The following is a 72,089-nucleotide window of genomic DNA, read 5'->3' as shown; positions in this document are numbered from 1 at the left end:
TCAGCTGGGGAACGGAGGAAACTCGTCTCAGAAGTCGGAGCATCGTGGGGGAGGGGAGTCACGAGGCACGGCTTCCCGGGCTAAGGCGCCCTACAGATATCTCGTCTGGGAGATTAACAGCGGTCAGGAGGCCAGATTCCAGGAGAGCAGTGAGGATTCTGTGAACGGAGGTGAGGAGGGGAGTCACAGCAGCCCACGGAGGGTCAGTAGCACTGCAGGAGAAAGAGGGGAAGGAGGGGAACGGCCTAGAAGGGAAGAAACGCCATTGTGATAAACTTTATTTCTGGAGGGTCACAACAGGTCAGTGCACACAGTGGAAAGGAGGTTGAGCAGAGTCACAGACTTTCACAAGCTATCCTCCACTTGATATTGATTTCCACCACAGCAAAGAGAATATAGGAGGAACTAAAAGAGAGTCTGCTTGAGCAGGAGCAGCCGCCATTTCCCATCTTTTCCATAGCAAGATATAACATAAAACGCAATACGGTACAAGGATATATCTACAGTTACTGGCAGAGATAAATAAAGTACACAGTTACTTGCATTGAACGTTTATTATAATTTTCTCGCTTACCGTGTGTATCATACTTTACAATGGGCGGCACTACAAAAAAGAAAGACCAAAAAGCGAAACCGACTAAACTCACAGAGTTTTTTGCCACTTCTCCCTCTAGACAGGCTGGAGCAAAGAGACGGTTATCACTCCCCCCGCCCTCTCCTGCATCCTCTTCCAGAGCAGAGTCCTTAAACAATGACATGGGGGAAGACTCTGACTTACACCCAGTTTCGGAAACCACAATTAAAAAATTACTAAATTCTTTGAGAGACTCTCTACAGTCCGATTTTAAAAGTATTGTTGGGGAGCTGAAAACTGACATTTTGGCTATAGCGTCGCGCACGGATCATATCGAGCACAAATTTGAATCCTTTGCCAAATCGCATAATTTGTTAATTGATGCGAATTCAACGCTAGAGGAGGAGGTTCAAAGGTTATCAAACAAAGTGTTAGATCTTGAGGACAGATCGCGCAGGAATAATGTCAGAATCAGGGGCATTCCGGAATCAGTGACACCGGACCAGCTTGCTCCATATCTTACTGACCTACTGAACGTGGTTCTACCTCAAAAATCCAACTTGGATATGACAATAGACAGGATCCATAGAATTCCTAAACCGCGGCATATTGCACCTCACCTCCCGAGAGATTCTATAGCCAGGATCCACTTTTATCATATTAAAGAGGAATTCCTTAGGGCTTTAAAAAGCTCTCCAGAATTACCGGAACGTTTTAAAGATATTGCGATCTACCCTGATCTGTCAGCAGCTACTATGTTAAAACGAAGAGAATATATGCCTCTCACAAGAATCTTGAGAGATAAAGGAATACTTTACAAATGGGGATTTCCGGTGAAGCTGATTGTATCCAGGAACGGCAGTATTCACGTGTGTAATTCACCTGAAGCAGCGAAGGAATTACTTCAGGAATGGGGATTTATTACCTCGCCGTCTCAAAGTCCCCGACGCAGGGAAGAGATTCGTCCAGAAGTGATCACCCCATTGTGGTCAGAAAAAATAAGCAGATCCAGGAAGAAAACGGGAGACTGATATAACTGTATAATTGTTTAAGAATATGGTGTTCATATATAATGGCTTCAAATGTCGTAGTCATTTAAGGAGGTTGCTTGGGGAGGTAGTCATGGTTACTTTGGGAAAGGCAGGTCCTACTGACGTTGCCCCCTTTTCTTCCCTGAAAGAGGGAAATAACAGGTTGTTGGGTTCTTCAAACAATCCGCTAAGTTGGAAAGCGGTGTGTTGTTATGTTAAAGTTTGTTTTACTTTAAGGTTGCTTTTTGGCCTCTCCCCTGGTAAGATTAAAGCTAAACGTAAGTCAAGCCTTTTCAGTCAAGATGGGTCTTAAATTTGTATCGCTCAATGTAAATGGTTTGAACTCACCTTATAAAAGGTCTATGTTGTGGAAGGAAGCTAATAAATCTGGGTGTGATGTATTATGCATTCAAGAATCACATATGCGCACAAAAGATGTCCATCTTCTTAAACATCCAAAATTTTTAAACATTATTTCAGCTACTACCAATGTGAAAAAAGCAGGAGTTACTATTGCAATCAACAACTCAGTAGTGTTTGAAAAAATTGCGTCATTAATAGATCCTCATGGTAGATATATAATCCTGGTATGCAAATTGGATTTAGTTCTATACACCATAGTGTCTTTATATGCACCTAATAAACGGCAAATTCCGTTTATCACTAAAATTCTTACTAAAACTAAAAAGATACAGCAAGGGGGCTTGCTGATTTGTGGAGATTTTAATACGGTTATGTATAACAGATTGGATAGATCTAACCCAGAAAGGGGTAGAGGTTTAGACATAGAATCTCTGATAGCAGGGGAATATTTACACGATGTATGGCGTTACCAACACGCATCCGAAAAAGATTTCACATTTTTTTCTGCACCTCATACAGCGTATTCCAGGATAGATTTTTTTCTCGTGGACAGGGAGATCCTCCTAAACTCGGAGAATTCAGAAATAGGGGTCAGTACTTGGTCGGATCACGCCCCCATATCCTTAACACTGAAGGCACAATATAGTTTCCCTCCAAGAGCCCCTTGGAAATTAAATACGTTTCTTTTGAAGTCTAAGCCCGTTCAAGATTCTATACGAACAGCTTTAGAAGAATTTTTTGACATAAATTCCCCATCGGCTTCTCCAGAAATGGTGTGGTGCTCCCATAAAGCTTTCGTGAGGGGTCTCTTTATTCAACAGGCGGCTAGGGCAAAGAGAGTTAGGAACAAAGAAATGGAAGAAGTGTTGTTGGCTATTAAAGTCAAGGAATCCTTAATGAAATCAACTCCTACGAGGACTACGGGGGAAGTTCTCAGAGAGTTACGGGATAGACTACAGGTTCTGAATCTGGTCCAATACGATAAAAATTTGAAACGCCTTAAATTGAATTTTTATGAACAAGGGGATAGGCCAGGTAAACTCTTAGCGAAAAGGGTGAGAGTTCAAACAGCTAAGTCTAAAATACCATATTTAGCTCGTCCAAATGGACAAAAGATTTATGATCCCCAAATGATCGCAGATTCCTTTGCAGATTATTATAGCCGATTATACAATCTGAAGGATGACCCTTCACTAACTCACGCTTCTTCAGACCGAATTAAAGAGTTTTTGTCGGAAATAAAGCTCCCACAACTCTCTGAGTCTCAACTACTTAGCTTAAATACGCCAATATCAGAGATAGAGTTACGGAAAATATTGAAGGGTTTAAAATTAAATAAAGCTCCGGGCCCAGACGGACTCCCAAATGAATATTTTAAAATATTTGAAGAAATACTTACTCCATTCATGACGAATACATATAATGGGTTGGTAGCCAAACAATCTCCTCCTTCAGAAATGTTACAGGCGATCCTGATAACTCTCCCTAAACCAGGAAAAACGGCGGATAGACCAGAGAATTTCCGTCCAATATCGCTATTGAATAGCGATATTAAAATCTTCTCAAAATTATTAGCTATGCGAATAAATGAGTGCCTACCTTCCTTGATCTCACTGGATCAAGTAGGATTTGTGAAAGGTCGTCAGGCCAGAGATGGCACCAGAAGGATGCTAGACTTGATCCAGATTGCATATGACTCGTTAGAACCCACGGTAGTCCTCTCTTTGGACGCGGAAAAAGCTTTTGACCGAGTACATTGGCGTTTTTTAGAAGCGGTATTAGACAAATTTGGCTTTCACTCTTTTATTAAAAGAGCGGTCCTTTCCCTGTATACATTCCCTTCAGCTCTGGTATACACATCTGGGTTTTTGTCCAAAAAGTTTTTCATAAGCAATGGAACTCGTCAGGGCTGTCCTCTCTCCCCCCTAATTTTTGATTTGTGTATGGAACCATTCGCGGAAATGATTAGAACATCTTCACTTATTTCAGGAATTATAGTAGGGGGAAGGGAACATAAAATTGGTCTTTACGCAGATGATGTGGTATTAATCTGTAAATCGCCCATGTCTTCCTTGACGGAAATAACTAGGATCATAGCGTGTTATTCTGAAATGTCATATTACAAACTGAACGTAGCAAAATCCCTGATAATGCCCATTCATATTCCTCCAATAATGAAACCACTTCTCTCTAGCTTTAACTTCATATGGGCGAATGAGGGGCTATCATATCTAGGTATAATGTTGACACCTCACCCATTCATGGTTATGAATAAAAACTACATGACGCTTCTATCTCATATAACGAAAGAGTGCAATAGATTGGATAAATTTCAATTATCTTGGATGGCCAGGATTAATATAGTAAAAATGTTAATATTGCCCAAATACCTATACTACTGCAGGACGTTACCCTATTTAATATCGACCTCATTATTGTCCAGATTACAAACAGTAATTATGAGATTCATTTGGAACAATAAGAGAGCAAGAGTAGCTAAACATTTACTGTTTCAGAGAGGGAAATATGGAGGTTTGGGCGTTCCTAACCTAAAAGCCTACAATGTAGCGGCTATAATGGATCAGATGAAACCAAGTTGGTTTTCCACTGAGCAACCATTATGGTCTCAAATAGAGGACGCAATGTTCCCTAAGTTCTTAATGAAACATTTTATGATGGCTGTATATCTGGGAGCTAAAGCTCCACCCATGCCTTTACGATCAATGGCAGATTCTCTTCAGGTGTGGAGTAAATATGTATGTAATGAAAAGTGGATTCAAGTGCCATTAACTAAAATCCCAACCCAAGTTCTCGCACTATTTCTTCCTAATATTTTGTTTACCCCTTGGGTGGAAGCTGGGATTGAATGGATATCGGACTTTTACGAAGGGGACACGTTCAAATCTTTCGAATATATTTCAAAAACCCATAATATTTCCTCTAGTCTTTTCTTTCAGTATCTTCAAATCAGACATCTCATGCAGTCAGTAAAAATACAATCGACAACAGATAGTTTTAATTCCTTTCACAGGTTTATGTGGGCGGAGTCAGGAGTGGTAAAAGGGATGACATGTAGTTATGATCTTATTATTCAGATGGGGAAAACAGGGAAGGCAGCATATATGACAAAATGGGAAGGTGAACTGGGGACTTCCTACTCTATTGAGCAATGGATTAAAGCGTCATGTTGGTCGTCTAAATTATCCAAATGTGTGAATCACACGGAATTAATGAAAAAAATCCATCTTAGATGGTATCTTACTCCAACTAGGGTAGCACACAGTACCCAAGGGGCCTCTAGATTGTGCTGGAGAGGATGCGGACTCATGGGTTCTTTAATACACATGTGGTGGTCGTGCCCTAATATAGCTCCAATATGGTTGGACACATTTAACTTAATTTCAGAAATATTAGAATTCCGGGTTGAGAGTAACCCCTCTCTAGCTATTTTGGATATCACATTGGAAGACGTCCCACCGGACAAGAGAGTAATTATTCATCATATTTTAATTGCTACTAGACTAACTATAGCTCGGACATGGAAGTCTCCAGAATTTCCGAATATTAGAGAAGTTATTCAAAGGGTGAATATGCAATGTCATTATGAAATTACATTATTATCACAAGTTCACATACAGCATCGCACTAATCAGTTGTGGGATAAGTGGTTACAATCTAGATATTTCAAGTAATGTATAGGTTGGATCTAACCAAGGGCAAGTTTTAATGGAGGCATTGTTAACTTGTGGTTGCGTGTTTGCATTATAGAGTGTAAGACAGATCTCGAAATGTTTAGAGATCTTCCCATGTATGTTTCTTGTATTTGTGTTGAAAAAATCAATAAAAATCTATTGAAATAAAAAAAAAAAAAGAAACGGAATCCCAGTGTGGCCGGTTATTCCGCACCTGGAACGCTCCTTGATGTCTCTATCCATATATGGACATTGACATCAGGGGAAACTCCTGAAGCGGAATCCCCGTCCACAGTGTTGCAGGGGGATTCCACTCTAGGAGAAGCCAATGACATCACTGTCCATAAATGGACACAGACAGGAGCTTCTCCTGGAGTGGAATCCCTAGTCACAGCGTCGGCAACGCTGTGCACGGGGATTCCGCTTCAGGAGTTTCCCCTGATGTCACTGTCCATATATGGACAGAGGTATCAAGGAGTGCTCCAGGCCACACAGGGATTCCGGTCCTTCAGGGAGCTACAGTGGCGCTATCTACAGGAAGGGGGGTTGCTATCTACAAGGGGGCCGTGTGGCGCTACCTACAGGGGGGCTGTGTGGCGCTACCTACAAGGGGAATCTGTGAGTGGTGGGCAGATGGTAATTTTACGGTGAGTGGGGGGCTGATGGTCATTACTGTGAGTGGGGGGCTGATGGTCATTTTACTGTGAGTGGGGGGCTGATGATCTTCAAGTGGTTTCCACCTCTGACCTCCAATTGAAATTAATAGGAGGCAGAAAATACCTGCGCCTCCCGTTTTGTCCCCTGCGTCTTTTGCATTAGCTTCAACGACTTTAGAAAAAAGCACAACAAAAAAGGTCAAACAATGGGGTCACTTCCTGAAGGAATTTTGAGGCAGATTTTTTTGCCTTTCAAAAAAATGCTGTGTGAACGTACCCTATGAGTGTAGTGCTTTTTTTTTTTGCCGTTTTCTGTCTTTCTGGAAACAATTTTTGGTAGGGGTGCCCTGAGGAAATGTTATTTTTCCAGTGCTGCCTCGAGTCCGAAAAGGTTGGGAAACTCTGTACCAGGCTACAAGATCCCATCATGGTGCAGCTCAGTTAGTCATGGGATTGGGGCCTAGGTGAGTACAATTATTGTTTTTGGGCACTGTCTACAAGGGGGAGGTGGGGGGGGGCTGTATGGCACAATCTACATTGAGGAGGTGGGGGGGATTATTTCACGGTCTACAGGGAGGCTGTTTCGAAAAATCTACAGGGACACTATACTGTGTGGGGGCCACTAAGCGGACATTATACCCCCTGAGGAAGCACTGATCGCGAAACGCGCGTTGGGGTCCTACACATGACATGCAGACTTGCAGGACCACTGAGATAGGTAAGGTGCTGGTGTACTCCTGATAGTATTGACCCCTCCCTCTTTCATATGGACTGTTTTTTTTCCTAAATATATGCACTTGCACTTTTCCTGGGATAGGATATCGCTACTTTCAGGCCACTGCAATCAGGGCCGCCATCAGGAATTTCAGGGCCCCCTACAGCTACATTTTCTGGGCCCCCCTACCGTGGCACCGCCTGTTAACGGTACTCCGTCCAGTACTATATCATGGTACCCAGGGCCGCCATCAGGGGGGGTATTAGGGGTACTGATGTGAGAGGCTCGGCCAAACCTAATTGAAAGGGGGGCCCGGCAAACTGCCGCGACTTGCCTTTGGTAGAAAAAAAAACAGGCCCCTGCAATGGGGCCCGTTTTTTTCACCAAAAGAATGTCATGAGCTGCGGGCCCCCCTTTCAATTAGGTTTGGCCGGGCCTCTCACATCAGTACCCCTAATACCCCCCCTGATGGCGGCCCTGGGTAGCATGGGGGCCGTCAAACACCGCCGCCCGTGCGACCGATCACGCGCACCCGCAAACTCCCGCGCATGCGCACCGGCGACCGCCTGGAACCGCGCACCGAATTTTGAGGCAGATTTTGACCTGCCCACACTATCTTGCCGCGTTTTTTGCCTGCGGCGATTGAGGACAGCAGACAGAAAACGCAGCGAAAAATGCATTTTCTGCCTCCCATTGATTTCGATGGCAGGTCAGAGGCGGAACCGCGGCAAGAAAGGACGTGCTGCTTTTTCTTTTTTCCGCGACTGGCTCCCATTGATTTCAGATTAAATCAATGGAAGGCGGTTTTGGAAGTTTTTTGGTGCTGATTCTGACGCAGTGTCCGAGTCAATATCAAGGCCCAAAAACTCTGTGAACTGGGCCTTATTGTTAGGGCTTATTCAGACGAACGTGTAATACATCCGTGCAACGTGCGTGATTTTCACGTGGCTCGCACGGACCTATGTTACTCTATGGGGCCGTGCAGACTGTCAGTGATTTTCACGCAGCGCGAGTCCGCTGCGTAAAACTCACGACATGTCCGATATTTGTGCATTGTTCGCGCATCACGCACCCATTGAAGTCAATGGGTGCGTGAAAATCACGCCCAGCACTTCCGCAGCCGTATAAACTATGAATGAAAACAGAAAAGCACCACGTGCTACAAACATACAAACAGAGTGTCATAATGATGGCGGCTGCGGGAAAATCACGCAGCCGCGCATCATACGCTGCTGACACACGGAGCTGTTATGGACCTTTTGCAAGCGCAAAACGCCACGTTTTTGCGCGCGCAAAAAGCACACGCTTGTGTAAATCCGGCCTTAGGGTAGGAACACACTAGGCATGAACGCTGCGGATTTTATGCAACACATTTTATTGTGGAAAATCCGCAGCGTATCACAGTCGCAGCCGAGTGGATGAGATTTGAACAAATCCGCACGCTGCAAAAATAATGGACCTGCAGTGTGACTTTTTGGCTTTTTAAGTCGCATGTCAATGTATATTCTGTGGAATCGCCGCTCCTCTGTTGCAGAAATGCTGCGGTTCTGCCGCAAAAATCACAAATGAGAAAAAAAAAAAAAGGCACTTTTTTAAATTTATAAAACAGTTTAGACTTGCCCCGGCCGTAGTCCTGGTGACGCGATCCTCTATTCTTAGCGCAGCCCCGCCTCCTGTCATAACGTTTCATCCCATGTGACTGCTGCAGCGGTCACATGGTCTACAGCGTCATCCCAGGAGGCGGGGCTACGTTCAGAAGAGAGAGATGCGTCACCAGGACTACGGCCGGGGCAAGTCTAAACATTTTTTTCCCTGCAGGATTCCCGCAGCGGACACGCCTCACGAAACCTGCGCCACTATTTGGTGCGGTTTTGCTGGCGGAATTCCCTGCGGCTACCGGGGCGGATAAGCTGTGTAGTTTTACTCAGCGTATCCGCCTAGTGTGTCCCTTATGATGTCGCTCCTGGAGCTGCTGCCGCTCTCTAAATAGGCAGTTGGTTCAGTAGAATTTGGAATTTTTTTTTTTTGTGAACCAGCTTAAAAAAATACAAAACTTTTGTGTTAGGGCCTGTTCACATCACTGTTCGCTTCCGCTCCGGGGTTCCGTCTGAGGTTTCTGTCGGGTGAACCCCACAACGGAAAGTGAAAGTGATAGCACAGCTTCCGTTTCCATCACCATTAGCGCAGTCGACTGCGCTATTGATTCCGTCCGAAAACCAGCCGGAATGGTGACGAACGGAAACCATTAGCGATGTTTGCGTCACCATTGAGATCAATGGTGACTGAAACGGAAGCTGTGCTGTCACTTTCACTTTCCGTTGCGGGGTTCACCCGACAGAAACCTCAGACGGAACCCCGGAGCGGAAGCGAACAGTGATGTGAACAGGCCCGAACACAAAAGTTTTGTATTTTTTTAAGCTGGTTCACAAAAAAAAATAATTCCAAATTCTACTGAACCAACTGCCTATTTAGAGAGCGGCAGCAGCTCCAGGAGCGACATCATAAGGGACACACTAGGCGGATATGCTGAGTAAAACTACACAGCTTATCCCGGGAGCCGCAGGGAATTCCGCCAGCAAAACCGCACCAAATAGTGGCGCAGGTTTGGTGAGGCGCGTCCGCTGCGGGAATCCTGCAGGGAAAAAAAAGTTTAGACTTGCCAGGGCCGTAGTCCTGGTGACGCATCTCTCTCTTCTGAACGTAGCCCCGCCTCCTGGGATGACGCTGTAGACCGTGTGACCGCTGCAGCAGTCACATGGTATGAAACGTCATGACAGGAGGCGGGGCTGCGCTAAGAATAGAGGATCGCGTCACCAGGACTACGGCCGGGGTAAGTCTAAACTTTATCAATTTAAAAAAGTACCTTTTTTTTCTTCTCTTTTGTGATTTTTGCGGCAGAACCGCAGCATTTCCGCAACAGAGGAGCAGCGATTCCACAGAATACATTTACATGCTGCGGCTTAAAAAGCCACACTGCAGGTCCATTTTTTTTGCAGCGTGTGAATGGGATTAGTTCACATCTCATCCATTCTGCTGCGACTGTGATACGCTGCGGATTTTCCACAATAAAATGTGTTGCATAAAATCCGCAGTGTTCATGCCTAGTGTGTTCCTACCCTAAGGCCGGATTTACACAAGCGTGTGCTTTTTGCACGCGCAAAAAACGTGGCGTTTTGCGCATGCAAAAGGTCCATAACAGCTCCGTGTGGCAGCAGCGTATGATGCGCGGCTGCGTGATTTTCGCGCAGCCGCCATCATTATGACACTCTGTTTGTATGTTTGTAGCACGTGGTGCTTTTCTGTTTTCATCCATAGTTTATACGGCTGCGGGAGTGCTGGGCGTGATTTTCACGCACCCATTGACTTCAATGGGTGCGTGATGCGCGAACAATGCACAAATATCGGACATGTCGTGAGTTTTACACAGCGGACACACGCTGCGTGAAAATCACTGACAGTCCGCACGACCGCATAGAGTAACATAGGTCCGTGCGAGGTGCGTGAAAATCACACACGTTGCACGGATGTATTACACGTTCGTCTGAATAAGCCCTAACAATAAGGCCCAGTTCACAGAGTTTTTGGACCTTGATATTGACTCGGACACTGCGTCAGAATCAGCACCAAAGAACTTCCAAAACCGCCTCCCATTGATTTAATCTGAAATCAATGGGAGCCAGTTGCGGAAAAAAGAAAAAGCAGCACGTCCTTTCTTGCCGCGGTTCCGCCTCTGACCTGCCATCGAAATCAATGGGAGGCAGAAAATGCTGCGTTTTTTGTCTGCTGTCCTCAATCGCCGTGAGCAAAAAACGCAGCAAAAAAACGCGGAGATAGTGTGGGCAGGTCAAAATCTGCCTCAAAATTCTTTAAGGAATTTTGAGGCAGATTTTTTTTTGCCTGCAAAATACTGTGTGAACAGGGCCATACATAAACAACACTTTTTGAGATAATTTACTCACTGTCAGAAGAGCTGCTCCCACTCCAGTCCTCTTCCGGCGATGTCTTCCAGGGGAGGTCTTCGGTCCAGACGTCCAGTCCTTCACCTCCAGCCAGGCTCCAGGTAAGTTTTGTCCATGTGTGTCCGCGGGTGCGCGCGCTTCGTTCGCGGGTGCGCGCGGCCGATCGCGGGTGCGCGCGCGGGCGGTCTCCAATGCGGGCGTTCGTGGATGCGCGCTCGCGAGTGCGCACGCGCTGGAGTTTCCTTGTGCGCGCGATCGGGTGCGCGCGCGGGCGGACGGTTTGACGGCCCCCCATGACGAGGGGAGGGGGCCCGCAGCAGCAGCTCACGACATTCTTTTGGTGAAAAAAACGGGCCCCATTGCAGGGGCCCGTTTTTTTCCTACCAAAAGAATGTCGAGGCAGTTGCCGGGCCCCCCTTTCAATTAGGTTTGGCCGGGCCCCTCACACCACTACCCCTAATAGCCCCCTGATGGCGGCCCTGACTGCAATACCTATAGAACTTATATGTAGAACATAATACACTATGTCCGAGTATAGATCTGCGATTCTGCTATGGTCATGTGAATATTTATAGAGTCTTCTCTGTTTTGATACCATTTTTAATTGTTTGTCTAACCCTATGTGTTAATAAAATTGTTGTTATATATATATATATATATATATAACTTTGTACTCCGTTTCTTCTGTATGGCATTATACTGTGTAGTGGTACTACAGGGGGAATAATACTATGGGCCCAATTAGAGGACAAAATACTGTGTCTTTGAAGGAGTTGTAATATATTATTATACTGTATGGGGGCACTAAAGGGGCATTATAATTTTTTTATGGGGCATTTTATTTAATGATGGGGTGGGGCACTGGAAGATAATTTTGCACGGGGCACTATCTATCCTAAGGCCAGCCCTGGTTCTATCTACAAGTGGGGTGTGACACTGTCTACAGGGGGCACTACCTATAAGAGGGGCTGCGTGTGGCACTTAGGGGGACCCCAGTCAAGAGTTTGATATGGGGGCCCAGTCTTTCCGAGTTACGCCCCTGGCTGCAGTGGTCACATGGTATAAACATCAGGCTCTATAGCACTGTCTACAGGGGGCTGTATGGCATAATCTACAGGGGCAGTATTTAGAGGGGGCACTATCTATAAGGAAAGCTGCGTGTGGCACCTAAGGGGGGCAAAAGTTTGCTATGGGGCCCAGTCTTTCCTAGTTACGCCCCTGATTACAGGCCTCAGAAGAAATGGAGCACCTAGTGGATTTTGGGGCCTTCTTTTTATTAGATTATATTTTAGGCACCATGTCAGGTTTGAAGAAGTCTTGTGATGCCAAAACAAAGTGAACTCCCCAGAAAAGACCACATTTTGGAAACTACACCTCACAAGGAATTAATCCAGGGGTGTAGTGAGCATTTTGAGCACACAAGTGTTTCATACATTTTATTAGAATTTTGGAGTAAAAGTGAAAAATTAATTTTTTTTCCCAATAAGATGTCGTTTTAGCGAATAAAGAAGCAACTTCTCCAGAGTAGGAAAATACTCCATATGTGGTCATAAACAGCTGTTTGGGCACTTGGTAGGGCTAGAATGGCAGGAACACTATTTGGCAATTGGAGCACAGATTTTGCTGGATTGGTTTCTTGGCACTATGTCGCATTTGCAAAGCCCCTGAGGTACCAGTACAGTGGAAACTCCACAAAAGTGACTCCATTTAGGAAACTACACCCCTTGAGGAATTCATCTAGTGGTGTAGTGAGTATTTTGACCCCGCAGGTGTTTCATAGCTTTTATTAGAATTGGGCAGTGAAAATAAAAATGATTTTTTTTTCCCAATAAGACGTAGTTCTAGCGCAAAATGTTTAATTTTCTCAACAAATAAAGAAGAAAAGTCACCCCAACATTTCTAAAGCAATTTCTCTCAAGTACGGCAATACCCCATATGTGGTCAAAAACTGCTGTTTGGGCACATGGCAGGGCTCAGAAGGGAAGCAGCGCCATTTAGCTGTTGAAGTGCAGATTTTTCTGGATTGGTTTCTGGGTGCTGTGTAGCATTTATAAAGCCCCTGATGGACCAAAAAGCAGGAAACCCCCCAGAAGTGACCTCATTTTGGAAACTACACCCCTCAAGGTATTTACCTAGGGCAGGGAACCTTCGGCACGCAGGCCGTATAAGTTCTGCAAGATCATTTGGTCTGGGCTGACTCCACTCAGACCTCGCTACTGTCATTCGTTTCTTGGCTCGGAGCCAAGTATGGCGGCGACAGTGGTCTGAGTGAGGTCGGTGCGTGCCGGCCCGAGAATGGACCAGTCCGGTCACCTGACCTTACGTCAGTGACAGGAGGTCGAGTGACAGGACTAGTCCAATCCCCGGCCGACACAGTCCAGTCACCTAACCTCACGCGGGTGACTTGGTCAGATGACTCAAGTCAGGTCCACTCCCATCACAGCACGCAACGACCTAACTCTGACTGCCGCTCCCACCGCGGTTGTTACATAGCTCCCAACCGTCCCGGATCCAGTGGGGCAGTCCTGGTTTTTCACCACTGTCCCGGGCGGCCTGAGCAATGTCCCGCCCTGCCCTGGACCCTCCCTGTTGCCAGCCACGCCCCCCTGCAAGGACGCTGCCTGCGCAGCAGTCTGCCTGGAGAGAGGGAGCAGACACACCGGAGCGGAGCACTGCAGAGGAAAAGAAGCCACAGGACAATGGTGAGTACACAGTTTAAACAATTTAGTGCCTGGGAACACTAGAGTTTCTAAAATCATAAAATAAATGACATTATGATTTTAGAAACTCTTGTGTCTCCAGGCACATTCCTTTTGCGGCTCCCGCCCCCCCCCCCTCACGACCCATCCTCTCGCGCCAACCCCCTCACGGGACTGCTGTAACTTCTCCCTCTACTGGCAGGAGAGGGAGAATAGTAATAGTGGTAATAAAAAAAAAATCATTTCTCCATTAAACATTTCTGTCTATCTATCTCTCAAATCTATCCATCTATTATCTATCTCATACCTCCCAAGCGTCCCGGATTCAGCCAGACAGTCCCGGATTCCAGGCGGTGTCCTGCTCTCCCGGGCGGCCGGGGGTATGTCCCGCTGTCAAACAAATTCTGAGGCAGGGAACCATCTTCTCCCTGCTTCAGAATTAGTTCATAGCAAAGGAGCTGAGAGAGCTCCTCCTCTCGCCGAGGGTTCCCTGGGCACAGCGCTATTTTAAGCGCTGTGCTCGGGGAAGCCCTTGATGGTACTGTCCATTTATGAGCGGAATCCCCGGCTAGAGTCGGCAATGGGGATTCCGCTCAAGTATTAGCCACTGATGTCACTGTCCATATATGGACAGTACCGTCAAGAGCTTCCCCGAGCACAGCGCTTAAAGTCCGGGGAGTCTTTGGCGAGCAGAGGAGCTCTCTCTGCTCTGAACTAATTCTGAAGCAGGGAGCTGATAGTTCCCTGCTTCAGAATTTGTGGCTACTCCTTGAGCGGAATCCCCGTTGCTGATGATCTGGCCGTGGATTCTGCTCCTAGAGGAAACCCCTGAGGTCACTGTCCATATATGAACATTGACATCAGTGGCTCCTCCTGGAGCGGAATTTCCGACCAGAGTCGGCAACGGGGATTCGCTCAAGAAGTAACCACTGATATCACTGTCCATATATGGACAGTGACAACAGGGCTTCCCCCTAGGAATGGAATCCCCAGCCTATGCTCTGGCTGGGGATTCCGCTCCTAGAGGGAGTACCGATGATGCCATCTACAGGGGGGGGGGGGCACCATCAACATGGAAACTGCGGCACTATATTGGGGCTCTATCTACATGGGCACTGTGGCACTATCGAGAGGGCATTGGCACGTTATATATAGGCACTGGCACTAGGGGCAGCATTATACTGTATGGTGGCAGCTAGAGGGAATTATACGGTGTAGGGGCAGCTATTTGATATTATACTGTGTGGGAGGCACTATGGGAGCATGATAGTGTGTGGACTGAATCGGGTGTGTATGGGCAGGGATTTGGTGGGATTACAGGTGTGGCTTAAAAGAAAATAAATTGTCCCTTTTTGTGATACTTGAAAGTTGGGAGGCATGGTTGTTGTGCTACAAGCTGTTACAAATGTGACAGGACCTGTTTTAGAGGAGAACACAAGGTCAGGGCTTTTCCCATCAGAGACTTTTATGACATATCGAGAATATGTCATAAATGTCCGATAGATGCGGGTCCCACCTCTGGGTTCTATCTCTAGAATGGGGCCCCCTAAACCCCATTCTACTGCCCTGTGTTGCGGCTGATGCAGGTGAATTCCGACCATGAAAAAGGAAATGGCGTAGCACGCTGAGCTACGCTGTTTATGTAAGTCCCATAGAACTGAATGGTAGTTACGGAAACAGCGTAATTCACATGCTACTCTACTTCCGTATCTGCCATTCACTTCTATGGGAGTTACGAAAACAGCGCAGCGAGCTACGCTGTTTTTTAATTCATGGTCGGAAATCAGCCGGAACCCAGAGCAGTAGGACTGGGTTTAGGGGGCTCCGTTCGAGATAGTTGTGCGTCCCAGAGGTGGGACTCGCATCTATCTGACATATCCTGTGCATAGGTCATAAATGTCCCTGATGGGAAAACCCCTTTAAGTAAGTAAGTCGGAACAACTTACTCCTGCAAGTTCTTTTCCAAAACTTACCATTGTAAATAGTCGATCGCTCCAGAATGACCGACGCAGTAACAATGTAATCAATACCAGCGAACATCACACGCTGCACCAAAGAGAAGCAGTTCTATCACATTAGGGGTGCGTTAATTCCATATTTGACCAAATATAGCAGGCAAATTTTTAAGTTGATGAGTTTGTATGGCCTGCGAATGATGTTATAAATATCCAAATGGACCTTGGTGTGACGACTGCCGATCTCAGGTCACGTCACAGGGGTGAATTACACTACTGAGCTTATTAATTTACCCCATAAATCCACGCCCACCTACTCTAGATGACAGGATTATGCTAAATTACTCACAGAGGTTTCCAACACCCCAATAATTTATACCACAGTATGCTACCACCACCTATACTTATCTAGGCAATAGGGGCCTACGTCTCTATGTTCCCTTACACCTGTTACAATACCAGATTATCTAAATGGAACATAAAATACAGGTAACGTTCCTCACCTTCGGAAGATTAAGTTCAGTAAGACTACAAGGAAGAGACTTATAAATATTGCAATACATAAAATAGTTGTCAGATTAAAAGATAAACAATATACATACAGTTACAATGCAATCAAACAGTTTATGAAAATAAAAGGGATAAAAGAAACAGAACAAAACCTTACTGATGTACAGCGGCGATATCCTGGCTGTGGGGACAGCTGAAAATATGGGCAGTCACTCCAACCGAGATATGGATCCCCAACGACTGACACTGACCCTCACTTCTCATGGCATTTTAAACCCAGTTTTTTCCCTCCAGTTCACTGGCTGGTGATGTCACTGAGAGGAGGCTGTTCATATGATAATGACGCGTACTCCTCCCATTCATTACACAGTTGTATTTCTATAGAGACACATAAAAGTGGTCATGTGTCCTTGCAGGAATCCCCTAGAAATATAATATTACCTGCATTCACCTGTGCAGACATTTACCAACCAGGGCATATCAAACACCACTATAATAGGCCCATGTTTTTAGCCAATATCCAATTTCAGGTAGTTCCTCTGGGCGTATGGATGTGAATTTGACATATATGTGAGGGCTATTTCCCCTAATCATAACTAGCTTTGTGGGTCATTACAAATATAAATTATGATGGGGTTTGCCTTGATGTATCATATTTTCTTTGAACATAAGCCATCGTCACATGTTTCTCCTGGTCCACAGGCAGACACACCACAGGCATCATTTGCATAGCTTTAGATGTTTGGTCAGGATGTTTGGGGCAATTATTTCTCACTGTGGGTGAGAATCCTATCTAAGGCCAGATACAAGCCCTGGTGACAAATTCGTAATCAGCACATCTCGCACCTTGGTGAGGAAAGAGCCAATTAAACATTTGTCAGACAGTGGACATCCTTTGATGGCCAAAGATCTGCATTTCTTATGTAAATCAGATGTATCTTCTGTGTCAGAAGGAGTTATGTAATGACCTCCTAATAACCTACTTTTGATTCTCTTACCTATAACACCACACTTGGCAAAAAAAAAAAGGTTCCCCATCCCTGCTTGTTTTTTCCAGAAATTAGTGTGCACTCGATGTTGCAGAGTAAAAATAGGATTTTTTTCCATAGATATACCACTATGTGGTGCCCAGCTTGTGCCACCCTGAAAAGACCGCTCTCTAATTATTAATCTGTGTTTCCCAGTTTTAGAATCACCCTACATGTGGCCCTAATTTTTTGCCTGGACGAACGACAGGACTCAGGAGTGAATGAGTAAATTATATTTTATTTCACATATAGCGAAAAGTAGTAATCCAGAAATAGGTTTAACGTTTCGGTCTATACATTCGACCTTCTTCAGACACTACAAAATTAATATACACAGAAATTCAAGTAAGATCAAATCCACAAATATATAAATTCAATATTAATCTCCCCCCCCCCCTAGGCTTAGGTGGAGATAAATCGAAGTTCACATACTGGTATACAGAAGTTTATCTATAGCTAGATCTGTTTTCCAATGTATGGATCATTTTGAAGAATACATAGTACAAAATGCATTTATGGGAGAGGTAGACACGAAGAGAGTAACTGTGATATGACATTGGTACAGAGCACACATTGAAATGGTTACTAGCAATAAAATGTAAGAAAAAAAAACCAGAACTGTATATCCTACAATATGGTGTCAGTATTTACTGAAATGAATAGAATGATACTACTAAACAAAAAACACAAAAAGAGTAGATAACTCTAAATTGGTCCACACAATGTACTCCAACCGACATAGTATTAACAGTGTGTCAATAATAAAGTCAAGGAGTATACAAAGTATTCCAAGGTTATGTATAACTATAACAAGCATCCCCTTTAGCAAGTCAGGATATACTAGTGCATACAATCTGTAACTATATGTAGTGATAGCGCAATATAGTCAGTATAGTCCAAGCTGGCCCCAAAAGTGGGTAATAACCAGTCATAGTCAGGTCCTGGATGTAAATGCTGCTTACCACATTACGTCCGTGGATAAGGATATGCGGCGCTTGCGACCTCAGTCACTGTTAGGTAATGGCGCTGTCCAGGTATGCTCCAGTGTGTTATATATGGATCAGGTCATGTGACCGCTAGCAGGTGTTTAGACGTCAATTGCGTCAGTCCAGGTGTGACTCGTCATTCGTTTGGGGCAGGATGAGATTGCAGCATATCCTCTAATGGGATAAAGATTATGTCCAGAGTTTGGGCAGGATGTAACTGCAGTGTGTCCTCTGATAGGATAATGATCATGTCCATCAAAGTTGTAGGACAGAACAACCCAATTTAGCTTTGTTAACCCCTCCATTCCTGGAGATAAAAATAGTGATGGGACCAATAGCCTAGAAGTTCAAAGTGGAAGCATATCTAGGCATATTCGGATATGATAATTACATTTTAAGCTTATACTAGATGTAGGATACACAGTTCATGTTGTATTAATAGGTATACCACTCGTGGAAAGGTCAGTTTATAAGACTCGGAGGTCATTTTTTTATTTTTCTTACGCAGCTAGGTCTACGTGGACTCTCAATATAGGCCTAAACCCAGTATTAGCGCATCTGGAAAGATAAAGTTGTATGTTAGTTCGAAGTTCATGCTAAGGAAATATAATGCAAAGATCCAACATCTATATTTATCTATACCCTCCCATAAGCACGTGGAATGTGATACGTATACGGTCCACAATATGAAGCATGTTTTACATGAAGCTCGAGATTTCATATTCTCTGTTTAATCCTAGGGGTACTAATGATTGTAGTGGATGGATCCAGAAGGCCTCCCTAGTTTTAGGTCTTTTTATCCGATCTCCACCCCTGCGTGATGCTGGGACGTGTTCTAGGACTTGAAAGAACAGCTGCGCTGGTGTGTGTCTCTGTCGATGGCAATGAGTTGGTAACGGTAACAGGAGATTTTTACAACGGATAGTGGACTTACTGTATGTTGGGAGATCCTGTCCCTTACGTGTTGGGTGGTTTCACCCACATACACTAGGCCACAAGAGCATTTAATCAAATATACGGTGTAGTTGCTGTCACAGGAGAAGAACTCGTGTATCAGGAAACCTTGGCCCGTCTGAGGATGTCTGACCTTATCTCCTTTTAAAACATGTGAGCACTGCATGCAGTGTCAACATGGAAAAGTGCCCTTTTTAGGGGTGCGCAGAAACATCTTTCTTGGTAGAGCTATACCAGACCCCTCATTAGCTTTGATTAGCTTGTCTCGTAGTTTTTTTGGGCGTGTGTTACATGGGAGTATGGGATTACCAAACTCCTCGACTGTGGGATAAGCTTTCCCAAGGAGTTCCCAATGTCCCCTGATAATGTTGAGGATTTTACCTGTAAATGGATGATAGGTGTGTACGAAAGTTATTTGTTTATTAGTTTCTCTCCTTGGTCTATATATGGGTTGTTGGGCCTCTCTGAGTATGTGTGATGGATTACCACGTTGTAAAAATCTGTGGGTCATTTCCTCCATGCAAACTATTTTCTGGCCTGTATATCCACAATTCTATTCACCTTGTTGAATTGTGATCTGGGTAGTGATTTTATGGTAGTGGCAGGGTGAAAGCTGGAGTATAGCAGTAAACTGTTCCGATCTGTATGTTTAGTATAAAGGTCAGTGCTCAAGTGACCTTGTGCGTCTGTAATAACAAGTGTATATAAAAAGCTAACTTGACCAGGATCTATGTGTGCAGTAAATTGAAGTTCAGGCCAGATGTTATTCAGGTAATGGAAGAAAGTCTCCAAAGTTTCTCTGCCCCCCCCCCCCCATTCAAAAATGTCATCTATGTAACGTTTCCATGTTGTGGAATGTTTTTTGAATAGTTTGATGGAATATATGAATGTTTCTTCTAAAATCTTTAGGAAAAAGTAATCTTGGAAAATAAAAAAGTTCTCTTCGAGAGCCAGTTTTAGAAGGTCCATGTACAGGTCAACTACCTTTGCATCTAGTCCTGCCTTAGTGAGTATATTGTGTGCTGCTTCCATACCTTTGCTGTGTTTTATCGAGGTATATAGACTGGTAACGTCTAGAGTCACCAAGAAGTCTGTTGGCTTGATTGTTTTGGTTTCCCTGATTACGTTTATAAAAGCTGTAGTGTCTAGTAAAAAAATACTTAGTTTTCTTAACTAGAGGGGTGAGGGCTTTCTCTTGTAGTATGGACAGTGGTGATAAGATGGAGTCTGTGCATGCCACGATCGGGCGTCCAGGGGAATTGTGTAACCTTTTATGGACTTTGGGTAGCACATAGAAGACTGAAATAATGGGATTGGTCAGATATTCAACGGTTGAGCTGGGATGATGGCATGGACTTCTGAGCCTGTGCCATCCGTTTGTCGTATGTATATGCCAATTTGCGGCAAGCACTGTCAGAGAGGTCAAACCCCAATCAATTGAAACATTATTGCATATATTAGTGATATGCCATAAAATTTCAAGATGGGAATACCCCTTTAATAATATGATTTGTGTAAACAGTGGTTAAAGCATATTTTAGGATACACAGATATGTCCTTCCTTACCTTTATTGTTATATTAACATATCCTGAGATGTGAGGCGTGGGATGAGCATCTTTGAAAGAAAACATGATTTCATTATACTCTGTCATGACATGTCTATGCTATATGTGTAAAGGTGTGGCCACCAAGTAGTTGTGATGTGAGTTGCCGTTTGTCAAGGATTTTGCTAGCATGTAGTGATATTGTATTGAATTTGTTTCATGAGAAATTAGAGTCATTAACCAAATTCAGGCAAAAGTGAGGGTAGACACATCTCTAATAAAAAAAATAGACATTCACATGTTCTGTATACTGTACAGGTCCTTCTCAATGAATTAGAATATCATCAAAAAGTTAATTTATATTAGTAATTCAATTCAAAAAGTGAAATTCATATTCTATAGATGCATTACACACAGGGGGATCTATTTCCAGCATGTTTTTCTTCTAATGTTGATTATTATGGGAACAGCTAATGAAAACCCAAAATTTAGTGTCTCAGAAAATTAGAATATTATATAAGCCCAATTTCAAAAATGATTTTTAAAACCGAAATGTCGTCCTACAAAAAAGTATGTACAGTATATGTGCTCAATACTTGGTCAGGGCTCTTTTTGCATGAATTACTGCATTAATGTGGTGTGGCTTCGAGGCGATCAGCCTGTGGCAGTGCTGAGGTGTTATCAATGCGGCATGGAATGGAGGGGATCAGCCTGTGGCACTGCTGAGGTGTTATCAATGCGGCGTGGTATGGAGGCGATCAGCCTGTGGCACTGCTAAGGTGGTATGGAAGCCCAGGTTGCTTTGATAGCGGCCTTCAGCTCGTCTGCATTGTTGGGTCTGGTGTCTCTCATCTTCCTCTTGACAATACCCAGTAGATTCTCTATGAGGTTTAGGCAGGGGCATAGAAAGGGGGGAGGCGGGGCATGTGCCCCGGGCGCAACTTAGAGGGGGCGCCAACGATCAGTGTCGGCGGCCTGCCTTCTAGGTGAGCTTCTAGACTCAGGCGCAGGGCACAGCAGCTGTAGTCTGTGCTGCTAAATCTCCCCCTCCAGCCCCCCTCCCTACTCTTTACACCTCCCCTCGGGCTGCTGCTGTTATCATTTGGGACTTGAGGGAGGGGGAGGGGAGACTGTCTGGGGCACTGTGTCGGGCCATCAAGCTGCAGAACTCCCTTCACAATGATCCTACATAAAATGTAAGTGCATGTGATGTTACAATGTGTACTTTATATGTGTATAATGTGTTCATGTAATGTGCATATTTGTGTGTCTGCGATGTGTACATGTGTGTGTATATATAGTGTATGTGATGTGTACATGTGTATATATAGTGTGTGATGTGTTCATGTGTGTATATATAGTGTATGTGATGTGTACATGTGTATATATAGTGTATGATGTGTACATGTGTATATATAGTGTATGATGTGTACATGTGTATATATAGTGTGATGTGTTCATGTGTGTATATATAGTGTGATGTGTTCATGTGTGTGTATATATATAGTGTGTGATCTGTTCATGTGTGTGTATATATAGTGTATGTGGTGTGTACATGTGTATATATAGTGTGTGATGTGTTCATGTGTGTATATATAGTGTGTGATGTGTTCATGTGTGTATATATAGTGTATGTGGTGTGTACATGTGTATATATAGTGTGTGATGTGTTCATGTGTGTGTGTGTATATAGTGTGTGATGTGTTCATGTGTGTTTATATAGTGTGTGATGTGTTCATGTGTGTGTGTATATATATAGTGTGTGATGTGTTCATGTGTGTGTATATATAGTGTATGTGGTGTGTACATGTGTATATATAGTGTATGTGGTGTGTACATGTGTGTATATATAGTGTGTGATGTGTTCATGTGTGTATATATAGTGTATGTGGTGTGTACATGTGTATATATAGTGTGTGATGTGTTCATGTGTGTGTATATATAGTGTGTGATGTGTTCATGTGTGTGTGTGTGTGTATATAGTGTATGTGGTGTGTACATGTGTGTATATATAGTGTATGTGCTGTATACATCTGTGTATATATATAGTGTGTGATGTGTTCATGTGTGTATATATAGTGTATGTGGTGTGTACATGTGTATATATAGTGTGAGATGTGTTCATGTGTGTGTGTATATAGTGTGTGATGTGTTTATGTGTGTGTGTATGTAGTGTATGTGGTGTGTACATGTGTGTTTATATAGTGTGTGATTTGTTCATGTATGTATATATAGTATATGAGGTGTGTACATGTGTATATATAGTGTATGTGATGTGTACATGTGTGTCTATATAGTGTATGATGTGTTCATGTGTGTATATATAGTGTGTGATGTGTTTATGTGTGTGTATATATAGTGTGTGATGTGTTCATGTGTGTGTATATATAGTGTGTGATGTGTTCATGTGTGTGTATATATAGTGTGTGTGGTGTGTACATGTGTGTATATATAGTGTGTGATGTGTTCATGTGTGTATATATATATATATATATATATATATATATATATAGTGTATGTGGTGTGTACATGTGTATATATAGTGTGTGATGTGTTCATGTGTGTATATATAGTGTGTGATGTGTTCATGTGTGTATATATAGTGTATGTGATGTGTACATGTGTATATATAGTGTGTGATGTGTTCATGTTTGTGTATATATAGTGTGTGATGTGTTCATGTGTGTTTATATAGTGTGTGATGTGTGCATGTGTGTGTGTATATATATAGTGTGTGATGTGTTCATGTGTGTGTATATATAGTGTATGTGGTGTGTACATGTGTATATATAGTGTATGTGGTGTGTACATGTGTGTATATATAGTGTGTGATATGTTCATGTGTGTATATATATAGTGTATGTGGTGTGTACATGTGTATATATAGTGTGTGATGTGTTCATGTGTGTGTATGTATAGTGTATGTGGTGTGTACATGTGTGTATATATAGTGTATGTGCTGTGTACATCTGTGTATATATTGTGTGTGATGTGTTCATGTGTGTATATATAGTGTATGTGGTGTGTACATGTGTATATATAAAGTGTGAGATGTGTTCATGTGTGTGTGTATATATAGTGTGTGATGTGTTCATGTGTGTGTATATAGTGTATGTGGTGTGTACATGTGTGTTTATATAGTGTGTGATTTGTTCATGTGTGTATATATAGTATATGAGGTGTGTACATGTGTATATATAGTGTATGTGATGTGTACATGTGTGTATATATAGTGTATGATGTGTTCATTTGTGTGTATATAGTGTGTGATGTGTTCATGTGTGTATATATAGTGTGTGATGTGTTCATGTGTGTGTATATATAGTGTGTGGTGTGTGTATATATAGTGTATGTGGTGTGTACATAAGTATATATAGTGTGTGATGTGTTCATGTGTGTATATATAGTGTGTGATGTGTTCATGTGTGTATATATAGTGTATGTGGTGTGTACATGTGTATATATAGTGTATGATGTGTACATGTGTATATATAGTGTGTGATGTGTTCATGTGTGTATATATAGTGTGTGATGTGTTCATGTGTGTGTTTATATAGTGTGTGATGTGTTCATGTGTGTGTGTATATATATAGTGTGTGATGTGTTCATGTGTGTGTGTATATATAGTGTATGTGGTGTGTACATGTGCATATATAGTGTATGTGGTGTGTACATGTGTGTATATATAGTGTGATGTGTTCATGTGTGTGTATATAGTGTGTGATGTGTTCATGTCTGTATATATAGTGTGTGATGTGTTTATGTGTGTGTGTATATATAGTGTGTGATGTGTTCATGTGTGTGTATATATAGTGTGTGATGTGTTCATGTGTGTATATATTGTGTGTGATGTGTTCATGTGTGTGTATATATAGTGTGTGATGTATTCATGTGTATATATAGTGTATGTGATGTGTACATGTGTATATATAGTGTGTGATGTGTTCATGTGTGTATATATAGTGTATGTGGTGTGTACATGTGCATATATAGTGTATGTGGTGTGTACATGTGTGTATATATAGTGTGTGATGTGTTCATGTGTGTGTATATAGTGTGTGATGTGTTCATGTCTGTATATATAGTGTGTGATGTGTTTATGTGTGTGTGTGTATATATAGTGTGTGATGTGTTCATGTGTGTATATATTGTGTGTGATGTGTTCATGTGTGTGAATATATAGTGTGTGATGTATTCATGTGTATATATAGTGTATGTGATGTGTACATGTGTATATATAGTGTGTGATGTGTTCATGTGTGTATATATAGTGTATGTGGTGTGTACATGTGTATATATAGTGTATGATGTGTACATGTGTATATATAGTGTGTGATGTGTTCATGTGTGTTTATATAGTGTGTGATGTGTTCATGTGTGTGTATATATAGTGTGTGATGTGTTCATGTGTGTGTATATATAGTGTATGTGGTGTGTACATGTGCATATATAGTGCATGTGGTGTGTACATGTGTGTATATATAGTGTGTGATGTGTTCATGTGTGTATATATAGTGTATGTGGTGTGTACATGTGTATATATAGTGTGTGATGTGTTCATGTGTGTGTATATATAGTGTATGTGGTGTGTACATGTGTGTATATATAGTGTATGTGCTGTGTACATCTGTGTATAAAAAGTGTGTGATGTGTTCATGTGTGTATATATAGTGTATGTGGTATGTACATGTGTATATATAGTGTGATATGTTTTCATGTGTGTGTATATATAGTGTGTGATGTGTTCATGTGTGTGTATATAGTGTATGTGGTGTGTACATGTGTGTTTATATAGTGTGTGATTTGTTCATGTGTGTGTATATATAGTATATGAGGTGTGTACATGTGTGTATATATAGTGTATGTGATGTGTACATGTGTATATATAGTGTATGATGTGTTCATGTGTGTATATATAGTGTGTGATGTGTTCATGTGTGTATATATAGTGTGTGATGTGTTTATGTGTGTGTATATATAGTGTGTGATGTGTTCATATGTGTATATATAGTGTGTGATGTGTTCATGTGTGTATATATAGTGTGTGATTTGTTCATGTGTGTATATATAGTGTATGTGATGAGTACATGTGTATATATAATGTGTGATGTGTTCATGTGTGTGTATATAGTGTGTGATGTGTTCATGTCTGTATATATAGTGTGTGATGTGTTTATGTGTGTGTGTGTGTGTGTATATATAGTGTGTGATGTGTTCATGTGTGTGTATATATAGTGTGTGATGTGTTCATGTGTGTATATATTGTGTGTGATGTGTTCATGTGTGTGTATATATAGTGTGTGATGTATTCATGTGTATATATAGTGTATGTGATGTGTACATGTGTGTATATATAGTGTGTGATGTGTTCATGTGTGTATATATAGTGTATGTGGTGTGTACATGTGTATATATAGTGTATGATGTGTACATGTGTATATATAGTGTGTGATTTATTTAATTCAATGGGAAGTAAAACTCGCAGCAAATAGCAGATGTTGTGTTTTTTTGCGGCGGAAATGCAGCGATTCCGCTGCAAAAAAACGCAACTCAGGAAAAATTGTAATCTTATACTTGTGACTGCTACAGTCAATCGCAGGCTGCAGCGGTCACATGGGATGAAACTTCATCCCAGGGCTGCAGGATGTAGGAGGGAACCGTCACCATGGTAAGTATCCATTTTTTTTTCTGCTCAGTTTTCCGCAGCGGCCATTCCTGGCCGAAAAACTGCACCACAGGGCAGTGCTTTTACACAGCGTATCTGCCCTGTGTGAACATACCCGTACAGTATATACATATAGTAGCTGCTGTCTTACAACGATACAGCTGCAAATAACGTCACCATGCTGCATTCCCACAAGTCAGCGCAGTTTTCAAATGATTGTTAATGTCTATGGAGTTTTTTGCAGACATTAACAATCATTTAAAAACTGCACCGACTTTTGGTAAAACTGCATGTGCTGCATGTTTTACCGGACAATGGTTTTTACGATTTAATTGTTTGCATTAAAGGTTATGTACACCTTTGAAAGGGATTTTTTTTTTTTAAATGTCAGTCAGTGTGTTTTGTGCAACCTTATAGTTTGTTTTTAATAAAAAAATATTTTAACTTTTTGAGATACAGCTGCTCTGTATCCTGTATACAGAGCAGCTGTATCTTACGCTGAATCCTGAACTTGTCAGGTCTGTGGCACTCATGGGTTCAGTGTCAGCGGGTCCTGTCTCTCTGACACGCTGGATCCACCTGTAATACATCACATCTAAGTTACTTAAATGTGATAGATTACAGGTGGATACAGTTGACTATTCTATTGATTCTGCCAATAAAACGGAAACCTTGTGAAACGGAGACAAACAGAAACCATTAGCAACGGAAGCGGTACCATTGAAATGGTAACGGAAAGCTATGGTTTCCGTTTGTGGGTTCCCCTGACGGAAAGGTCTGACGGAACCCATGAACGGAACCACGACGCAGGTGAGAACGAAGCCTAATTATTACTGTATGATCTTTACAGATGGTGGTGGGTACTATTTTTTAGGGTATAAGCAACTCCCAGTATATGATTACCATTATTCAGGTCATACTGGAAGCTGCTAACCTGACTTTGCAAATGATCTCTGTACTGAAATTTATTTGTACTGAGCTTTGTTCTGGTGTTGTATTCATGTACTGAGCTTGGTTCTGGGGTTGTATTCATGTACTGAGCTTGGTTCTTGTGCTGTATATATATAATGAGCTCTGGTGTTGCATATATGTACTAAACTTGGTTTTGGCGCTGTATATATGTACTAAACTTGGTTTTGGCGCTGTATATGTGTACTGAGCTTGGGTCTGGTGCTGTATATATGTAATGAGCCTGGTTCTGGTGTTGTGTATAGAACGATATTGCTTGTAAAATGTACAAATGTTTTTATGCTCGAGTTACATTAAAAAAAATGTGGAAAAGAAATGACACGTCATTGATTGGTAGAGAAAACAAACATAGCGAGGGGGAAGGAGTTGTCGGGAAAGAGGTTGGGGGGGGGGCGCCAAACTGAATCTTTTCCCCGGGTGCTGGAGAACCTAGCTACGCCTCTGGGTTTAGGTCAGGCGAGTTTGCTGGCCAATCAAGCGCAGTGGTACTGTGGTTATTAGACCAGGTATTGGTAATTTTGGCAGGGTGGGCAGGTGCCAGGTCCTGCTGGAAAATGAAATCAGCTTCTCCATAAAGCTTGTCCTCAGAGGGAAACATGAAGTGCTCGAAAATGCGCTCACTCTGGACTTGATATAACACAGTGGACCAACACCAGCAGGTGACATGGCTCCCCAAACCATCACTGGCTGTGGAAGCTTCACAGTGGACCGCAAGAAACTTGGATTGATGCCTCTCCACTCTTCCTCCAGTCTCTGGGACCTTAATTTCCAAATGAAATGCAAAATTTACATTCATCTGAAAACAGGAATGTTGACACTGAGCAACAGACCAGTCCTTTTTCTCCTTAGCCCAGGTAAGACGCTTCAAAAGTTGTCTCAAGGAATGCGACAGTTTTCTCCCATGTCCTGGATACTTCTGTGTGTGATGGCTCTTGAAGCACTGACTCCAGCCGCAGTCCACTCCTTGTGAATATTTCCCCTTTTCTTGACAAACCATTCAAGGCTGAGGTTATCCCTATTACTTGTGCACCTTTTTCTGCCACACTTTTTCCTTCCTCTCAACTTTCCATTAATATGCTTGGACACAGCACTCTGTGAACAGCTTCTTTAGCAATGTCCTTTTGTGGCTTACCCTCCTTGTGGAGCGTGTCAATGACTGTCTACTGGACAACTATCAAGTCTGCAGTCTTCCCCATGGTTGTGTAGCCTACTGAACCAGACTGTTGGACATTTAAAGGCTTAGGAAACCTTTGCAGGTGTTTTGTGTTGATTATCTGATTAGAGTGTGACACCATGAGGCTACAATCTTCAACTTTTACCCAATATTCTAATTTTCTGAGAGACAAAATTTTGGGTTATTATTAACTGTTCGCCATAGTCATCAACATTAAAAGAAAAAAAAAAATGCTGGAAATAGATCACTCTGTGTGTAATGAACTATATAATATATGAGCTTCACTTTTTGAATTGAATTACTGAAATAAATTAACTTTTTGATGATATTCTAATTAATTGAGAAGGACATGTTAATTTGATGGTAGGCCCTTGCAGAGCAGAATTGATGGACTGCAGAAGGTGAGGGTGTATCACCTCACTCGCTGTCTATACAAGTCTATGGGGATCCAGGGCCAACCATTCCAACACTGTTGGGACTTAAAAGCCAGGTGACTAGTGAGTCTATTTGCTAGTAGTTTAGAACATGCTGATGAAGTGCAGAAGAAATGCCTCCCGATCTGACCCCCTTGGGGTCATCTGAAGGCAATTGTCTATGCTGTGAAGATACGAGATGTGCAGCAACTGAAACTACGAATACTGGAAGCCTGTGCTAGCATTTCTTCTGCGGTGTTGCTATCAGTGTGGGAAGAGTGGGAGAAGAGGGTTGCATTGACAATCCAACACAATGGGCAGCACTTTGAACACATTTTATAAGTGGTCAGAAACTTGTAAATAACTCATGAAAGAATAAAGTAACATTAAAACCAAGCACACCATTGTTTTTCTTGTGAAATTCTCGATAAGTTTGATGTGTCACATGACCCTCTTCCCATTGAAAAAACTAAAGTTGGATACAAAATGGCTGACTTCAAAATGGCCGCCATGGTCAACACCCAGCTTGAAAAGTTTCCCCCTCCCATATACTAATGTGCCACAAACAGGAAGTTAATATCACCAACCATTCCCATTTTATTTAGGTGTATCCATATAAATGGCCCACCCTGTATATATATATATATATATATATATATATATACACACACATACAGTGGCGTAACTATAGGGTTCACAGCGGTCACAATTGTGACTGGGCCCAGAAGCCAGGGGTGCCCGCGGCCCCCCGCAACACATCAATGAAAAGTTACTATAGTAACTGGGGCCTATGTAATAAACTACAAAGGGCCCCTGTTACTATAGTAACAGACAGTACGTACCCCTCCTCTTCCTGGAGCGCATCGGAGGTTCTGACATCACAGTGCTGTGCGCAGCACATAACGTCACGACACTACGCTCTTCGCACAACATCCCGACATTTGATGGAGTGAGGACCTGTGGCCGAAGAGGAGGTAAGTTTAATTTTAGTGTGTTGCTGAAGCTGATGGATCGGGGTCCGACACCCGGGACCGACGCCAATCAGCTGTTTTGAAGGGGTTGCAGCTGCTCGTACGAGTGCTACTTCCCCTTCATTCCGGTCACATTCTCACACTAAATCGCCGACACGGACGTGTCAGCGATTCACAGTGTGAGCAAGTAAGGAAAATGAAGGGGAAGCAGCACTCGTACGAGCTCTGCACCCCCTTCAAGACAACTGATTGGCGGGAGTCCAAGGAGTCTTACCCCGACCCATCAGCTATTGATGGCCTATACTGAGGCTAGGCCATCAACGTTTAAAGCCTACCATGTGTTAGGCTTAGATACAGGGCCCCAGCTTATACTGCATAAGAATACAGTCTGCTGGATCCTGATACAGGGTCCAAAAAACAGTATCACACATGCACATGGGCCCTGTATCTAGGGCGCTGTATCTAAGGCCCTTTCACATCACCGCTGCCCTTCCGTTGAGGGGTTCCGTCTGGTTAACCCCTCAACGGAAAGACAAACGGAAACCTTAGCTTCCATTTGCATCACCATTGATCTCAATGATTCCGCCAAAACAACGGAATCCTGCCTCAACGGTGACAAACTGAAATCTTTAGCAATGTGAGGTGAGGGAATACGGAAGCGGAGGTTTCAGTTTGCCTTTCCGTTCAGGGGTTAACCCGACAGAACCTATCAATGGAAGGGCAGCGGTGATGTGAACAGGCCCTTACTAAAGTTTTTGGTGTTTTTTTGTGTTTTTTTTTTTTTACAAGTTCGGTTGTTGGACTACGTCCGATTTGATGACGGCTTTTTTATTCTCAATAAAATGTTTAATGAGGATTGTGTGGGTGTTTTATTTCAATAAATATATTTTTTCTGTCTTTGTATTTTTATTTAACTTTATCGCTACCAACTTACTAATGGCCGCTGACAGGTTGACACCGTCCATTACTAAGGCGGGGCTTAGTGATAGCCAGTGAAAAGGCTAAAACTAACCCCCATTATTACCCCGGTACCCACCGCCACCAGGGGTGCTACGAAGAGCCAGGTACGATCCAGTACCCGACCATCTGTAGTGATGTTTGGGAACTAGGGCGGCCGCAGGCTGGTATTATCAGGCTGGGAAAGGCCAATAACAGTGGCCCTTCCCACCCTGGTAATGCTAGCCTGCTGCTGCTGTGTTGTATCTGGCTGGTTATGAAAAATGGGGGGGACCCCACATCATTATTTTTTTATAGATAATTGGACAGCACGATGTGGGGTTCCCCCATTTTTATAACCAGCCAGATACAACAGAGCAGCAGCAATGTTTTTGGCCTTTTCAGTTTTTGGCCTTTCCCAGCCTAATAATACCAGCTTGAGGCTGCCCCAGTACCCCTACGTCACTACAGATGGTCGGGTACTAGATCGTAACTGGCTCTTCCTGGTACCCCCGGTGGTGCTGGGTACCAGGGTAATAATGGGGATTAGTGTTAACCTCTTCATGTCTAACATTAAGTCCCCCCATTAGTAATGGGCATGGTCAATCAGCCAGCATCTATTACTAAGGTGGTAGTTATAAAGTTTAAACAAATACAAAGACATAGATTAAATATTTAATTGAAATAAAAGTTCCACACAACCCTCGTTATCCATTTTATTGAGAATAAAAAAAGACGCAGTTATCGAAGTAGTCCTCGAATCTGAAGTAGTCCAACAACCGAACTTGTAAAAAAACACAAACGCACAAAAATAATTAGAAACACATCAAAAAGGAAAATAATTCTTATACTTACCTTTCCTGGGTCCAGCGCTGGAGCCGCAATGTCAGCGAGCTGGGCCCTATATCTAATCCTATAATGTGTGCTACTGTCTGCTGGGCCCTATATCTAATCCTGTCATGTGTGATACTGTCTGCTGAGTCACTGTATCTAATCCTATCATGTGTGATACTGTCTTACTGTCTGTTGAGCCACTGTATCTAATCCTATAATGTGTGCTACTGTCTGCTAAGCCGCTATATCTAATACTATCCATAGCTATGGGGTCGTAGTGCTATAGATATGCTGTCTCATATATATATATATATATATATATATATATATATATATATATATATATATATATACATATACACTACCGTTCAAAAGTTTAGGGTCACTTAGAAATTTCCTTATTTTTGAAAGAAAAGCACAGATTTTTTCAATGAAGATAACATTAAAGTAATCAGAAATACACTCTATACATTGTTAATGTGCTAAATGACTATTCTAGCTGCAAACGTCTGGTTTTTAATGCAATATCTACATAGGTGTATAGAGGCACATTTCCAGCAACCATCACTCCAGTGTTCTAATGGTACATTGTGTTTGCTAACTGTGTTAGAAGGCTAATGGATGATTAGAAAACACTTGAAAACCCTTGTGCAATTATGTTAGCACCGCTGCAAACAGTTTTGCTGTTTAGAAGAGCTATAAAACTGACTTTCCTTTGAGCTAGTTGAGAATCTGGAGCGTTACATTTGTGGGTCCGATTAAACTTTCAAAATGGCTAGAAAAAGAGAGCTTTCATGTGAAACTCGACAGTCTATTCTTGTTCTTAGAAATGAAGGCTATTCCATGCGAGAAATTGCCAAGAAACTGAATATTTCCTACAACGGTGTGTACTACTCCCTTCAGAGGACAGCACAAACAGGCTCTAACCAGAGTAGAAAGAGAAGTGGGAGGCCCCGCTGCACAACTGAGCAACAAGACAAGTACATTAGAGTCTCTAGTTTGAGAAATAGATGCCTCACAGGTCCTCAACTGGCAGCTTCATTAAATAGTATCCGCAAAACGCCAGTGTCAACGTCTACAGTGAAGAGGCAACTCCGGGATGCTGGCCTTCAGGGCAGAGTGGCAAAGAAAAAGCCATATCTGAGACTGGCTAATAAAAGGAAAAGATTAATATGGGGAAAAGCACACAGACATTGCACAGAGGAAGATTGGAAAAAAGTGTTATGGACAGACGAATCGAAGTTTGAGATGTTTGGTTCACACAGAAGAACATTTGTGAGACGCAGAACAACTGAAAAGATGCTGGAAGAGTGCCTGACACCATCTGTCAAGCATGGTGAAGGTAATGTGATGGTCTGGGGTTGCTTTGGTGCTGGTAAAGTGGGAGATTTGTACAAGGTAAAAGGGATTTTGAATAAGGAAGGCTATCACTCCATTTTGCAACGCCATGCCATACCCTGTAGACAGCGCTTGATTGGAGCCAATTTCATCCTACAACAGGACAATGACCCAAAGCACACCTCCAAATTATGCAAGAACTATTTATGGAAGAAGCAGGCAGCTGGTATTCAATCTGTAATGGAGTGGCCAGCGCAGTCACCAGATCTCAACCCCACAGATCTCTTGTGGGAGCAGCTTGACCGTATGGTACGCAAGAAGTGCCCATCAAGCCAATCCAACTTGTGGGAGGGGCTTCTGGAAGCATGGGGTGAAATTTCTCCCGATTACCTCAGCAAATTAACAGCTAGAATGGCAAAGGTCTGCAATGCTGTAATTGCTGCAAATGGAGCATTCCAAGACCAAAGCAAAGTTTGAAGGAGAAAATTATTATTTTAAATAAAAATCATTATTTCTAACCTTGTCAATGTACACATACATACACACATATAAAATGTGAGAATTATGTGTGTTCGTTCTTGGGGTGGAGGTTGATAATGTGTATGAAGATATGTGCTCTTTTTCAATTTAAAAAAAAAATCCCGCACAGTGGTGAACTTACTAGAAACTCACCATTGAAAAGACAAAAAAAAAACAAAAAACACATGCCCAGTGGAAGGGTGAAGTTTCCCAAAATAGGTAATAATGGAGATATTTTGGATTTCATTTTATACGAAGATCAGCCAGATACACTCTATCAGACCAGATTAGAGATTTCAAGGGATACAGAATAAGTAGTCCGGTCTCTAAGCCTAGACATTGTGGGGTCTCAACTGGGCTAGAAGATAAACCAGACAAAATGTGGACTCAATAAAACTCCCACATGTTTTGGAGCATGCAGAGCATTTTCTGTGGGGTTTGCTGGTCCAAATAAAATAGAATACTCTACCCTCCTTATCATGCCTGGCTCTGGAATCAGTAAAGTTCTTCAGAAATTAGGAAAACTTCTCTAGAATCTTATTTTTTTTGTGGTTTAATTGTTAATCGATGAATTTAAAAGGTTTGAAGTAGATTCTTCTCCTTCTAGAATCAGCCCCACTCTCGGGCTGTGTCTGGTAGTCAAGTGAATGGGGCAGAGCTGCAATAGCAGACACAGTCCATGGAGAAAGGTGCGACTGTTTTTAGAAGAAAAATAAAAAAAATTCTAATCTCAGACCCCTGTTTATTTGATTCCCCCCTAAATCAATGATGTTTGATATATTTCTCTTTTTATCATGTATCTTATGGACCAAATGTTATGGAGAACGGTCTTCGGGTCTTTCACAAGTTGTAGTAATAATTGACACATTGCATCACTTTTACATAATTTTATAAGACATCATGTCTGCCTCTGGAAAATCATACAGTAGTTCAAGTATTGTACATTCCTTATAGTTATATATACAGGTACGTAGCACATGGCCCTTATAACTGCAAGATGCAGTCACAAAACTTTATTTACTGCTACAAAGTGCCGTTACTTCTCCTCTACATGTCTCACCTTTTTATTACATAATAATGTGTCCTCCACCCGCAGAACTCGCCGCACTTCTACTCTGTTCTCAATACAGATGCTATTAATCATTATCAGGTCGGTGTTAGACTTCGATTCTAAGGACAAACTATATGTATTTGAAGCAGTAAGAGCCAAGAAGATAAAAAGTAACAAAAATAACTGCTCTGCAGAAAAGAAAACTCAAAAACAAGTCTGAGTGGTGGTAGGTCAAGTCATGACAATGGGAATTCAGGTATGTATCACAAAAGTAGACTAGGTTTCTATCTTCCTCTTGTCAAAGGGCTGTGTCCCTACATACTGACAGTTTCCAATTTTTGCTGACACACTGTAGGAACAGATTCTCTTGGCAATGGGAACGGTAACACGCTGTAATGTCCGTGGCTGCGGGCTGTCAGCTCCAGCCTCCCACTGACAGCCACAGCCACGAGTCGGCAAGCGCTGGCCCCAGCCTCCTCCTCAGGAGACGCCAGCGCTCGCATCCACTCACCTCCGCCGGAGCCCGCAGGGTGAGCGCGCATGCTCGTCCCCGCTCTTAAAGGGGCAGCGCGCGCACCGGACATCTTGAACGACCTTTGACCCGTGAGTACCCTGGGCTATAAGAGGGGTCCAGCCCCCTAGTTCGATGCCTGAGCGTTGTTAGTTTTCCCAGTCTGTCTTGCAAATGGTCCCTTAGTGTTTCCCGTTCCTGTTGTTACCCGTACCTTGTTCCCCGTTCCTGTTTCCCGTGCTTTGCCCTAGTATCAAGTCGTGCCACGTCCTGTGTCATCTGCCACGTCCAGAGGAATCTGCCACGTCCTGTGTCATCTGCCACGTCTGGAGGAATCCGCCACGTCCTGTGTCGTCTGCCACGTCTGGAGGAATCCGCCACGTCCTGTGTCATCTGCCACGTCTGGAGGAATCCACCACGTCCTGTGTCATCTGCCACGTCCGGAGGAATCCGCCACGTCCTGTGTTATCTGCCACGTCCGGAGGAATCCGCCACGTCTGCGCAACTTGCGGCTCCTGTGTCATCCGCCACGTTTGGCGCCATCTGCTGCACCCATCTCATCTGTGCCAGAGCTGCGGCCACCATCTGGACTATTCAGGTACCCTTGTGCGGGACATTGTATTTCTGGGGTGTCCTGTTGTTTGGCCAGCTGCCTTCCCGCTGCGGCGGTACGGCCTAGTGGGTCCACTAACCCGCTCCGTGACAGTACGCTCAGGCCATGGACCCCGCTGGTCAACCTGAGACGTTGACTACACAAGCCATGCTGGCTGAGATGGAGGATCTCCAGTCATGACAAGACCAGCTCCTCCTGTCGGTGAACGCCATAGCCCATCGGCTGCTTGCTTCGTCCACAGTCATCACCGCACCCGTTCCTGCGGTTCCGCCTGCTACACTTCCTGTCTGTACCGGTACCAACCCCCTGTGTTTCTTGCCGCTACCTCCACGCTATGACGGAGATCCGAGGTCCTGCAGGGGATTTTTGAATCAGTGCCTGATCCATTTCAGACTACATGCCAGGTCCTTCTGTTCGGATGACGTCAGGATCGCCTTCATCATCTCTCTCCTTACTGGCAAAGCCCTGGCATGGGCCAATCCTCTGTGGGAACATCAGGGACCAGAGACCCGGGACTTGCAGTGCTTCTTACAGACCTTCCGCTTGATCTTTGAGGAACCTGGGGGAGTTTCTTCGGCTGCTGCATCCTTGCTGACCCTACACCAGGGAGACCTCTCCGTGGGCGAGTATGCCATTCAGTTCCGTATCCTGGCTGCTGAATTGACCTGGAACAACGAGGCTTTGGTGGCTACATTCTGGCAGGGACTGTCTTCAGGGATCAAGGACGAGCTGGCTGCTCGCGATCTGCCATCTACCCTGGACGACCTTATCCTACTCGCCTCCCGTGTCGACATGAGGATCTGGGAACGTTCCCAAGAGGTTCTCCGGGGGAGAGAACTTCCCAGGCTAGATTCTGCTGTCCCGCAATCCTCCTCAGTCGTCCCACCAGAGGACTCGATGCAGAGTAATTACGTTAAATTGTCTACCCAGGAGAAACAACGCAGACGCACTTCCGGACTTTGTTTGTATTGCGGCCATGGAGGCCATATTGTGTGTCTGTGCCCCCAGAGGCCGGAGAGACCCCATTGCCTAGGATTGGTTGGAGAGACAACACTAGGTGGAACAGAATCTAACAGAGGATTCGCTTCCAAATTGACTATTCCTGTGACCCTGGTATCCGGCGACAGGACGCATCAAGTCTCTGCCTATCTTGACTCTGGCTCTGCTGCAAATTTCATCCAGAAGGAGCTTGTGGATCATCTTCAGCTGCCCACAGTTCCCCTGGAGACATCTTTGGCTGTTGCCTCAGTTAATGGACTGCCTCTGCCTGATCCCATTATCTCTAAAACCAAGCCGTTGAAGCTCCAGTACTTCATTCTGAATTTATTTAATTCCTTGTTTTGCCCAAGGCCATCAATCCTGTTCTGCTGGGCCTGCCTTGGCTTCGACTACATGCCCCAGTCTCGGACTGGAATTCTGGAGAGGTTCTCCAATGGGGCTCCAAGTGCCATGGTCGTTGTCTGTTGCAGATCCATCCTGTAAAGCCTTCTCTGCCTCAGTCGCTGTCGGGACTGCCTCCCCATTTTGCTCAGTATGCAGATGTTTTCAGCAAAAAGGAGGCTGAGACGCTGCCTCCACATCGCACCTATGACTGCCCCATTGAACTGGTTCCTAATGCCTCTCTTCCCCGTGGACGGGTATATCCTCTCTCCTTGCCTGAGTCTCTATCCATGTCGGCCTATATCAAGGAGAATCTGGAGAGGGGTTTTATATGAAAATCTTCCTCCCCGGCCGGGGCTGGATTCTTCTTCGTTAAAAAGAAGGATGGATCTCTTCGTCCCTGCATTGACTACAGGGGCCTCAACCTGATCACAGTCAAGAACAAATACCCGTTGCCACTCATCTCTGAGCTATTTGATCGCATACGAGGGACCAACATTTTTTCTAAGCTAGACCTGCGTGGGGCTTACAATCTAGTCCGGATTCACCGGGGTGACGAATGGAAGACGGCATTTAACACCCGGGACGGGCACTACGAATACCTGGTGATGCCCTTCGGACTGTGTAATGCTCCCGCAGTGTTTCAGGAGTTCGTTAACGACATCTTCCGAGATCTACTCTATGTCTGTGTTGTTTATCTCGATGATATTTTGATTTTCTCCCCAGATCAGACGACTCATCGGAGGCATGTTCGTCAGGTTCTACTACGATTGAGGGAGAATCATTTATACGCCAAGCTGGAGAAATGCGTCTTTGAGAAGAGTTCTCTGCCCTTCCTGGGCTACCTCATCTCGGATCAAGGCCTCAAGATGGATCCTGAGAAAGTGAAGGCTGTCCTGGAGTGGCCACGTCCCCAAGGCTTAAGGGCCATACAGCGGTTCCTGGGATTCGCCAATTTCTACCGGCAGTTTATTCCTAACTTCTCTTCTCTGACGTCTCCCATCTCGACCCTTACCAAGAAGGGTGTGAACGCCAAAGTGTGGACTCAAGAGGCAGAGTCTGCATTTAATAGCCTGAAGAGTGCCTTCACTTCAGCCTCGATCCTCCATCATCCTGGCGTATCTCGGCAGTTCTCACTGGAAGTGGACGCTTCCTCTGTTGGTGCAGGTGCACTTCTGTTCCAGAGGAGCTCCAAAGGAAAGGCAGTAGTATGCGGCTACTACTCTAGACTGTTTTCTTCTGCTGAGCGCAATTACTCCATTGGAGATCGGGAGCTGCTGGCCATCAAATTGGCTCTGGAGGAGTGGAGACATCTTCTGGAGGGCGCTGCTCACCCCATCCTGTCCTGATCTTCACCGACCACAAGAACCTCACTTACCTTCAGTCCGCTCAAAGACTTAATCCTCGTCAAGCCAGGTGGTCACTGTTCTCCACCCGTTTTCTGTTTGTACTCCACTACCGTCCCGGGGACAAGAATGTGAGGGCCGATGCCCTGTCCAGATCGTTTGAGACAGAAGACACGGTGGAGTCCCTCCAGACCATCATAGACCCGTCCTGCATCATCACTGCTAATCCTCTGCAGGTTAGAGACATCCCTCCTGGGAGGACTTTTGTTCGGTTGGCGGACAGGAGAAGAATTCTCCCCTGGGGACATAGTTCTAAACTTGCTGGGCACGCCGGTGTCCGTAAAACCCGAGACCTGATTGCTCGTCACTTTTGGTGGTCCACGCTACCTAAGGATGTTCTGGACTTTTTTCTCTTCTTGCACGGTGTGTGCCTCTAACAAAGTGACTCAAAGCAAGCCTGCCGGCCTGCTTCAACCTCTGCCTGTACCCAATGCCCCCTGGCAGCACATTGCGATGGACTTCGTCACAAACCTTCCCCCCCTCAGCAGGATGTAACACTGTCTGGGTGGTGGTGGACCGGTTCTCTAAGATGGCTAATTTTATCCCGCTGACCGGCCTACCTTCTGCTCCTCGTCTGGCAAGTCTCTTCATCCAGCACATCTTCCGCTTGCATGGCTTGCCTCTTCACATTGTGTCCGACCGGGGTGTTCAGTTTACCTCTAAGTTCTGGAGATCCCTCTGTAAACTCCTGGATGTGAGATTGGACTTTTCCTCTGCCTATCACCCCCAGTCCAATGGGCAAGTTGAAAATTATCATGGAATTATCATTATCATGGAAAATTATCTCCGCCACTTCATCTCTTCACAGCACGATAACTGGGTACAGCTTCTACCATGGGTCGAATTTTCTTACAACAACCACACAAGTGAGTCCACCACTTCCACTCCGTTTCACATCGTGTACAGTCAACATCCCAGAGTCCCTCTTCCAGTGTTGACTTCATCTCAGGTTCCCGCTGCTGACTCTGCATATGGGGACTTCCTGCAAATCTGGCAACAGACTCGGTCCTCTATTTTGCTGGCAGTAGATCGCATGAAGCGAAAGGCAGATACTAAGAGAAGAGAGCCGCCTCAGTATCTTCCGGGGACTAAAGTCTGGTTGTCTTCTCGGAACATTCGCTTGAGGGTGCCCTCATACAAATTCGCTCCCAGGTTCCTTGGACCATTCGAGGTCCTGCAGCAGATCAACCCTGTCGCCTACAAGCTTCGGCTGCCCCCTGCCCTCAGGATTCCCAACTCCTTCCACGTCTCCCTCCCGAAGCCTGTGATCCTAAATCGCTTTTCCAAGACTCCCAGCCCTGCGGTTGCTCCCAGCGGCTCCTCGGACATCTTTGAGGTAAAGGAGATCTTGGACACCAAGAGAGTTAGAGGAAAGAACTTTTATTTGGTGGATTGGAGGGGGTTTGGTCCCGAAGAGAGGTCCTGGGAGCCAGAGGAGAACCTCAATGCCCCTACTCTTCTAAAGAAGTTTCTCTCTCGCTCCGGTCCCAAGAAGAGGGGGCGTAAGAGGGGGGATACTGTAATGTCCGTGGCTGCGGGCTGTCAGCTCCAGCCTCCCGCTGACAGCCGCAGCCACGAGTCGGCAAGCGCTGGCCCCAGCCTCCTCCTCAGGAGACGCCAGCGCTCGCATCCACTCACCTCCGCTACAGCCTGCAGGGTGCGCGCGCACGCTCGTCCCCGCTCTTAAAGGGGCAGCGCGCGCATCGGACATCTTGAACGACCTTTGACCCGTTAGTACCCTGGGCTATAAGAGGGGTCCAGCCCCCTAGTTCGATGCCTGAGCGTTGTTAGTTTTCCCAGTCTGTCTTGCAAATGGTCCCTTAGTGTTTCCCGTTCCTGTTGTTACCCATACCTTGTTCCCCGTTCCTGTTTCCCGTGCTTTGCCCTAGTATCAAGTCTTGCCACGTCCTGTGTCATCTGCCACGTCCAGAGGAATCTGCCACGTCCTGTGTCATCTGCCACGTCTGGAGGAATCCGCCACGTCCTGTGTCGTCTGCCACGTCTGGAGGAATCCGCCACGTCCTGTGTCATATGCCACGTCTGGCGCCATCTGCTGCACCCATCTCATCTGTGCCAGAGCTGCGGCCACCATCTGGACTATTCAGGTACCCTTGTGCGGGACATTGTATTTCTGGGGTGTCCTGTTGTTTGGCCAGCTGCCTCCCCGCTGCAGCGGTACGGCCTAGTGGGTTCACTAACCCGCTCCGTGACACACGCATTGTCTATTAGTCTTGGGTACACAAAGACTTTATGTGGAATACAAGGATTTCCTACAACAGACATGTCAGGAGAGGGGACAGATCCCTCTATAAATCCAGTGACTCACAGGTGATGTCTTTTCTGATGGATGTCGTTCTCTTTTCTTCTCCATCTGACACAGACCATTATGGCGACTTCTCCTGATGACTGTAGAGTTTCCTGATGAGACATTTTTGCCCCTAGCTTCTGCAGCCATTTCCAGCCTCTATAGGAACACAGCAATTCAGACACTAAGGCCCAGGCCCTTACATTAAAGGGGCTGTCCGGGCATGGACCGGTTTTTCATACTGATGACCTATCAATGTAGAAAATGTTAGCTGCAAAAAATTTTACTTCATGGAAATGGACAAGTAGAGATTCTAATCTGAACTAAAACACTACATTTAAAGAGAAGTTCCACGTGGTATTTGACAAAAGCCTTTTTTTTGTCAAGAAGTAAAATAAATGGGCCAGGCAGGGCTGACAAGGCTACATGATCATGTGACCTATCCCATTTTCTCAGTGTGTCACTGGTCCAATGATAACATCTTTGTCTCCCCTGCACTCCAGCTCTGACTGTTTCTGCACTGCCTATTGGTCCCTTTGAACAAGACCGACCCTGCTCCACTGGCAAAACCACTCACAGTACCCCCTGCCCCACTATTAGAATACTGACAGAAAAGAGGTGTAGCAGATGACTCCCTCTTCGAGGAACGAGAGTGTCTTTGCTGATGTTTTATTGTTTAGTTGTGTTTCATAGTCATATAACAGCAGTGTTTCTTGGTAATTACATGGCGCTGTTTTTTGACAATGTGTGTTCGTTTTACTTAGGGACTCTTTGTCAATGTCATGTGCCCACTGTATGGCACAATCATTTGAAGGGTATTTAAACTCTTAGGGTTTGTTCACACAGCTTATTTTGGACCATTTTTTGGGTCATAAATGGACGAAAAATCGGAAAGCAGAACACCTACAAACATCTGCCCATTGATTTCAATGGGAAAAACTGAGTTCTGTTACGACGGGCCGTTTTTTTTACGCTGCCGTTTTGAGAAAAAAAAAAAGCACGTAAAAAGACGCCCACGAAAAAGAAGTGCATGTCCCTTCTTGGGACATTTTTCATTGACTCTATAGAAAAACAGCTCCAAAACGGCCGTGAAAAACGTGAGTTGCTAAAGAAAAAAAAAGTCTGAAAATCAGGAGCTGTTTTCTCTTGAAAACAGCTCCGTATTTTCAGATGTTTTTTTAGTAAGCGTGTGAACATACTCTTAGAGGATAAGTTAAGCATAATACTCAAACTAAGAGTTTCCATTCAGTTCAATCGAGGTCACAGACTGAATGAAAAATACTGTATAATACCAGATATAGCAAATTAGAATTACATGGCATGTGTTGCGGTCAATGTCAACTAATTGATTGCTACATCTGTCATTTTTTAACCCGTTAGTGGCCATCCATTAGTGTTTTTACGGCGGCCACTAATGGGCTTTTTTCCGATGCAATAGCCTTTTTACGGTGTTGCATTAGAATAAAGAAATAGTGCAGGGAGCTATTAAATCTCCCTGTTCTTAGCTACCGGAGAGCACAGCATTTGAGTGGTTTTGGAGAGAGGGAGGCAGCTCCCTGTCTATAAACTACCAGCACCCTGGGTAAGATCGCAGGGTGTTGGTGTGTTCTATGGCAGCCGGGGGCCTAATAATACACACTAGACACTAATACACTGTAATACAAAAGTATTGCAGTGTGTTATAAAAGCGATCAAGGATCGCATATTGAAGTCCCCGAGTGGGACTAGTAAAAATAATAATAATAATAATAATAATAATAACAATAAAGTTAATAAAAAACACTTAATAAAAATGTGATAAAAAGTGATCAAAAAGTTACATCTACTCCAAAATGGTACCAATAAAAACTACAAGTCGTCCCACTAAAAAAAGCCCTCATACAACCGCATCGGCAGAAAAATAAAGTTACGGCTCTTGATATATGGAGACACAAAAACAAATAACTTTGAAAAAGTGTTTTTACTGTGTAAAAGTAGTAAAACATAAAAAATCTATATCAATTTGGTATTGTTGCAATTGTAACAACCCGCTGAATAAAGTTATGTTATTTATACCACACGGTAAACGGCGTAAATTTAGGACGCAAAAAAGTGTGGCGAAATTGCTGCTTTTTTTCTATTCCCCCCGAAAAAAAGTTTAGAAAAGTTAATCAATAAATTCTATGTACCCCAAGATGGTGCTATTAAAAAAGTACAGCTTGTCCCGCAAAAAAGACGAGGAAAAACATCAATAATAGCTTGGTCATTAAGGCCTGAAATAGGCTGGTCACTAAGGGGTTAAATTTAAAAAAAAAAAATCATCGATATCGAATATTGCACATTTCTAAAGGGGAATTCAGAAATGTTGAGGTGGTGGTTGATTTAATCAGAGTGGGCCGGTCGTAATGGAGATCCAATGTGTCTATGGCTGGGGGTAGAGAGCCGGTGGCCGCGAGTGGAAGAGTAGCACTGGATCGGGATGAGATGAGTAACAATAGTTGCCGTTCCGCTCTGGTCCCATGCCACCTGTCAAATGAATCCCCAATGCAGGCTGATATGTTGTAATCATGTAGAATAGGTCAGGTGACTTGCAGTGGCAAATCACAACATGACTATGGATGGAACATCATGATTGGTCACATTGGACTCTATGTCAGTATGCACAGAGGACCTACAGGTGGGATCATCACAAGGTGGGCTTCATGGATTGGAGTGGAATCAGCAGGGAAAGTTTATTGCTATTTTGACACCAAAAGCAGATATTTAAAATTCCCAGAAAAAACCCTTCAAAAGGGGATATCCGACTGTTATTTTTTTTCTTTAGAACTGCTGCAAATGTCCTAATAGAAAAAGATTATTACTCACCTATTCTTTACCCGGCGATCCAGAGCTGACGCTCTGGCAGTCCTCCTTTTTTTTGTTAACATGCGGGCAGCATGTGACCGCTGCAGCTAATCAGAGGCCTTAGTGATGACATGCCATATTCCTGGTATAATCGCTCTGGAATGGGCGCCATGGTGTCAGGAATAGAACATGTCACCGTTGAGGCCTCGGATTGGCAATAGCGGTCACATTCTTCCCGCATGTAAAAAAAAAAAAAAACACCAGGAGGACCTTCGGTGCATCATTGTTGGATCACTAGGGGAAAGAAGAGGGGAGTAATTATTATATTTTTATTTTAGGACATTTGCAGCAGCACCCAAAATTTTTTAACAAGACGGATAACCACTTTAAGTCACTACTATCTGGAAATTCTATATTTTTTTAGGGATTCTTGCCCGAAGAAAAAAAAGAAAAAACTCCCCCACAAAATAAGATATCTAAGCATTGCATCAATTTTCTTGATCTACACAGGAGGCAAATTATTAGATTATATGATTGTAAAATATAAATAGTAAATTAATACAAATAATCTATGGTTTTCATAAAGTGTACTGTTTATTTTTTTGTTATGTTTTTTTCCCATTTTAATCTAATTATCTAATTTCTTCATTCCGATTTCTTGACAGCAAAAGTATTTATAACCATTAGCAAATCTGATAGTTGTTAATGGCTGCAGCTGTCACTTATATTGGGATTAGTTATAAAACAGAATTATTATTTGATGCCTTGTTGACTGCTCAGTAGTAAGGTGTTAAAGTGGATGAATTAGGGATAAGGCTTCTTTCTTACTGGCGTTACTATCAGTTTACCTTTTTTCTGTCAGAGGAAGAGGATCGATACATTAAACAAAGAGCAACGGTTCCGTTAGATTTACCATTGATTTCAATGGTAATTCTTTTGTATCAGTTGCTTTCCGTTTGTCTCCGTTCGCTAGGTTTCCGTTTTTTTGAACGGAAACAAAAGTTCTGCAAACTGCACTTTTGTTTTCGTTAAAAAAACGGGAACCTAGCGAACGGAGGCAAACGGAAAGCAACTGATACAAAAGAATTTCCATTGAAATCAATGGTAAATCTAACGGAACCGTTGCTCTTTGTTTAATGTATCGATCCTCTCTTCTGTAAACTGATAGTAATGGTAGTGTAAACTTAGCCTTTGGGTATGATCACACGGAGTGTTTTCAGGCATTTTTCGGGGCATAAACGCCTAGAAAAACACCTGAAAAAAACCGGAAGCTGAATGCCTCCAAACATCTGCCCATTGATTTCAATGGAAAAAACGGCATTTCGTTCAGACAGGGCTATTTTTTATTTGATGCGGCCGTTTGAAAAGTTGGCTTGGAAAAAAACGCCCTGTAAAAAGAAGTGCATGTCACTTCTTGAGCCGTTTTTGATTGTGTCAATAGAAAAACAGCTCCAAAAAACGTTTCATGCTTTAAAAACAGCTGAATATCAGAGGCTGTTCTCCCCTGAAAACAGTTCTGCATTTTACAGCCTTTTTACTTTTAGCGTATGAACGTAGCCTAAGGCCCCATGCACACGAACGTGCTTTTGCGGCCGCAATTCTCCTGAAAATCCACGGGAGAATTGCGGCCCCATTCATTTCTATGGGCCCATGCACACGACCGTGCATAGCCCTGGAGCCTGGACGTCAGAAAGAACGGACATGTCTTATTACAGGCGTGTTCTGCGGTCCAGGTTCATAGAAAATAATGAACGCGGCCATGTGCACGGCCAGAAATTTGTGGGCGCCTCGCGAGTGACACTCCGCGGCCGGCCGACCCGAAAATCGCGGCCGTGCAATGGCTACGGTCATGTCCATAAGGCCTAAGAGTTGACTGGAAGGAAATGGAAAGACTGTATGCAACATGTACATAACTTTTTAGTATCGTAATTAAAAGGGGCAGCAAAAGTTATTCACCATTGGTTTCCCGAGATTCGGCGCCCTTATGGGCTATGGTTTACCCCTGAGAACACCGTTTACCGGTGAAACATATCGGGGGTTTCTGCAGACACTGTCCGAGCATCTCACACCACAGCAGTGGGGCTCTGTTCTATAGTACTGCTTATATGCAGACTTGGATCGATTTTGACATATATAGATAGGCAGTATCCAGATGAAATTTTAATCAAATGAGGAGACGGACCTCTGAGTAAATTTTTTTTTTTTTAACTTACTTTAGTTCCTAATCAATCTAGTTTATACAGGGTTGTGAGAAACAAGACCTTCCCGCCTTTATTGGCAATATGTATTTTGGTTAATTGCCCGCCGCACACTGGGGCCATCCCACAAGTGTTTGTTTTCATATGGAAAATAATTCCACATTTTAGCACATAAGGGGGGGGGGGGGTTCCTGTGATGTCTATATACCCTAATAGGACATATCGACTGGAGCAACCACTTTAAAACATTTTATCAATATTTAAAAAGAGAAAAGGAAAGAAAAGTATTACTCCAAAAAATGTTTACCACGTTTTACATGTTTAGGACAATTTTTGGAGGTACATTCTTATACAATAATACTTACAGAAATCAGAAAAACATTACAGAATAATTGTACATTACAGAAATTGCATTAGCAATGTATATTGTTAATAATAAATGAAGTCTGGAACAGGGCAACCAGAGTCTATTCAACCAGCTGACAGCTCCCCTCATAGTGAATCAGCAGACTACAGGGTGTTTTATGACAGTCTGTAGTCTGCCGACAGAGATTTTCTAATCTCTAATATTTTATAGAAAGAATCTCCAAATTAGAGGGCTGTTTTGACTTGAATTGACGGTGAAGAAGAATTGGAGTAAAATACCGCACTCTCTCGCAGTAAAACCAAACGTTTTATTTCTTAATTTTAAAGGGGTGTTGAATGTACTAACAGTGCAATATGGTTAATACATTGAACACCGATTTTAAATGGAGAAATAAAACATTGAGTTTGACTGCAAGGAAGTGGTGGATTGTACTCATTCAATTTCATCCATGGCCTGCGATTCACCAAGCCGTCCGTGCACCTTCCACAGGCCTGGCAGTCAACATTGAGGATAATCTGATCACAGGGGTGTGTTGACTAGCAAATCTTTTGTTGCCATTACGGACTGTGAATATGTCTTATCTGCGAGGGATTGCACAGATTTCATGGGGAAACGGGCTATTAGTAAACCCCAATGCAGGCGTGAGGTCCAGCTTTGCTCCAGGGGGAGCCTGGAATGTGAAGTTCTGTAGTAGAGTTGTAAAAAACAGAAAGATTTCAGTTTTTGCCAAGTTCTCTCCGGCACAACTTCTTTTACCTGGATAAAACATAAACAGACAGCTGATTTTTCACGCTTCTGTCCTATCGGTGGGCAGCAAATTACAGAAAAGGAGAAGTTGAGCAGAGAGGCATCTTATTTTCTGGAATTTTTTTTTTTTAGAAGAACTTGTAATGTACCGAGAGAGATAGATACAGTTACGTGCAGAATTATTTGAACAGAGACACAATCTTCATGATTTGGGCTCTGCTGCCACCACATTGGATTTGAAATGAAACAACTGAGATACAATTGAAGTTTAGACTTTCAGGTTTAATTCAAGGGGTTGAACAAAAATATCCTGCAAAACGTTTAGGAATTGCCACCATTTTTCTACAGACTCCTCATTTCAGGGGCTCAAAAGTAATTGGACAAATTATCATTACCATAAATAAACATTATTTTTTTTAATACTTTGTAGAGAATGCTTTGCAGGCAATGACGGCCTGAAGACTGGAACCGATGGACATCCCCAAACGCTGGGTTTCCTCCTTTGTGATGCTTTGCCCTGCCTTTACTGCCGCGGTCTTCAGTTGTTGCTTGTTTGTTTCTGCCTTAAGTTTTGTTTAAAGCAAGTGAAATGCAGCTCAATCGGGTTGAGATCTGGTGATGACTCGGCCATTGCAGAATTTTCCACTTCTTTGCCTTATAAACTCCTGGGTTGCTTTCTCAGTATGTTTTTGGGTCATTGTCCATCTGTCCTGTGAAGCGACGTCCAATCAACCTTGCTGCATGAGGCTGAATCTGAGCAGAAAGTAAAATCACTGAACACTTCAGAATTCATCCGGCTGCTTCTGTCTTCAGTCACATCATCAATAAACACTAGTGACCCAGTGCCTTTGGCAGCCATGCATGCCCATGCCATCACACTGCCTCCACCATGTTTTACAGAGGATGTGGTTGCTTTGGATCATGAGCCGTTCCAAATCTTCTCCATACATTCTTCCTCCCATCATTCTGGTACAGGTTGATCTTCGTTTCATGCTGTTCCAAAACTGTGCGGCTTCTTTAGATGTTGTTTGGCAAAGTCTAATCTGGCCTTTCTATTTTTGAGGCTGATTATTGGTTTTCACCTTGTAGTGAACCCTCTTTTTGCTCTCATGAAGTCTTCTGTTTATGGTAGACTTAGATACTGATCCACCTACTTCCAGGAGAGTGTTCTTCACTTGGGTAGATGTTGTGAATGGGTTTTTCACAACTGTTGTCGTCTGTAGACGTCCAGGACTTTTGGAGTTCACGAGATCACCAGTGCGCTCTTTTTTTTCAAGAATGTACCAAACTGTTGATTTTGCCACTCCTACCATTTGTGCTATCTCTCTGATGGATTTCTTCATTTTTTTTTTGAGCCTAATGATGGTCTGTTTCGCTTGCATTGCGAGCTCCATTGACCTCATGTTGTGGGTTCACAACAACAGCTTCCAAATGAAAATACCACACCTGGAATCAACTCCAGACCTTTTACCTGCTTAATTGATGGATTAACCAGGGAATTGCCCATTAAATAGCTTTTGAGATAATTGTCCAGTTACCTTTGGTCCCTTGAAAAAGAGGCAGCTACATATTAAAGAGCTGTAATTTCTAAACCCTTCCTCAAATTAGGATGTGAATACTTTCAAATTAAAGCTGAGAGTCTGCACTTTAAGCCCATATTCATTATATAACTGTATATTCAATATGTTTTGGTAAACAGCTAAAATGCCAAAACTTGTGTCACTGTCCAAATAATTCTGGACCTAACTGTAGATATATCCGATTAGATAGATATCCAAAACAAGTAGTTGATACTTTTTGAATTTCTTCAGATAAATTACTAAAACTGTGAGAGTTATTTATGTTCTGCTGAATGTTTGCTTACAAATGAACAATGAAACATATTATGGTACTGTTGTGTAAATATTAAAGTGTGCCTCTAGTGAAAATAAAAACTTCATAGCGCTCTTAGATCCTCAGGCACAGTACTCCTGCAAAGCCTTTCCCTTTAGAGCAAAGCCATTTTTTTCTAGTTTACTAACAGGAAGTGGTTATCTTTGTCTGCCATTTTACAGATTCAGTGGCATTGCATGGTCACTTTCTCCAAGCCCACTATCTCAAATTTCATTTATTACTCCCCTCTCATAGTTGTTTCAAACTGCCAATGCTGCTGTGATCACAGGACTGATGATGTTGGAAGCAAGTTTGAAATAAGCAATGCAGTACAGAATCAGCATGCAAAATTTTAGTTGCCCAAGAAAAACATTTGAGGCAGACTTTGTATAGGGTTACTGTTCAGCCGTACATGAGATAAAAAGAAGTTAAAATAATGGTTACCTAATGAGAATGGTATAAAGGCTTCATTCTTCTTAAACTTTCCATCTATGTCAAGAAAGTGTCCGGGATAAAACTCTTCAGGCTTCTCAAAGTAAGCTTTATCTCTCAGTGCAGAGTGCAGTAATGGGATGACATTTGTGCCCTGGGGAACATTAAGTAAAACAAATTACCAGATGAAATATGACATAATAATAAGAGTGGAATTACAAAGCTCCAGTATGTATCACTTTAACAGAAAGATATATATCACAGAAGATCATTATTTCTAAAGGAGGAGTGCTGACAGAATTAAGCTGTTACAGTATCTAGAGGTTATGGCCCAAATTACACTAAGTCTCTGACCTGATGGAAGCATAGAGAAATTCTCATAGATTTTCGTATGTTTTTCTTACATTCCTCTGGATCAGTAGGGGAAACAAACTTCTAACATTTACCCTGAACCCTTCATCTATATCCTCTCTGTCCCCCTAGTTAAACTGTATGCAGTTCCCCTGCCACTAATGTTCTTTGGGGGGGACGGGGGACTTTTCTCCATCTGTTCCTTTAGACTGTATTAGACCATGGACTCGTTTCCAAAGTCACCATTACCTTTCATTCATTGCAGCGCCCACACACACACACACACACACACACACACACACACACACACACACACACACACACACACACACACACACACACACACTCACTACTTGATTGTCTATACAGATATGTCAGAATAATACATTCCATCTAAATGTTATCAATAAACTTAAAACTTAATACAATTTTAAAGAACTAACAAATAAAAGTGAGCATGTTAACAGGGTCTCCTCACTTTTGGAAGAAAATAGCCCCTGAATGTGACATCTTTTGTTGTTGCATGTGGGATGCTTCCAGGTACGATATCACCAAACCTTTGAATTTCATGCATGACAGCATCAGTATATGGCATTTCCTTTCTATGTTCTATTTGTGCTTGAGCAGATCCCATAACACATTCAATTTCAATTTGAACTTTTTCTATTAGGTAAAAAGAACATTTTGTGAGTTACAATGTACCATTCTTTTGACTTGCCAAAAGATCAGAGGTTTTTGAACAATAAAGGAACATTTCAATACTTAGAAATTAACTAGTCATAATAAGTAAGTAAATGAATGCCTAAAAAGAGCCATTTAGGATCCATAATTATGTTTATATTATTGTGTCATATTATTAGGAGGTGCCTACTGTGCCCATTACTGTACCATAAAATATAGGGATGTGGCATTCCTTTCATGCTGCCCTATTTGGGGCAGCATATTATACATTAGTTAAATGAATGCTGGGCAGATGGGCAAATAATGCAGGAAACATTACAATGAGAACTATGCTAATTTATGGATATGGGTACAGAGACGCTGTCAATCAAAGGCTGATGGGCACAGGAAGTACCCCATTTCACTTGGCTCACAGGACACATGCACAGGTATTTCAACTAGCAGTTATAACATTTCCTGCATCATTTTTACAACTAAAATAAATGCTCCTGCCCAGTGTCCCTCCAACTATAACTTGTTGCCTGTAAATAGGGCAGTATGAATGAACGGACAGGTAAAATATTGGTTTTTTATTTTCTTATATGAAAGTTTATATAGTAATTAATGTAATTTCATATTACAATTAGTGTAATATACAGATATGCTAAAATGTACATACATTTTTTATTCCACCAGGATATGCCATAGTTATGTATATTAATATACATATAATAGTATTTTATGAATAAACAGCACATTCACTAATCACTTTTTTTGCTACATTTACATGTAAAGTATCTCTAATAACTTTAAATGAAATATTAAATAAAAATACATTCAGGTAAAATAATTAGATGGAGATTATGGGGTTCCTTTGGTGCCCATCGCTGTATCATAAAATATTGCATAAACATGGCAATGTATGTTTCCACCTGTTTTAGCTTAGACTTTGTTAGGGTCTAATATTTAATACTTACTCTGGATTGCAGGATATTTCATCATTAATAATAGACCCCATCGCAGAGTCGTTGAAGTAGTCTCCATTCCAGCAGCAAACAGGTTGCTGACAAGTTTGCCCAAGTTTTTATTATGGTAATATAAAGTAGATTCTGGCTTTCCCTTTTTAAGATAAATGAAAAATAGTATAAATAATAAAATATTGAATATTAGAGAATTACCTGTAACATCCACTCTAAAGTGGCGATTGGCAGTCTGTCAGTAGATATATGTGAACATTGAATCTCCGTACTAACTAATAAATTTTATTCCAGGAGCCTGTATTTCCCAGGATGCCGAGACACCAAAAAAAATTCTTGAGTATTGCAGTAAATAGAATTGCATGATTACGAACTTTAATTGTAAATCCGAGGAAATTTTGGTGATAATGAAAAAATTTTGGCCAATACTCCAGCAGGACCATACGCTAGGTAAATTGTTACCATCTGTCCCTTCCATTACATTCAGGAGAGCCCAAAACCTGAAGGATCTTTTAGTACATAGTTACCACCGGGGCTCACAACCCCAGTATGCTTTTGGATCTAAAGGTCCAAAATGGGGTTGCTTTAAATGCGGACGCTGTGTAGCCTGTCCAAACATCGAACAGGCAACTACATTTTTTGATTTTGACCATACACACGAATTCAAGATTACCCATCACATTGACTGTACCACTATGGGTGTCATCTACTTTGCCATCTGTCCTTGTGACAAAATTTATGTAGGAATGACGACTAGACAACTCCGTAGGAGAGTACGAGAGCATGTGTTGGGCATTCAAGCGGCTATGGGAATTGAAGATGTATCACAACTTAATACGATTCCTCGTCATTTCAGGTTATTCCACAACTGTGACGCATCACTTTTGAAAGTGAGAGCTATCGATCGCGTACTGATTGGTCCAAGGGGTGGTAATTGGAAGAAGGCCTTGGGACAGAAAGAAACTACTTGGATTATGAGGTTGGGATCCTTACATCCATATGGTCTTAATGAGTACAACAGCTTCGCACCATTTCTTTAAATCGCCATAGTTAAGTCATGGTTACTTTCTTTGGTTTGAGCATTGCCACTCTCCTATTGGTGTCCACCAATATTTTATCCCTGTTCTTTTTAACTTGTTGTCATTGTTTTTATCTTTTTTTAATTTTATGTTTATGTGTTTGTACATTGGGTTTTCTACTTGCCATTCCCCTTATGCCCTGTTCTTCCATCTAGACATACGTGGATATTGATCTTTATTTTTGAGGTCAACTATTATCCTAGTTGTTCACAACTTGATAAGAAATTATTATCTTGTTATAAGATCTCTGTTGTTTTACAGCATGATTCCTGCCATACTATTCAGCATGAAGTTTTTGGATCCAGTTCAAATCCCCGTGATGACCCCGCTATGAATTTTGAGTGATATCCGGCAGATTCGTCCTGTGGCCATTGGTGGGCCAAATTTTCGGATTTTCTGATCACTTGTGTATATATATTTACAGTCAAATCCTTTTCACATCGACCCTTTAACATTTGATCATTGTTACATTGGTTTTTGGTTGACGATCAAGTCTGTACTTTTTTGGCCTTTTCGTCATAGGTACTTTTGCACAGATTGACACAATAAATTGTATTGAGTTAGTCAGGCTCCCAGTCCCCTTTTTTTATTTCATTTTATATTTATTTTTATTTTTATATTTTTTTTTTTTTTTTTTTTTTTTTTTTTTTTTCTTTTTTATTAGTCACCATGTATTATTCAACCTAGTAATTGAGGTTTGGTTTACTAAATGTTTATAGCAGTAGTCACTGTCACGTTCAGTCATTTGTTAGTTTTAATCATCTTCTCATCACTAAATTTTCTTGGTCACTCATTGTAATTTAATCTGGGTTTGTCCACATCCCTTTTCCCTTTCCCCCTTATCCTTCCCCTCTCCTCCCCCCTACTCATTCTCTCCTTCCCCATTTCCCCCCCCCCCTTTCCCTCCCCCCCCCCTTTTTTTCCCTCCCCCCCCCTTTTTGTTTCCCCCTCCATTTTTCTTGCCTCACCTATCACGTTTAATATTACTGACATCAATTGTGTGGTTGGCAATTATAGTCTTAGCACATACTTGTGCACTTTGCTCATATTCCTGCACTACTGGATTAAAATGAACTAGATTGATGTATATTTTTATGTATACTCATTTTGGATATAAAGAAATTGTTATTTGACTCACCTTTGGTTTTATTTACCGCATATTCACAATTTTCGGGTTAGATGTACGGTTTGTTGTGCTGCATTAATACTAATTATATTGTTCTGTTCCTCTTCAGCATTAATCAATATACACTTGTTGTGTTGTTCTACTTTCTAATCATTTTTGTTGATATTTTTTCACGTTTCTTCACTTCTCTCACATTCACTACCGCTCACTGTGAACTTATGTATTTTGTGTATATGTTGGTACATATGTGTTTGTGTATATGTGTATATATGTGTATGTATGTGTATGTATATATATATATATGTGTGTTCATGTATATGTAGGTATACCCTCGGTCACTTTTACTTTCTTTCCTCTTTTCATTTTTTTCATTTTTTTATTTTTTATTTTTTACTTTTCACAGCATTACTGGTTAATTCTGGTACTGTGTTTCAGCTCTGAAGTGTGATATGGACTTGGATAGTCAGCTTCAGCACCTTGGACAGTGACTGCTCTAACTCTCTCGGTTATTTAGCTTTGACGGCTGTGCTGAGCATTTCAGCACGTTGGACAGCGACCTCGGCTCTTAATGCTTTGCTATGCTCTCCAGCGTGTTTAACAGCAACTGCTGCTCTCACGCTGGACTGTCACCTAGCAACGGGACGCTTTGTCCCGCTGCTGCTGCTTAATGAGATCGGCTTGGCCTTTTTTTAACCTTTTTGTAACCTATTTTTTCACCTTAATGATCAGGATAGATAGTTCTACCTTGGGCCAAAACTGGATTGCCACTAAACTTCTAATTTCATTCCTCTTTATATCCCTGCTTCTGACCTCCGGTGATTCCACATCGAGCCGGCGGGCTGATTTCATTCCCCCGCCGGCCTGATGTGGTTATGCCGATGGAGGCGGTTCTGGGAGGAGGACTGTTTTGACATAAGACTACACGATAGGACGCTATCGAGGGTGGGCGGGATGTATCGCCGTCTGTCATTGATGACCGACGCTGAACACCTAACCACCCGATAGGAAACAGCTGTGATTTTACCGGTAAAACATCATTGAGGAAGGTATATCATGGGGTAACTGGGGCATTTGGACATCAACCCCTGACGAAGCACCAGCGAAACGCGCGTTGGGTTAAGCAGAGGTCCCCCTCCTGGTCTTGATCTCCTATTTATCCTCTTATACGCAGGTGTAGGTATACTACTTTACATGTCGTTTTTGCTTAGATTGTACCTTATATATATTCTCTATACTTATTTGTGTGTTCATCTGTGCAAAGCGTACCATGCCTAGTACCTGCTTATCAATATGTATGTATGCACTTTAGCTATATATAGGTTTTGTCAGACCATTTTTTCTTCTGGGGGGCTACTCTGCTTTCACGTTCGGATTCCGTTTGTGTTCGAGGGTCCATGGCATTTTATTATGTCTAAGTGTTATATGTTGTCTCCATGTGTCTAATTGACTTTAATAAAGATTATTTGTATTTTTTCAAACACCTGGTCGTGACTTGTTTCTTATTCTGGTTTACAGATTAGTGGGATGCAGCTGAAACTTCTTACAGCAGATAGACAAAAGGGAGGAGGAGATGTAAGGTTAAGACAAATGATTGGCTCAGAGCACACAGTACAGCACTTACATCAAACCAGGATGAGCCACCCACCCAACAAACATCGAGAAAGGAAGGAAAAAGATCCAATATCTGCAAGTTACACAAAACTGAAAGGTGTTGAAAGAGGGATTGGGATAATTTTTTGTAATATAGGTGCACTTTAAAAAAATATGCAAACAACTGGATGCTAGAGATAGACATGCTCAAGATAAGGGAGACTAGCCTTACTTGTTTACCATTGCAACATAAATTTATATGCCACTATTCTGGGATTTGAAATTTCCCATAAGCACCTTTATCCTAGAACTACTTCTGACATGGTCTAAACTGCTCAAATGGGCAACTACAGGAAGATCTGTTCTGTTGAGAATCTGCCCAGATAAACTATTTACAGTATACAGGGTTGGCTTAGTTCCCCTACATTTGGCCCACGTTATTAGTATAGCATTTGAAACTGAGAAAGAATGGTATCCAGTATGTCATAAGACCCTCTAAGTAAATGGTTCTGTTACCTGTCAGTGGAGCTTCAGGCCCACAATCTCATTTTTTGGGAGTCAGTTTCCCAATAGTCCTGACCCTGATCACTATTTACATATCCTATAAATTGTATGCATCACTTGTGCATCAGAAAGATTATTATTATTATTATTATTTTAAATGTTAATTTATTAATTGCCAACTGAAGAAAATAATAATTGAAGAATATCTTGGACTCAAGGCCGATACATTTTACCTGCACGGATACATTGTAGCAAACATTAAGCCAAGAAAGAAAGTTGGTTTGTCATCATTGGGGCTCTTAGGTACGTGTTCAGGTAGCCATGTTCATTTGATAGAATATATACATTATTCTGAACATTTTGTCCTGAACCATACTGAAGGGTGCATTCAATTATTACAGTACTGTACCTCCCGCTGTTTTGCAAGGAAAGCATCAATGAGGTTCCTCTGATCGTTCACATCCAGTTCTTTTTCCTTTCTTGTGAATGTGTCTCTTATAAAGTTCTGCATCTCTTCGTAGTTTTTAACCAGTTTTCTATGGCTCCCAGGTAACCAGCCGACCAACGAGGGATAACTGTTATACAGCTTTAAAGAAGAGCCGTCACATTATTAGATCAACCCCAGAGGTGGGCTTCACTACTTGGCTAATAAAGATATATATGTGCGAAGTTACATCAAAGTACCCAAATGCTATAATCCTACAGTACGCTGCCCATTAACCCCTTCCCACTGCAGCCATTTTTTATTTTAGTTTATTCTTTCCTGTCTTCCAAAAGCCAAACATTTTTTTCTATTTCCGTTGAGATAGTCGTATGAGGGCTTCATTTTTTTTGTAGGACGAGTTGTCGTTTTCAATGGCACCATTTAATGTACTGAGGAACTTTTAAATATTAGTTTGTGGGGCGGAATAAAAAAAAACAAACAAACAGCAAATCCTCCATTGATCTTTGGGTTTCGTTTTTACGGCATATACTGTGCAGTAATAATGACATGTTAACTTTATTCTGTAGGTCAATACAATTCAGGTAATACCACATTTTTATAGTAATTGTTACGTGTTTTACTACTTTTGAAAAATGAAAAACTTTTTGTTAAAAGAAAATATTCTGAGACCCATAAATGGTACCATTTTTGGCTACATGTGTCTTTTTGATCACTTCTTATTCCAATTTTATTTTGGGTGATAACGTGACAAAAAAAAGACTGCAATTCTGGCGTTCAATCTGCGACATAAATAAAGTTATACAGATGCGGCGATAACATTATTTACATTACTTTAGGGGGAACTCGGTAAAAGTTGTTTGTTTTAGCTTTAGATATTTCTTTGATCATTATTCCTTTTTTCCATCTCCTATTAAGCCCTGGCAGGGCTTAATATTAGGACCAAGATGGCTGCCATGACAACCCATCATGGATGTGATCGCAGGGGGGGGGGGGTCGACGATGGGGTGACAAAGGAGGCCCTCCCTTTGTCTAAAGGTTTAGATGCCGCAGTTGTTATTGACCACGGTGCCTTCACGGTTAAACAGCCCGGGATCAGAGTTACCTCCGATCCCTGCTGTAAGAGCAGGGTGTCAACTCTGAGTAGCCCCTAGAGACATTGCCTGTATCCCCGGGATATACGTACCAAAGTTTAAGTACCTAGGGGTTAATGCATTCTAACATGCAGTGTCACAGGTCTTTTTTTTTTTTTAAATTAATCTTAGTGATCGCAATGCTGGAGCTCACTGTAACCAAAAAAAGGGAACTCCAATGATCTCAACTATTGGTTCTGACAATCACAGCCTGCCTCCTATGGCTGGTTTCTCAGGGACAACTGTTACCACTCATTTACCAAGATGTCCATGTATGTTCAAATGCAGGAACGACCCAAAAAATACACTTGGCGCCTGCCGTCACCCGTTTCCTTTGGACACAAAATTCTTCAATATGAATCCAGCAACTGCTAAGCTGCCCTTGCTCCATCTGCATAGAGATATTGCTTTTCCTGTAGCTTTCCCCTGACACAGCAATAGAAGAATACATACCCTAATCATACTACTTTCCATGATGCTGATATTTTCATTCACTAAACTAATGAGCTTCAGTATTGTAGGATCATCATATTCAAATCTCTGATCCAGTAGTACGGACACGATTATGTTGGCCACGGCGGCATTTATGACGGTCAGATTATTAAAGGGTTTTCCTGATTAAATAAAACAAAATTAATTATTTGATCACTTCCATTTTGCTACTTACTTGTTATATTAACTCCTTTAAGGGAACCTATCATCACATGTACAGCCCCTAAACTGCCGCCATAGCATTATACAGGATAGTAAAAAGATTTTTAAAGATGTAATTCCTGAAATATTCCTTGCAGAATAAACCGCACGCTACTGTACCTGTGAAGAGTCATGGGGCATCCCGGTCCCCCTAGGAGTCATGCAGTCCTGACTTGATTGAGGTCCCACAGGCCAGGATACATCATTGCAAGCCAACCAAAGCTATACTGGTCTCAGCTTCATCTGCGCACAGAGCATGTGCCAGGTGCTGCTAGAACTGGTTTACAATGACGTATCTTGATCTGTGGAAGGTCAATAAAGCCTGTCAATCAAGCCAAGACTATATGACTCCTGATATGACTGGGACCGCCCATATGACTTCACAGGCAGCTTTATTTATTTCTTTATGCTGCAAGGGACATTTCAGAGGGTCACATCTTTAGAAACCTATTTTGATCCTGTAGAACGCAGTAGGGGCTATATATGTGATGACAGGTTCATTTCAAACAGTATTAAAAGTTTTCCCTGAATCATAAATCACCTATCCGCAGGATAGGAGATCATTTTCCGATCACTGGGGATCACTATAGCTGGGTCCCCACTGATCGTGAGACTGTGGATCTCAAACACCCTGATGCTCCTCCCTGCACCACTGCCTAGTGTGGAGGAGCTATAATGGAGGAGCTATCGAGCATGCTACCACCGCTCTATTCAATGTCTATGAGACTGATGAAGAGCCGAGCGATATACTCGGCTTTTTCCACCATTCTCGTAGACTTTGAATGGAGCGGCAGCACGCATGCTCGACCACCACTCCATTTAATGTCCTCTTCACTACAGTTGAGTAGTAAGAAGGAACGGCAGGGGGTTTGGGACCCCGTTTTCACGATCAGTGGGGTCCCAGTGTTGGGTCCCCCAGCGATATAAAAATAATCACCTCTCCTGTAGATAGGTGGTAATTTAGGATTGTGGGAAAACGCCTTTAAGGGTTTCAATTGCATTTAATCTTTTTATTGCTCCAATGCATCTAAGGTAGAAAATAAAGCAACAATGGACATTGTCTTGTTTAAAAAGTTTCTACCATTTTGCGTACACAGCTCCAATGCAGACCTATGTGTCTCCATGGTTACATGAAAAAATTACCTTTATATGATCTGAACGTCTGCATTAGGGATTCACATTCTTCAGCAATCTTGTCTTCCATATTTTTATTCCCCATTCCATAATCTCGTAATGTTGACAGAGTGAATCTTCTCATCATTTTCCAGTTCTCCCCGTTCGATAATAGAATTCCTGAATGGAATGAGTACAGGTTACTACTATCAGCGACTGTTTCTTATCCATTATTTTATTTCATAGTCCTAGGTTTCCATAGCTCGAGAATTCCGGAAACAACATAACCCAGCAAGCTCAGCTGTTTCTGTACCCCCGACTAACACGTCAGACAGTGGTCTGAAAGCAGCGGTAGCAAGGGAGGACGGGGGTCAGCAGGCCCCATTCTAGAGATGGTGCGGCTCCCAGAGGTTGGAACTGCATCTATGAGACATTTATAGCATATCCTGTGGATTTGCCATAAATGTCCAATAACCCCTTTAACGCAGAATTCTCTAATAGGGTATATGAAAATAGTTTTTGTAAACCAGGCAAAACTAGCTACATCATTAAGGGGTTAATATGTACTAAAGGGACCCAAACTATTTTTACATGAGACATAAATTCAATGTCTAAAATAAAAAAAGTTTACATTTTGGGCCTTTTTTTCCCCAATTTTAATGTGACTGTTATGGGGTTGAAGGGGTTGTCCTCTTTGGACAATGCCAAAGCTGGTCACAGGGTGTCCTTCTGCTGGAACCCCGAGCAATCAGCTGTAATCTGTAGAAGAGCCTGACTGCAAGTGTTTCATTTTTACTGTAGCGCCACCTCAGGGGAAATGGAGCACTACATGGTGCCTATTGGCATTAATGGACTGTTCAAGCAATGTAGGGAGGTGCTGGGTCCTCCAGTTTAAGTGACGCTCTTTGTAGCTGTTCTTTGCGCTCACTAATAGATCAGGATCCTGAATAGAAGTAGACCCATATCACTCCATATTTGAAAAGTATTTTCTAAGGCCCGATTCACACGAACGTGTTAAACTTCTGTGGGACGGCCGTTGAAACAGCGGCCGTCCCACGGACCTATGTTATTCAATGTGGCCGGTCACACAGCCGTTGTTTCAACGGACCGTGTGAAGGGTCCGTGGAAAAATAGGACATGTCCTATCTTTTCATATCTTTTCACGCATCACGCATCCCTCCATAGACTCTCAACTATGGGGGTTGCGTGACATCGCGTTCCGCAGTGCTGAGCACGGATGCACCTCGGACGTGAAAAGAGATGCACAGCGTTCGTGTGAATCAGGCCTAAACTGGAGAACCCCTTTAACAATTTTTAAAGTGAGGTTACAAATAATTACCATGCTTATCTGATATTTTAGAACCTAGTGCTGTAACTGGCCTTCCAGAAAACTCCTCCGCGTGGTTGATGAGAGCATCTCTCACTGTGTCATATCCACACAGGACAACAAACTTTTGCACACCTAAATAGATGCTGAATACTGTGCCGTATTTCTTGGACAACTGGAAATATAAAACACGAGAACCAATGAGAGAAAACAATATTTTTCATGTTTTACAGTCTTTATCAGAATTCTCCGACATATGGCTTTTTCCAACTGAAGCAAAACTACAACTCCCAGCAGGCCCAGACACCTGCAGGAGAGCCACTGTTTGGAGACAACTGGTTTATATATACACTATAACTATTATGAGCATTTTACTACATTGTGAGGGCAGTCTTTGTTTACCTATACATGTGCAAGTAGGGACATACTTATCATACAAGCAGCCCTATGGTTTCCATAGGGCCATGTAATTTTCCCAATAGGTAGGGTTTATCCAGGCAAAGAGTATTAAAGGGTGTAAAAAATATATATAATTTTGTTTAAAAATCTCCTACCATTCAGTGTACACAGTTCCTATTCAGAGCTAAATGTCTCCATGGTTACAGACTACAAGATAACCCTGTTTGTAGTCGGATCTTGCAGTCATATGTTTCTCTTTTCCATCTGTCCACGCTTCTGCTGTCTTTAGAGGTCCATTATAGACGTCAGAAGGAGTAAAGTTACACGACTGCAGGACTAGACAAAACACAAGTTTTGTCTGTAGTCTGTAATTGTGAAGATACAAAGGAGCTGTTTACACAAAACGGTAAAAGATTTTTAACCAAAAATGATTTGCAAAGTTGCTTTATTTTTTAAAAGATGCGTTTGAGTAAAGTTTGAAACAAAAAAAAAATTAAATGAAGGTCAAAGAAGCTCAACAATATGCGTCTCCTGAAATAGAGCCGATGGTAGTTTTAACAATCAGCCCAGGTGTGAAATAACAATGCAATGCACACTACATCTGTACATACACGGAAGGCTCTTTTTACCTCTATAAGAGATTTTTGGGGTTTTAAGGTGTTGATCACGTTCATATTGCCAATAATCGGTAATGGCATAGGACCGGGAGGAAAATTTTTGCATCTTTTCTGATTCTTAAAAATAGTGACTAGAAATAAGATAACCACAATTGACACAAGAACTGAGATGGGGTCCATGGTGAACATGTCTGCAAAGAATCTAGAAAAGGAGAACAAAATATAAGATGAGATAACAAACTTTCTTATACTAATTCGATTTAAATTTCACACTATTTCTACCACTAGATGGAGCTTTTGGATATTGTACTTTCCACGCCTGATTGTAAGTGCATAGCAAGGAAGGTTTACCTTTAAACATTTTCTGTCATTGAGACCTGTCTGAAAATGTTATCAGTTAGGATGACAGTGAATGGGAGATTTAGGACATGTGAAGACCTCCAAGTCAGAAGATGAAAGGACACGGCACTCGGAAGAACGCCATGGCCCCTTCATGCTGGTGATCAGTAATCTTTGGCAGCCCCATAGGAATGAAGGAGCAGTGGGCGAGCATGCGCACTACCGCTCTATTGCTATGGGGCTCCCAGGAACGACAAGGTTAGTCTGTGTTTCGTGATCAGTGGGGGTCCTAGTGGCTGGACCACACCGATCAGATATTTATCATCTATCCTGTGGATAGGTGATAAATAATCATTATGGAAAACCCCCTTTAAGCAGCATATTGTTTTTACAGGGCTTGTCCACATGTAGCGAAATTGCTGCATAATTTTCTGTCTGAAATTGCGGACGGAAAATACGCAGCAGCAAAGTGGGATAGATTTAATAAATCTCATCGACACGTTGCGTAAAATTTCCTGTATTTTGTACTGCAGCATGTCAATTCCTGCTGCAGAATTTGTTGATTTTCCGTTCCAGGTTTTCTCCATCTAATTCAACGGGGATGCAAAACCCACAACAGAAAGCCAAGCATTGCGACTTTTGCACGTAATTGCAATGATTACACCACAAAAATCGCAATGCCGGAATAAAAAAAAAAATTATACTTACCCAGAACGCCCTACTTCCTGCAGTCCGGCCTCCTGGGATGATGTTGTGTCCCATGTGACCACTGCAGTCAATCACAGACTGCAGTGTCACATGGCCTGAACCGTCATCAAGGGAGGCCGGAGCGGACTTCACAGGAGGGAGGAGGTAAGTATGTGCACTTAATTACGCAGCGGAATTTTCATTGGAAAAATCGCAATTTTTAGGACGGAATGTCCCGCGGGTACCAAGTCAGATACACCGTGTGGTTTTTACGCAGCATATCCATCCCGTGAGAACCCGACCTAACAGTACGTTCACACGGGTTATTTTCAGGCATTTTTACTGGGAGTAAACGCCTCGAAAAGCGTCTGAAATAACGGAAGCTGAACGCCTCCAAACATCTGCCCATTCATTTCAATGTGAAAAACTGCGTTTCGTTGCGACGGGGCATGTTTTTTACACGTTCTGTTGAAAAAACAGCGCATAAAAAAACGCCCCACAAAAAGACGTGCATGTCACATTTTGAGCTGTTTCTTGAGCCATTTTTCATTGGGTCAATAGAAAAACAGCTCCAAAAACAGCTACAACACTTCTTTTTCACGGCCGTTTTTTTTTACGCGGTGGTTTTGAAAAACAGCTGCGTAAAAAACGCCCCCTCGGAACGGAAGAAGCTTCCGCTTTTTCAGACGTTCTTCGGGACTTTTACGGCCCGAAAAATGGCTGAAAGCACTCCGTGTGAACATACCCTTATATTTACACAAATTATAATGTATGTCCAGACAGAAGTAACCTAATGCATTATAAATTTAAAACAGTAATCGCTTAATAGGATTAAATATTTATTTTTTTGCACACAACATTGAATGAATACAAAAACTACACTTATTAGGTATCCACACGACCATAATATCCTGTAGAATTAACATAACAGGTTATTACATGTGAAACGTGATTATAAAAAAAAATAAGATTACATTTTATATTCATTCTGCAAAAAAATTAAATATATATATATCCCACCAAACAGTGCTAAAGAGAAAACAAAAACTCTCTCCCACATAAAACATATATATAGTCACGTCAATGAAAAAAATAAGAAAAGGTAAGTCTGAAATATAAAGAGGAACGAATGAAAAAATTCAGCTTGTCATCAAAGGGGTTGTCCAGAATCAGAAACACACGGCTGCTTTCTTCCATACTGGTTTATGAGTTGGGTCTGTATTGCAGCACAGCCCAATTCACTTCAATGTATACAAACCGTAATACCACAAACAACCTGTGGATAAATGTGGCACTATTTTTGTAAGAAAGCTCCTTTAAGGCCCAAACAGGTCTGGTCATTCATGGGTTAAGATTTCAGATGTAATATAATGTCTTCATGTGATTTATATCTATATGTCATTGCATATCTTTATTATTATCAGATTGTCTGCTTACCATGCAGGGCAGCGGATACAGCTGGTTCCTTCTTCTCTTTTCTTCTTCTGGACTGTGCGTTGTTAAATCCTGGGAGAATATTTAAGCTAATTTCTGACCTCACTTTGAAATTTGAGTCCACCTGTCGACAATCCAATGTTCATCCTCTTAACCGCCCAGCAACGATGCTGCCAGAGAGAATACTGGGCCAAGATTAACCAATTTGTTACTAGCGGGTAGCTGTAAACTGGTTACATAGATGATGTATAAATTTATCCTTTGGATGAAAAGAAATGAAAAGTATGTGACATATCACGACTTTAAATTCATGCCGTGACTAGAGCTCAGATCTTGGTATTATAATAAAGATCAGAATCTTAGCTTGCAAATGATATCAGGTTTAATATCCTAAGTGCAACATTCGTGGTGCAGCACTTGTTTGAGGTCAAGGAGCAGCATGAAAAGTTTTACCTTCTGGTTGTTTGTGTGTAATGGAGGGGGGGAGGGGGAGCTGCAAGTGAAAAATCAGGACGAAAGACCAGAGACTTTTAGGTCCAGTTCACACAGAGTTTTTTGGTGCTGATTTTGACGCTTTTAGCTGCTTCCGGGAAAAAAAAAAGGGACATGACCTTTTTTTCCGAACATTTTTTGCGGCTTTTTCACCCACGGTCCTTGCATTAGCTTCAATGGCAGCGGGCAAAAATGCTGTGAAAAACACGGCAAAAAAGCGCAGGCAGGTCAAAGTCTGCCTCGAAATTCCTGAAGGAATCTTGAGGTAGATTTTTTCTGCCTGTAAAAAACTCTGAGGGAACTAGGCCTTAGGCCGAATTCAGATGACCGTAGTATACACACGGACAAATGTATTTCAATGGGGCCGTTCACACTGCCGTTGTTTCAGCAGACCGTGTGAAGGGTCTGTTGAAATATATAACTTCCTATTTTGTTCCATTTTTACGGATCCCCGATAGACTCTAGTCTATGGGGATCCGGGAAAATGTGACCCGCACGGGGGCAACTCAGACGGGAAAAACGGACGTTTTTCACATCCGAGTTTCCCTACGTTCGCCTGAATTCGGCCTGTCATATCTCTCCCTAGTTAATGATGCCTGAGGCACTGACACCAAATACGCCTCAATTAAGACAATACTGGTCATTTATCACTAGCTTTTGTAACTACACTTAAATAATTATATTCGCCAATAGAGATGTAAAATTTATTTACGGATCGATTCAGTCGCATACATCGTCACAAATCTAAAGTGTCCCGATTGTCCTGAAAACTGGTTTCTGAGTCGCTGATCTCTTCCAGGACTGCATCCAATCCCCTTTTAAGCTCTTTGAAGCCAAGCCAGCATTAGTCAAAGTGACAGCAACATAGTGTATAGGGGCAGTGGCGGTCTTTACCACCACGCAACTGCAAATCCTGTCATGCCCTCTGCAAGCGCTACAACTTTTAACTGTATTCGTAACCTCAGGACGCAGATACAGTTCGCAGTGCCGTCGCTAGTACCGGCTTACGCAACGGTCCTGCCCGCATGCCTAACGTGGCTGAGTGGGACACTATCTACAAGGAATACTGTGTGTGGCACTATCTACAGGGGCACAGGGGCACTGTGTGTGTGGCACTATTTACCAGAGACACCATGTGGGGCACTATCTACAGGGGGCATTGTGTGGGAAACTATCTACAGATGGCACTGTGTGGGGCACAATATACAGGGGGCACTGTGTGGGGCACAATATACAGGGGGCACTGTGCGTAGCACTGCCTACAGGGGGCACTGTGTGAGACACTATCTACAGGGACACTGTGTGTGACACTATCTCCAGGGGGCACTGTGTGTGACACTATCTCCAGGGGGCACTGTGTGTGACAATATATACAGATTTCCCTGTGTGCGACACTATCTACAGATTTCCCTGTGTGGGACACTATCTACAGATAGCACTGTGTGCGACACTATCTACAGGGGACACTGTGTTTGACACTATCTAAAGGGACACTGTGTGTGACACTTTCTACAGGGGGCACTGTATGTTGCACTATCTCCAGGGGGCAGTGTGTTACACTATCTCCAGGGGGCACTGTGTGTGACAATATCTACAGGGTGCACTGTGTGTGGCAGTATCTACAGGGGGCACTGTGCACGCCACTATCTCCAGGGTTAGGAGGCCATTTGTGAGGCATTATGGGGAAGTATGTAATCCTTTTTCTAATTTGCAAAATTGTGCCCGGCGCCAAGCAAACGGACATCATTTTGAAATGATTCATGTGCCAGGAATCCCAAAAGTTTCAGAATTTACCAAATCAGTGCCATACAGTAACTACAGAATTATACCAACATTTCATTACCTATAATATCACAATACAGTGACAGACACCCCCTACATAATCCAAACCCAGACTAGATGACAAAAATAACAAAAACCTCCTCATAATCTTCGCTCCTTTTTCCCCGGGCTTCTTTAGCTCCAGGTGTCGCCCCGATATCGTCAAAAAGTTGTGTGCGCCACAGCACATTACTTTCTGATGCTGGACGGCGTAAGTACACAGTTTGGCAGGCGGAGTCTAGAGCAGAAGTGGCCAGGGGAGCGAGAAGCAGTGAATTTTTTTTTGCTTTGGGCGCTTAACGGGGATTTACTGTCTCCTTGTTAGACCAACCTGCTTGCCTTCCCCAGCAGAGCCGACTGAAAGTACGTGTGGGGAGCAGCCTAAAAAATGTTTTTATTTTCCAATTGTTCATGCCACCCCCCATACTACCACCCTAGGCACTGGACCGCCAGTGCCTAGGGCAAAATACAGCCTTGCCCCCTTTACAGTCTCCAATGACCCTAGTGGCTGGCACAGGAACTTTCCTTCATGTTGTCACCCTCATACTAACCAGGGAGGATATGTGAAGGAAGATGAACTGTTACACATCGAATCACCCCCTGCGCCTAATCAGGATAATTGCAACTCTATGACTTGGTTGTTTCCCGGCATCTAGATCACATTGATTTCTAGTCTATTCAGTTCCAGTGGTTGTGTGAAGCTATGTGTAGGAAGACATAGGAATAAGTAACTCTTAGAGTATGTTCACACGGCTTATTTTCGGACGTTTTTCGGGCCGTAATCGGCCAACAAGTCGGAAGCAGAACGCCTCCAAACATCTGCCCATTGATTTCAATGGGGAAAACGGTGTTCGGTTCCGACGGGCCATTTATTTAAGCGGCCGTTTTGAAAAACGCCCCGCATTAAAAATTGCCCACGAAAAAGAAGTGCATGTCACTTCTGGAGCCGGTTATTGGTGGCGTTTTTCAATGACTCCAAAAACGGCCGTAAAAAATGCGAGTTTGATTAAAAAACTTCTGAAAATCTGGAGCTGTTTTCCCTTGAAAACAGCTCCGTATTTTCAGACGTTTTTTAGTAAGCGTGTGAACATACCCTGAATCAGGTTTTATTTGTGTTTGTCAAAAGTGTCAAAATCTCTTCATACTTCATGTGCCAGGGTATGGTGCCATATTACAGAACTATTGCAATGCTTCAAGGGGAAATACCTACAAAGTAAGGCACCGACAATGTATTTTCTGTCACAATATTTGATTATCGGCATATGTAGTTACGCTCGGGCCCTATATTACATCTATGGTAAAGTTTCTTAACCCCTTCTACAACATCTTGACATACTGTGCATGTATAACTAATACAACAATCCAGCACTAGAGGCTGGGATTGGAGAAATCTCAAATCTTAGGGAAATCTTTAGGGAAATTTCCCCTAAAAAGGAACAACACTGTTTTAAAAAAAAAAAAAACATGAAAGATAAACATTTCAAAAGCTTCAAAGTAAATAACATAAACTTATTTGGTTTCCACATAATAAAGATAAGATTTATTTATGGTGGTCAATAAACAGGTGTTTTGATATAAAAATAAAAAAGTTATGACTGTCAGAATCGGGAAGGCAAAAGGAAAAACATTCTTCTGGTCCCAAAGGTCAAAATTGTCTCTTTCCTTAACATCTTCAGGACACAGCAAGTTTTGGCTTTGTGGACACAGCCGATTTGTTCAAATTTGACATATGTTACTTTAGGGTATGTTCACACGGCCAAATTTCAGACGTATACGAGGCGTATTATGCCTCGTTTTACGTCTGAAAATACGGCTCCAATACGTCGGCAAACATCTGCCCATTCATTTGAATGGGTTTGCCGACGTACTGTGCCGACGACCTGTTATTTACGCGTCGTCGTTTGACAGCTGTCAAACGACGACGCGTAAAAATACAGCCTCGTCAAAAGAAGTGCAGGACACTTCTTTGGACGTTTTTGGAGCTGTTTTCTCATAGACTCCAATGAAAACAGCTCCAAAAACGGACGTAAAAAACGCCGCGAAAACGGCGCGAAAAACGCCGCAAAAAATGTGAGTTGGTAAAAAAACGTCTGAAAAGCAGGGCCTGTTTTCCCTTGAAAACAGCTCTGGATTTTCAGACGTTTTTGTTGACTACGTGTGAACATACCCTTAAGTGGTAATATGCTTTTATTTATCCAAGCGAATCTGAGATTTTTTTTTGTGGTATTTTGTACTTTATGTTAGTAGAAAAATTCACTTGATAAATTCAGTATTTATTTGTGAAAAACACAAAAATTTTGAAAAAATGGGCAAAAATTTAAAATTTCTATATTTAAATGTATCTGCTTGTAAAACAGATAGTAATACCACACAAAATAGTTACTAGTTAACATTTCCCATATGTCTACTTTATGTTGACATAGTTTTTTGAACATCCTTTTATTTTTCTAGGACGTTACAAGACTTAGAACTTTAGCAGCAATTTCTCACATTTTCAAGAAAATTTCCAAAACCTACTTTATTAGGACCAGTTAAGTGCTGAGGTGACTTTGAGGGTCTTATTTATTAAAAACCCCATAAATCACACAATTTTAAAAACTGCATCCTCAAAGTATTCAAAACAGCATTTAGAAAGTTTCTTAACCTTTTAGGTGTTTCACAGAAATTAAAGCAAAGTGGAGGTGAAAATTACAAATTTCATTTATTTTTTTTAAAATACATTTTAATCAATTTTTTTCTGTAACACAGAACTTTTTACCAGTGAAACGCAACTCAATATTTATTTCCAAGATTTTAACGTTTTTAGAAATATCCCACATGTGGCCCTAGTGTCCTAATAGACTAAAATGCAGGTCTCAGAAGCAAAGGAGCACCACGTAGATATTGGGGCCTCCTTTTTAGTAGAATATATTTTAGACACCATGTCAGGTTTGAAGAGGTCTTGTGGGGCCAAAAACAGTAGAAACACCCCCAAAAAGACACCCTTTGGCAAACTCAAGAAATGTAACCAGGGGTGTAGTTAGCATTTTGATTCCACAGTTTTTTTGCTGTATTTAGTGTAATTAGACTGTGAAAATTAATATCTAAATTTTTTCCAACAAAACGTAGAAATTATACATTTTTACAAAGGCATAAAGGAGAAAAAGCCCCAACATTTGAAAAGCAAATTTTCCCGATTACGACAATACCCCATCTGTGGTAATAAACTGCTGTTTTGACCGACAGCAGGGCTAAGAATGGAAGAAGCGCTATTTGACTTTTGAGCTAAAATTTTCCTGGAATGGTTTTCGGGTGTCACGTCACATTCACAAAACCCCTGTGGGACCAAAATAGTGGAAACCCCCCAAAAGTGACCCCACCCCGTAAGGAATCTATCTAGGGGTATAGTTAGCATTTAGACCTCACAGGTCTTTTGCAGAATTTATTAGAATTAGACTGTGAAAATGAATATCAACATTTTTTCCACTAAAATGTTAAATGTTTTCATTTTCACAAGGGATAAAGGAGAAAAAGCCGCCCAACATTTGTAAAGCAATAAAACTCGAAAACGGCAATACCCCACATGTGGTCATAGACTGCTGTTTGGACACATGTAAGACCTCAGAAAGGCAGGAGCGCTATTGGTATGCAGATTTTACTGGTCTGGTTTTTGGACGTCATGACCCATTTGCAAAACCCCTGAGGTACCAGAGTACAGTGGGAGCCCCCAAGAAGTGACCCCAATTTTGGAAACTACACCCCTAAAGGCATTTATCATTTCCCTGGACATATGGCAGAACGGAAGTGAAGTGGCAGAACGGAAGTGAAGCGCACCATGCGCATTTGAGGTCTATTTTGGTGATTTTCACAGCATTGGTCCACAACTGCAGGGCTCTGAGGTCTAATAGTAAAATGAACCCCCAAGTAGTGACCCCTATATTGTAAACTACATCCCTCAAGGCATTTTAGGACGTGTAGAGAGCATTTTGAACTCACAGATGTCTTTTCATTAGAAATGAATTAACCCTTTCAGGACTGAGACATTTTTTGCTTTTTCATTATAGTTTTTCCCTCCCCGCCTTCGAAGAGCCAACTGTTTTTATTTTTCCATCAACAGAGTGGTGTGAGAGCTTATCTTTCTGCGGGAGGAGTTGTAGTTTGTATTGGCACCATTTAAACTTCCATATAATGGTTTGGGAAACTAAAAAATATTCTCTGTGGGCAGAAATTGGAAAAACTGTGATTCCCCCATAGATTTTTGGGTTTTGTTTTTACGGCTTTCACCATATGGTAAAAATAACAAATTAACTTTATTCTGCAGCTCAATACAATTATGGTGATACCAAATTTATATTTTACTACTTTTACAAACAAAAAACTATTTGTAAAAAATAAAATTATTTTGTTTCACTCTGAGAGCCATAACTTTTTTATTTTTTGGTCAACTCAGCAGTGGGAGGAAGTATTTTTGCAGGACGACCTGCAGTTTTTATTGGTACCATGTTTTGGCACATACAATTTTTTTTATCACTTTTTATGATGTTTTGTTTGAGAGCTAAGGTGACCCAAAGAAAATTCCATTTTGGGGTCTTAAATGTTTTTTTTTTTTTTTTGAAAAACAATTTTAATTTTTTCAAACATAACAAATCACAACAAATACATTTATCAAAAAACAGACATTTTACATTGGATAGCATTAAATAGAAACAAAACAAGGTCTTTTTTTTTTTTTTTTTTTTAATACCACTCACAACAATAATCTACTGTGCAGTTTGCCTTTTGTCCAAAACTTTATTTTACCGTTGTGAACCTTCCCTTTTCTGAAAACCATAATCTTTTGCCTTGGTATCCTTAATTTACCTTATTTAAGTGCCAAGGCCTAGCTTCGTTAAGCCCTTTTTAATTTGCCCAAAGTTCCTTTTAGATCTTCCGTGAGATACCACTTTGTGTACTTAAAGCTATTTACTACCTCCCCAATCTCCGCATCTGGTAATTGCTCAAGAAAGGGCTTCCATTTCCCAAAAAAACCCGCTGTTCTTTCCCCTTTGTGCTTTGCTGCTTCTATCTTGTCTGAGAACAGACAAATTCTCATTTGTTGTGTTATTTGTGTTAGCGTCGGTATGTCTGAGTCCAGCCAATGTCTCAACAAGCACCTCTTAGCTATGATAAGTATGATATGTACCAGGGGGGGGATGTGTGTCAGAAGTCCCTCTCCCACCTTGTCAGTTGAGTTCGCTTGGTGAAAGAGAATTTTCATAGGATCCATTGGGAGTGTGACCCCCCATAGCGTTTGTATGTAGTCTAACACTATTTTCCAGTATCGCTGGGTCTCCGGGCATGACCATATGCTATGATATAAATCTGTGCGTGGTTGGTTACATTTCGGACATGCTTGTAGTCTGTCAGAATTGTCTACATTGGGTGGTATATTAAAAGCGTAGCTGGCCGCATACATTAGTTTGAATTGTGATTCCCTCCACACCTCATTCACTACATGTTTTCGAACCATTTCCCACCCTTTCAAGATGGAGGTATTTATGTCTGGTATGTTCAGTATGCGTCTCCAGTAAAGGAAATGGTTCCCCGGGCTCATTTTTGTATATAAATCTTTAATTGTTTTATAAAGTTCTGACAACGACTTCCTATGTGTTCCTTCTCCTATGATCACATCAAAGGAGTTATCTATAATTTCTGGTTCCAGGTTTCTCACTAATTTAGTACAGAAGGACTTCACTTGCAGATACTGTAAGAAATGACACGGTGATATCCCAAACTCTCCCACCAACTCAAGCAAAGTTTTTAGTCTAGGCTCTGTGGCATGCAGAACGTGACCTACTGTCTGTATCCCCTGTTGTTTCCACTTGGTGAAAAGGGAGCTGGAACTCCCGGCCGCAAAGTCTATATGAGACCACAGTGGCAGATGTTTGGATAGCTGAAATGATAACCCTGACTTTTTTCTCACTTCCTTCCAACACATAATAGTGTCTCTCAATAGTAAAGAGCCCTTCACATGACTCGGGAGAGATGCTAGCTTGGTATGTAGTAGTGCAGTGAGATCATACTTTCCTGCTAGTGCACTTTCCAATGCCCAATTTGAATAATGTTCGGTGCGATGCATCCAATCCAAGACATGCC

At 42.3% G+C, this 72,089-nt stretch overlaps 1 protein-coding gene across 2 annotated transcripts; it reads right to left on the bottom strand.

The window, feature by feature from the left end:
• Positions 1–46,058: 46,058 nt before the first annotated feature.
• Positions 46,059–63,914, bottom strand: LOC142759086 (cytochrome P450 2K1-like). Of its 2 annotated transcripts, XM_075860934.1 has the most exons (10): positions 63,666–63,914; positions 61,215–61,404; positions 60,199–60,361; positions 58,890–59,039; positions 57,507–57,667; positions 55,888–56,064; positions 51,180–51,321; positions 50,021–50,205; positions 49,204–49,345; positions 46,059–46,896 (listed from the first exon to the last, which is right to left on the bottom strand). In XM_075860934.1, exons 2-10 carry the CDS (start codon positions 61,389–61,391, stop codon positions 46,718–46,720), a joined length of 1,476 nt encoding a protein of 491 aa, XP_075717049.1. In that variant the 5' UTR covers positions 61,392–61,404; positions 63,666–63,914; the 3' UTR covers positions 46,059–46,717. The 2 variants fall into 2 exon arrangements, with proteins under 2 accessions (XP_075717049.1, XP_075717050.1); XM_075860935.1 differs by lacking the exon at positions 61,215–61,404 and having other exon boundaries at positions 63,666–63,913.
• Positions 63,915–72,089: the final 8,175 nt, after the last annotated feature.

Source organism: Rhinoderma darwinii, chromosome 4 (genome assembly GCF_050947455.1).
Source record: "Rhinoderma darwinii isolate aRhiDar2 chromosome 4, aRhiDar2.hap1, whole genome shotgun sequence".
NCBI lineage: Eukaryota > Metazoa > Chordata > Amphibia > Anura > Rhinodermatidae > Rhinoderma > Rhinoderma darwinii.
The sequence above is the reverse complement of the archived record's forward strand: the minus strand, read 5'-3'. Positions and strand labels throughout refer to the sequence as shown.

Excerpts from the sequence above, each read along its gene's own strand:
- LOC142759086 (XM_075860934.1), bottom strand. The coding sequence starts at position 61,391 with ATGTTCACCATGGACCCCATCTCAGTTCTTGTGTCAATTGTGGTTATC. Across the intron at positions 59,040-60,198 it reads TAAAATATCAGATAAGCATG|GAATTCTATTATCGAACGGG; the intron begins GTAATTATTTGT and ends CATTCCATTCAG. Across the intron at positions 57,668-58,889 it reads GACGTTCAGATCATATAAAG|GAAAACCCTTTAATAATCTG; the intron begins GTAATTTTTTCA and ends TTATTTAATCAG.